General features: G+C 35.9%; 3 protein-coding genes and 1 non-coding gene across 4 annotated transcripts; 1 reads left to right on the top strand and 3 right to left on the bottom strand.

Moving 5' to 3' along the window:
- Positions 1-24,190: 24,190 nt before the first annotated feature.
- Positions 24,191-25,324, bottom strand: LOC117920486 (40S ribosomal protein S12-like). The gene is made up of 2 exons (XM_034838056.1): positions 25,231-25,324; positions 24,191-24,480 (listed from the first exon to the last, which is right to left on the bottom strand). The coding sequence occupies exons 1-2, from the start codon at positions 25,322-25,324 to the stop codon at positions 24,191-24,193; spliced, it is 384 nt and encodes a 127-aa protein (XP_034693947.1).
- An 8,061-nt stretch (positions 25,325-33,385) lies between these two features.
- On the bottom strand, positions 33,386-37,054 carry LOC117918437 (galactan beta-1,4-galactosyltransferase GALS3-like). Its single transcript, XM_034835103.1, has 2 exons — positions 35,424-37,054; positions 33,386-34,364 (listed from the first exon to the last, which is right to left on the bottom strand). The coding sequence occupies exons 1-2, from the start codon at positions 36,662-36,664 to the stop codon at positions 34,019-34,021; spliced, it is 1,587 nt and encodes a 528-aa protein (XP_034690994.1). The 5' UTR covers positions 36,665-37,054; the 3' UTR covers positions 33,386-34,018.
- A 10,146-nt stretch (positions 37,055-47,200) lies between these two features.
- Positions 47,201-47,307, bottom strand: LOC117926207. The gene has a single exon (XR_004653081.1). It is a non-coding gene; the product is annotated as a small nucleolar RNA R71 (small nucleolar RNA).
- Positions 47,308-65,985: 18,678 nt separating this feature from the next.
- Positions 65,986-69,077, top strand: LOC117925383. Its single transcript, XM_034844386.1, has 5 exons — positions 65,986-66,759; positions 66,904-66,961; positions 67,050-67,133; positions 67,233-67,368; positions 67,955-69,077. The coding sequence occupies exons 1-5, from the start codon at positions 66,129-66,131 to the stop codon at positions 68,240-68,242; spliced, it is 1,197 nt and encodes a 398-aa protein (XP_034700277.1). The 5' UTR covers positions 65,986-66,128; the 3' UTR covers positions 68,243-69,077.
- The last annotated feature ends 3,012 nt before the right edge of the window (positions 69,078-72,089 follow it).

Genomic DNA, 72,089 nt, shown 5'->3' with positions numbered 1-72,089 from the left:
TGCACAAACCCAAATAGAATGAGAGATTAAGATATGAATAAAGGAATGAATCAACCCATTTATTGCTCAAGAAAATCCATTAAAAACTAGTTTGGAAAACATTAAGAGAAGTGGATTTTCTTTGCAATCAAAAACCCCAAATTAGGAAAACAAGATGAGAAAATGAAGAACACATGGAGTGGATGCTCTTTCCACGTTTTCTGTAGTCCCTACCCTTGAACTTTTGCCTTTTTTTTTTTTTTTTTTTTTTTGATAAAATGGAACCTTAAATATGGAGCATAGACCAAGAAAATCTTATTGGAACATATGTTCGGAGAGAATTAATAGATGAACTAAAGTCCGAACACAATTCGGAAACTATGCGATAGGATGTTAAACCAAAATCCTTGAAAAATATGAAGAAAATTCTGAAAAACAGGACCAGAGATAGATTCTGGAGAGGTTGGAAGTGATGTGCAGTGAATCACGATCAACCCTTCGTGATTTCCAACAGTTGGAACGTGTTTTAAGATTTTCCGAGCTGTGCATGGATTGTGCAAAAAAGGAATTTTCGGCAGCATCAACGCACACAGATGTGACACACAGGTTGGCGACGAATGTTGAAGGAGATTCAGACTTTGATGCTGGCAAGTTTGAATCTAAACTCACACCAAAACATGTTGAAGAACTTGTCGAAAAAGATGTCGTTTGCAAGGGAAGACGTGTAAGCCACATGCATGAACTGAACAACACGGTAGTTCAAGGCTGTTCAGCGGTATTGGCCTGACCTAAAACATGAACCTTGAAAGGACATTCAACGGTAGAGGTTTCCGATAGTAGTCATCGGAATGATGAACTGACGATGAGGGATGCGTAGAGAGGAAGAGTTTTCTTCTCTGGAATGAATGCCTTAGGGTTTTTGGAAGAAATGAGGGAAAAAATGATTTGGGGATTTTGACATTTTCAATTTTTTTTACTTCTAATTACAAAAATGCCCCTCATCCATTTAACCCATGAGTATAACCAACTGAGGACAAAATTGGAAATTTTCATAAAAAATAAAAAATAAAAACATGTTTAAGGATTTTGAGTTTTTTTTTTTTTTTTTAATACAAAATTATGAAAATGCCCTTAATTCATTAAACCATAGGAGTTGAACCAGATGAGAGCAAAAATGGAATTTTTCACAAATGCATAAGTGGTATCGATCTTGGTGGATCGATCCACAATTTGTTCAAGAGCTCTCGATGAAAGAAAAAACTGTGCAACTGCAGGAAACTTTTCACAAAAAATTTCTAAGTGTTGGAGCCAAGTGGTATCGATCTTGATGGATCGATCCACATTTCGTTCAAAGGCTCTTGGTCACAAGACTGTGTACATAGTGGATCGATCCACAAATTCAGCAGATCGATCGACATCCTACTAAAAAATGACTTAGGCAAAAAACTGATGATAAAACATAAGAAACACACCTCCAAGCTTTCTAAAAATTGAAAATTTGATTCACCAAAGCTAAGATACAATAGAATGACATACTTATCTTTCAATCAAGGAGTTAGAATTGATTCATATTCAACAAGAATGCTACCAAGAGCTTAACTTTAGACAAAATTAATAAACATAAAGATTGAAGAACCTTCCAAATTTATCAAATGAATAGGCAAAAAACAAATGATTATCAACATTCTAACAAGGAAGTTTAAGCTCAAAGAAGACTTACTCATGACACCATAAAATAGTGAGAATGTTAATTTCTTTCCACTTATAAACTTATATCCACCCATAAAGCAAAAAATCATTTTCAAGACACACTTCCTTCCTAGAGAAATTCAAGATAATGTTCCAAGAAATCAATTTGCACCTCTCTTAGCCAGATTTCTATTTAACACAGCTTATTCACAACCCAAAAAAAATTCATACAACATTTGTTTTTTCACATTGAGCATTGAAATGATTACACAAACATGAGCTTCACCCTTAGGATCAATATATATATATTTTTACTTGAGGATCACTAAGATGGCCTTTACAACATAACAACATAAGGGATGTCTCACTCTTGCAATGGAGGCTTTTTAACTCTTGAAACATTGCCAATGAGTCATAACCATTCCGGGAAACTTAATATTTTTCTTTTTCTTTTTTTTCTTTTTTTTTAATTTCAAAGAAAGGGCAAACAATCAAGGAAGAATAATCTTAAACACTCAAGGATATTTTGGGTGACTTTACTCACTTTCTAATGCTCATTAGATAAACATAACTTTGCATTTAGACTATAAAGAACATTACTCACCATTAATGTAATCACAAGGTTCAACCATGAGTTGTTACTCGCTTAAAAGAAATGAAGCTAACCCTTTGAGGTTTATCTAATCAAATCAAAATATCAAGGATTCAATATCATGTTTATCAATCAAGCCATGGAGATAAAAACATCTTGAAGCTTTTAAGATCATTATGAGTCAATTTAACTCTTAAACAAAAGTGTATGCATGTCACTCTCATGAACTCGGAAAATATTGAAAATTTATGAAAAGTGAATAAGACATTGAACCAAAACAAAAATAACATCAACTTGATGAAATTTAGGAACTTAGGAAGACAACTAGGACTCAAGGATATGCAAGAGGATGTCTTAGATAGGTTCTAAAGGAAGTCAACTGACTCTGCATAAACCTATGGACTTTCTAAGTGATTCAAACCTAGACATATCCAAAGGTTTAGTGAGAATATCATCAATTTGACCTTCAGTTGGAACATATTCCAATGACACCACTTTGTCTTCAACTAAGTCATGAATGAAGTGATGTCTAATGTCAATGTGTTTTGTTCTAGAATGAAGAACAGGGTTCTTTGAGATGTTGATTGCACTAGTATTGTCACAAAACACTACCATGGTTCCTTGATATATTCCATAGTCTCTCAACATTTGTTTGATCCACAAAAGCTGAGAACAACAACTACCAGCTGCAATGTATTTCACTTCAGTTGTGGAAAGCAAAACAGAGTTTTGCTTCTTACTCATCCAAGCAACCAAGCAATTTCCAATATAGAAACAACCACCTGAAGTGCTTTTCCTATCATCCACATTTCCAACCCAATCAGCATCAGTGTAGCAAGCTACATTAGAATGAGTGTCAAATGGATACCAAAGACCTAGCTCTAAAGTACCAGCAATGTACCTAATGATGCGCTTAAGAGCTATGGGATGAGATTCCTTAAGACATGCTTGATACCTAGCACACACTCCAACACTAAAAGTTATGTCCGGTCTACTAGTAGTGAGGTACAAGAGGCAACCAATCATGCTCCTATACAATGTTTCCTCTACCCCTTTCCCGGATTGATCTTTACTTAGCTTTAGGTTGGTAGGCATTGGTGTCCTAAAATTTTTGGTTGACTCAAGCCCAAACTTTTTGAAAAGTTCCCTTACATACTTGGATTGGGATAGTAAAATCCCATTCTTGAGTTGTTTCACTTGAAACTAAGAAAATAGGTCAATTCTCCTACCATGCTCATCTCAAACTCACTGGAGGTAGAGCCAAACACTATGTCATCCACATAGATTTGTGCTACCAAGAACACTTCATCATTTCTTCTAATGAACAATGTTCAATCAACTCCCCCTCTCATGAATCCTTTCTTAAGAAGATAGGATGTGAGGCCTTCATGCCAAGCTTTAGGAGCTTGCTTTAAACCATAGAGAGCTTTTCGAAGTCTATAGACATGATTTGGATACCTAGGGTCTTGAAACCCTTTGGGTTGCTCCACATATACTTCTTCATTGAGGATCCCATTCAAAAAGGCACTCTTGACATCCATTTGAAACAATTTAAATTTCCATACACAAGCCACAACTAAGAGTATTCGAATGGATTCAAGTCTTGTAACTGGAGCAAAGGTTTCATCAAAATCAATTCCCTCAATTTGCTTGAACCCTTGAGCAACCAATCTAGCTTTATTTCTCACAATCACACCATTTTCATCCATCTTATTTTTTAAAATCCATTTTGTTCCAATGACATTCACATCTTTTGGTCTAGGCACTAAGAACCAAACATCATTTCTAGAAAATTGATTTAGCTCTTCATGAAGAGCCTCTACCCAAGATTCATCATTCAAACCTTCTTCAACATTTTTTGGTTCAATTTGGGAGGTATAGCAAACATAGCTTACCTCATTTAGCTTGGATTGTTTATGAGAAAACAAAGGTTATGCTTAGTTAAGAAAAACACCCAAAAGGAAGAGGATGAGGGGGGGGGGGGGGGGGGGGGGGGGGGGGGGGGGGGGGGGGTTGAATTAGGTTTTTAAAATCTTTTCAATCACAACAAATTCAAACAAAATATAAGCAAAGTAAAGAGATAGAGTTTAGAGAATTCAAACTCGGGTTTATAGTGGTTCGGCACTTTCTTGCCTACGTCCACTCTCCTCAACCTCTTAATCGAGTGAGGGTTCCACTAACTTGAAGCTTCAACCAAACTTCCAATCTTCTTACACTTGGATTCCGGCTCCAATGGGCTCTTACACAACCTCTTCAAGATTCAACCCTCTTGAAGGCTTTAACACTCAGATTTTTACAAGATATAATCCCTCAACCTAGCTTAAAGATAACTCAAATACAAGACAAGGCTAGGATGACACACAAGAGTGCACTAAAGGATATGCAAGTGGTGATTTAATGCACTATGAAGGAAATGAGAGCTTTTTGATCAAGAACAAGTAGGTAGACTATTGAATGCAAGTGTTCTCTTCTCAATAAATGAAGTGGAGCTCTCAATTTATAGGTTTCTAAGCTAAGGAGTCAAAAACAGCAAAAGGTAACCTCATCCGGTCGAGTTAGGGGTCGATTGGTTCACTAGCCGTTGGAGCATTTAATGCATGACAGGTTACCGTTGCCTCAACCGGTCCTCGACCGGACGAGCACAACCCGTCCTCGACCGGACGAGCACAACCCGTCAACCGGTTCCTCAACCGGTTGAGCCGGTTGGCCATTGCCTCGACCGGTTGAGCCTTTTTAGCCCCGAAAACCTATTTTTTTATTCTTTTCTTTTCTAACATTTAGGCAAGGTCTTTAGGTAAATTATTAAGCCAATTATAAAACATTTTGCCTAAGGTAAATTAGTTAGAAACTCGGGTTTTAATGAAATCGAAGTTTTAAAGAATAAGCCGAGTTTTCTAAGATGCATGAAACGTATGAAAATCCTAAGTGCACTCATGCATTCATCTTACATTAGTTTCCTATGATCACAAGTCTTCCAAGTGTCTCGATCTTGTATCCATTTGGTCCTTTGATGAATTTTTGAGTTTATACCTAAGATTCTTAAACATTTAAACCAATTAGTCACTTAACCATGGTTTGTTATCATCAAAACCCGATTAGGAGAACCCTTGGGCTAACAATCTCCCTCTTTTTGATGATGACAAACCTTGGTTATCTAGGAAAGAAAAAAATCTTCCCCTCAAACCAATCATGGATCAATCAAACGATTTTTAATAGGAAGCAATGTAAAACATGAAAATGAACAATGGATCATAAAAATATCATATCATATATATATGGAAACGAAACCTCACATGTTCAAACAAGATAGATATGACTATGATGACAATGACATGCATGAGGATCTCCTAGATCCTATAAATTTCTCCCTATTTGGCAACATAAAAAAGAAACAGAGGGGATGTCTAGATAGTCTCAAGGCTGAGGGGGTGGAGGAGGAAACATAGAGCGGAGGTAAGCCATCATCTCCTCATGCTGACTCGCCTGACGACTCTCAATACGATCAATGCTCTGCTGGAGATGCTCGAATGTAGCCTACTGCTGATCCATACGCTCCTCTATGCGCTCAAATCGCTGCTGGAAGTTATCAAACCGAGAAGTGACTCCAGTCTGATACTGATCCATGTGCTCCTCCATAAAGTAGAAGCGAGAGTCATGGACTAAGGCAAGCTCCTTCATACAAGTCCTAAGGGAGATGATCTGAGCGGAGACATCCATCCAAGGCGCATGATCAGGAGCGTGAGGTGCCTGAGATGGTAGCTCAGTAAATGATGGTTGAGATGATGGTCTTGCTGTGAAAGACAGCTCAGTCATCATAGGCTCTGAGAAGGTAGCCTCAACATGAATGCCCTCTGACAGAGGTGGAGGCGGAATTTCAAGCTCGGGCCATCTCTGCTCAAAGTCCCTCTGATGGTCTAACCCATCCTCCATCTCTCTGATCTCGGCCTCCTCCTCTGCTCCGGGATGCATCTGATCCTATCCCCGAGCCTGTCGCTCAACTTTCCTAACCTAAGAGCCATTGAGTGCCTTCTCGAACTTCATGCGCCCCAAAGACTACTCATCATACGTGTCATAGCTAGTGGGGGCCTCGAAATCTGTCTCTCTACTCAAGTCGACCCCAGAATCCTTGAATACTCGGGTAAGGAAGCGGCCGTAGGGGAGTGCTCGTGTCATGCTCTCAACACAGGAGATCATATGCATCATAATCAGATATCCCACGTGAATCCGTCTCTCGGTGAGGATCGAGTCCACAATAAATGCCTTAAGGTAGGAGACCTCATCTCAATGTCCTCCACGTGGCAATAAAATGGAGCATATCATGTGGTGAAGGACTCGGTTGGGCACAGTCATGTTGTGTGTCGATGGTTTGCCCATCCCCTGGGCATCTGCGAGTCCGAACAACCTCTAAACAGCTTCTCTAGGCTCGAATCCCAGCACAGTGGGCCACGCATTAGCCTCATACACTCGGAGTCCAACTGAAGGGATGTCGAGAATGCAACAGATACTCTCAGGACTCAATCTGATCTCAACTCCCCTCACAGTGGACAATACGAGTCCTCCAAGCCCATAGGTCACCCAGGAATAAAAAGCCCGCACCAGAGTCAGGAAGATCGGCTTAGAAATCGTCACAACTGGCATCCATCCCATCCGACCGAATAGTTCCTCAAACCCGAAGTGCTAAAGTTGGGAGAAATTGACACTTCTCCTTGGGACGACTTTTCTCTAGGCGGACTTTTGCTTGTAGTGCTGATAGTCTTCAATCGAACTGAAGAGGGTCGTGTCATACCTCGCCTTTCGGCAAGCCTCCGTCTGCTCAGGCTGAGATGGCTCAGTAGGGTGCTTGCCCTAAGCCCTAGAGGTGCCCGTCTCTCGTCTAGGAGCCATCCAACGAATTGAAGGGAGAAGGAGAAGGACAAAACGAGAATGAAAACAAACAGGAAAGAGCAGCCACCAACCCGAAGCCCTAGGTGCACAGAGATGAAGTTGAACAGACCCTGAGGCACGCAGTGCAGAGAGAAGACGCTCCCAAAAGCTGAAACCTTGGGTTTCAAATCAAAACCCTAACCTCAAGGCGTCCCAAAATCAAGTCCACAGCCTGCAATTGGTCCGAAATCTAGCCAAAACGGTCTTCTAGAAGTAGAGATGTGAAGAGGCTTCAAGCTATAGAGAAAACGGGTGAGAAATGAAGCGCGGGGGGGCTTTCTAAATTCCCAGCCCCGACGAACCGATCTACCGCTTGGTCAACGGTCAATTTTTCCAAATTTTGTTGCATTTTCCTATCTCATGATCCTCCCCCTGCCCTTTTCAGTTGAAATCCCCAATTTTTTATGTCCAATGCCACGGGAATTTTCATTTTTGGTCAAATTTTGACCTCTTTCCTAGGATTATTTCTATATGATGCATATGATATGAATTTCACGCAATCATAGGGTATATTCAATCAAGAATTCATCAAGCAATCATTTGATCATAAAGAAACCACCCTTAGTTGTCTTTTAATATCAACAAATTGCTCTTCACTTAGAGGTTTTGTAAAAATATTGGCAAGTTGATCTTTTGTGCTTACAAATTCAAGTGTAATGTCACCCTTTTGTGCATGGTCTCTAAGAAAATGGTGTCTTATCTCTATATGCTTAGTCCTAGAATGTTATACCGGATTTTTTGAAATGTTTATGACACTAATGTTATCACATTTTATAGGAACATGCTCAAAAATCAAATTGAAATCACCAAGTGTTTATTTCATCCAAAGGATTTGTGCACAACATAAATCGGCTGCTATGTATTCGACTTTCGCCGTAGACAAAGCTACCGAATTTTGCTTCTTACTATGCCATGAAACAAGTGAGTGTCCTAGGAAATGACAAGTGCCACTAGTGGTTTTTCTCTCAACTTTACAACCGGCAAAGTCGGCATCCGATTATCCAATTAATTCAAAGTTATCACCCTTAGGATACCATAGGCCTATGTCCATAATCTCTTTTAAATATCTAAGAATTCATTTTACAGCACTTAAATGAGATTCCTTAGGACAAGATTGAAATCTAGCACACAACCATACACTATACATGATGTCGGGTCTACTAGCGGTCAAATATAGCAAAGAACCTATCATGCCTCTATACATAGTTGAGTTGACAGGCTTACCTTTCTCATCCATGTCAAGCTTGATGGATGAACTCATTGGAGTCTTCATTGTTTTGGCTTCCTCCATATTGAACCTTTTGAGGAGATCTCTTATATACTTTGCTTGATTGATGAAGGTTCCTTCCTTTAGTTACTTGATTTGAAGTCCAAGGAAGAAGTTAAGTTTTCCCATCATGCTCATTTCGAACTCACTATGCATGCATTTAGAGAATTCTTCACAAAAATGATATCATCAACGTATATTTGTACTAAGAGCATGTCACTTTCTTTGGTTTTTATCAAAAGAGTTGTGTCAATTTTTCCCATTTTAAAACCTTTTCTCAAAAGAAATTTACTCAATCTTTCATACCATGCTTTAGGTGCTTGTTTCAAACCATAAAGTGCCTTTTTAAGTCTAAAAACATGATTAGGAAAGTTAAAACTTTGAAAACCGGGTGGTTGTTCAACATATACCTCTTCATTTATAAAGCTATTTAAGAAGGCACTTTTCACATCCATTTGATATAAAACAAAGTCTTTAAAACATGCAAAGGCAAGTAGCATCCTAATGGCTTCCAGTCTAGCTACGGGAGCAAAGGTTTCTTCATAATCTATCCCTTCTTCTTGATTAAACCTTGGGCTACCAATCTTGCTTTATTCCTTATAATTATGTCATTTTCATCCATTTTGTTTCTAAAGACCCATCTAGTTCCAATAACACTTTGATTTTGAGGTCTTGGCACTAATTCCCATACTTCACTTCTTTCAAATTGGTTTAACTCTTCTTGCATGGCAATCATCTTTTATATTTTTAGGTTCAATTTGAGAGATAAAAGCAAGATTATTGCAAATATTTCTAAGAGATGATCTAGTTCTTACCCCACTAGATGGATTACCTATAATTTGATCTTGTGGGTGGTTGATGACAAACTTCCAATCTTTGGGGAGGTATTGGCTTGATTCACTTTGCACTTGTTGAGGAGGAGGTAGTGCCAAAGGTGATTCTTCTTTCTTGGGATCCTCTACAACTTCTTCTTGTTGCCTTCTATCTTCAATTTGTAATTTTCCCATGGAGGTCTCCAAGCCTAAATCATCATCAAAGCTCTCTCTTTCTTGGAGAGAATTGTTAGATTCATAAAAAATAACATGGATGGACTCCTCAACAACCATGGTTCTTTTGTTAAAAACTCTAAAGGCTTTACTTGAAGTTGAGTAACCAAAAAAAATTCCAACATCCGATTTTGCATCAAATTTTCCAAGATTGTCTTTGGTGTTTAATATAAAGCATTTGCACCCAAAGACTTTGAAATAGCTAATGTTGGGTTTCTTGTTTTTCCAAAACTCATAGGGAGTTTTCTTAAGAATGGGTCTTAATAAAATTCTATTTAAAACATAATAAGAAGTGTTAACCGCTTCGGCCCAAAAGTATTTTGGTAAATTGTTTTCATTTAGCATGGCTCTAGCCATTTCTTGAAGAGTTCTATTTTTCCTTTCAACTACCCCATTTTTTTTAGGAGTTCTAGGAGCCGAAAAGTTGTGGTTAATACCATGCTCATTGCAATAGTCTTCAAAATCAATATTTTCAAATTCTCTCCCATGATCACTTCTTATTCAAGTAATTGTAAAACCTTTTTCATTTTGAACTTTGTTGCAAAACTTTGAAAACTCATAAAAGACTTCATTCTTTTGACTTAAAAATAAGACCCAAGTGTATCTAGAGAAGTTGATTACTACTCAAAAAGTGCTATTTCATAGCTTGTAATTAACTCTTTTAAACACTTTTGAGTAGTAGTTATTGCCTTTTAACCCAATTAACATGTTAAGGCCCCTTTCAATCAATTCTAATCAAATTGCCTTAAGTTTTGGTGTTTTGATAGCTTTTTGATCACCAAAGCAATATGAGATTGAGGAGAGTTATTAGGAATCCTTGACAAAGAAATGGGAAGCTTAGAGGCATGAAGAACCAAAGCTTTGAAGCCCTTTGCCATAAGCCAAGTTGAAATGCAAGGAGGGGAAGCAAAGAGAATCCAGCCATGAAGCATTCTTGATGACAGTCATTTCAGCCACTTTTGGAGCACTTCCTGAAGTCCAAATTATGCATGCTATATGTCATTTGAAATCTTAGGAAGTCAACAATCCAATGCTTCAAACTGTGTACGATTTGGAGCTGAAATGAGGAAGTTACAGCCTTTGGAAGACAACTGCTCCAAGCTGAATGAAGGATTCAACAAAGTGCTGCGAAATCACCCTTTTGTTGCGGAATGATTTCGCAGCCTTTTTGCACAGTGTTGTAGAATTCCCCCTGAAGTTTCACGACACATTGGAAGCCGAACACCGCAAGCTGAAAGACCACTTCGCAGCGGTGCAAAATCAGCCATTTGCTGCGAAGTAATTTCGCAGCCCTTTTTGTGCATCTGCGAAATTTCGCAGACCACGTTTTCACCTGTGAAATGGTCCTTAGTGCTTCCCGATATTTGCGACCGACACTTTTAGATATTTTTTTCAGATATTTTTGTATAAATTTCCATTTTCTCCTTGTATTCAGCCACTCATGTAATTCCTTAGCTAGGAAGTATCCAAGGGTAAATTACCTTCCTATATAAACTCTCTTGTAAACACTAAAAAATGACTCTCGGAGGAGCTTTTTCCAGGAGCCATCATATAATATATCATATATAGAATCAACTAACAGAGCACTTGCTCTGTTTTTCATATATATTCTTATTTTCTCATTATTTTTCTTTCTAGCCAATCAAACTCCGAGGATTTTTCCTCAGAGGATGAGAGGCTAGGCTCTTTGTATCTTGGAGTGAGGAAAGCCGGGTAAGTTTCCGAATGAAAAATTGGAAGTTTTGTTGTTTTAGTTTTTAATGAAGAGAAAGTGTGACCCCTTAATGGTTTTTATCTTTTTAGTTAACTTAAAACATCTTTAAATCACCTGGGCCAACACTTGGTAAGGCAAGTGATCTCCGTCCATGGAGATTCACTAGTTTACCCCTTGCGAGCCTCTAGGAGGTGACTTGAAGGTAGGATTTTCTAGAATTGCCAACACTTGGTAAGCTTTTGGACTCTAAGGAGACATCCATTAGTTATCTCTTGCGAGCTTTTGACGGGTAATCCAAGGTTAAAGATCACCTTGAATGGCAAGTGTTAGGTGAGAGGTATGAGCCATTACAAGGTGCATCAATGAGAGGGATTTAGTGTTTGAACCCATTAATGGGAAGCATCTGTATAACACCGTGATTCATGCCTAATTGGTGTCTCAACTGATTCGTGTCCAGCTGGTGCTCCTTGATTGAGGAATTAATCAACAAAATTTATAACCTATTACACCATATACTAGGGTAGCAAAGACAAAGCTACTATAGCATAGTGGCTCTAGGATCATTCACTGGGATGGGTTTTCACTTCACAAATGATATTAATTCAAAGCTGAATTGGTGTCTTTTCATTTCAAGGTTAGCTTTAAAAGAAAACATAATCTTTGGTGGAAAAGGTTGGTTTTAAGCTAACCAAAAAAATAGTAACTAATTTTACTTACAAAGAAAAGTGTTTCTTGGAGTTTAGATCACTAGGCTCAGATTCCTCATACAAAAAGGGAGTTCCAGTCACTTGTTTCTTTTCCTCGCATTAGAGAATTAACATATAGTTCCTTCTCCAATCGGTGTTGTACAGATGCTTCCCATTAATGGGTTCAAACACTAAATCCCTCTCACTGATGCATCTTGCAATGGCTCATACCTCTCACCTAGCACGTGCCATTCAAGGTGATCTTTAACCTTGGATTACCCGTCAAAAGCTCGCAAGAGATAACTAATGGATGTCTCCTTGGAGTCCAAAAGCTTACCAAGTGTTGGCAATTCTAGAAAATCCTACCTTGAAGTCACCTCTCAGAGGCTCACAAGGGGTAAACTAGTGCATCTCCATGGATAGAGATCACTTGCCTTACCAAGTGTTGGCCCAGGTGATTTAAAGGCGTTTTAAGTTAACTAAAAAGATAAAAACCATTAACGGGTCACACTTTCTCTTCATTAAAAACTAAAACAACAAAACTTCCAATTTATGCATGTGGAAACTTACCCGGTTACCTTAGCTCCAAGAGACAAAGTGCCTAGCCTCTCATCCTCTAAGGAAAAATCCTTAGAGTTTGATTGGCTAGAAAGAAAACTAACGAGAAAACACGAATATAAAGAAGAAACAGAGCAAGTGCTCTGTTCGTTGATTACATATATGATATATATCTATGATGGATTATCTATTTTATAATGGATGCAAGGGAGTTTATATAGGAAGGTAATTTACCCTTCCTTGGATACTTCCTAGCTAAGGAATTACATGAGTGGCTGAATGCAAGGAGAAAATGGAAATTTAGACACAAAAATCTGAAGAAAAATATCTCAAAGTGTCGGTCACAAATATCGGGAAGCACTAAGGACCATTTCGCAGGTGAAAAAGAGGTCTGCGAAATTTCGCAGATGAACCATAAGGGCTGCGAAATTTCTTCATAGCAACCAGCTGATTTCGCACTGCTGCAAAGTTGGCTTTCAACTTGTGGTGTTTGGCTTCCATCGTGTCGTGAAGCTTCAGGGGAAATCCATAGCACTGTGCAAAAAGGCTGCGAAATCATTCCGAAACAAAATGGTGATTTCGCAACACTTTTCTGAATCCTTCCTTCAGCTTAGAGCAGTTGTCTTCCAAAGGCTGTAACTTCCTCATTTTAGCTCCAAATCGTACACAGTTTAAAGCATTGGATTGTTGACTTCCTCAGCTTTCAAATGACATATAGCATGCATAAATTGGACATCAGGAAGTGCTCCAAAATGGCTGAAATGACTGTCATCAAGAATGTTTCATGGCAGATTTCTCTTTGCTTCCCCTCCTTGTATTTCAACTTTGCTTATGGCAAAGGACTTCAAAGCTTCGGTTCTTCATGTTTCTGAGCTTTCCATTGCTTTTCCATGGATTCCAAATAACTCTCCTCAATCTTGTATTGCTTTGGTGATCAAAAAGCTATCAAAACATCGAAACTTAATACAATTTGATTAGAATTGATTGCAAGGGTCCTTAACATGTTAATTGGGTTAAAAGGCAATAACTACTACTCAAAAGTGTTTAAAAGAGTTAATTACAAGCTATCAAATAGCACTTTTTGAGTAGTAATCACACCGGTTGGAGAAGGAACTATATGTTAATTCTCTAATGCGAGGAAAAGAAACAAGTGATCGGAACTCCTTTTTTGTATGAGAAATCTGAGCCTAGTGATCTAAAACTCCAAGAAACACTTTTCTTTGTAATTGGAATCAGTTATTATTTTTGGTTAGCTTAAAACCAACCTTTTCCACCAAAGATTATGTTTTCTTTTAAAGCTAACCTTGAAATGAAAAGGCATCAATTCAGCTTTGAATTAATATCATTTGTGAAGTGAAAACCCATCTCAGTGAACGATCCTAGAGCCACTATGCTATAGTAGCTTTGTCTTTGCTACCCTAGTATATGGTGTAATAGGTTATAAATTTTGTTGATTACTCCCTCAATCAAGGAGCACCAGCTGGACACGAATCAGCTAAGACACCAATTAGGCATGAATCAGAAGTCATCCACAATAACAAAAGCATAATATTTTCCTCCAAGGCTTGGTGTCCTACAGGGACCAAATAAATCCATATGCAACAATTCAAGAGGCCTAGTTGTTGAAATGAAATTTTTATTTTTAAAAGAGTTTTTGATTTGCTTTCCCATTTGACAAGCTTCACAAACTTTGTCTTTTTGAAAATTTATTTTGGGAAGGCCTCTAACAAGTTCATCTTTGTTGAGTTGGGAAATGAGGTCCATGTTAGCATGTCCCAACCTCTTATGCCACAACCAACTTTGATCATGCATGCTTGAAAAGCATCTATCATGGCCATCATATTTTGAAATATTTATTGCATAAACATTATCACATCTATGGCCCATGAAGATGGTTTTATCATTTTGAATATCTTTGATGATGCAATGAGATGCTTCAAAAATCACTTTAAAACCTTTGTCACAAAGTTGACTCATCCTCAAAAGATTATGTTTTAAACCATCAACTAATAAAACACTTTCAATAAGAGAGGATGTGTCATTACCAATGTTGCCTTGATCAATGATCCTTCCTTTTGAATTGTCTCCAAAGGTAACGTATCCTCCCTTTCTCTTTGTAAGGAAAGCAAATTTGGATTCATCCCCGGTCATGTGTCTTGAGCATCCACTATTAAAGAGCCACTTATCCTTCTTTGATCCCTACAAAATAAAATTTAAGTTGATTTAGGTACCCATATCTTTTTGGGTCCTTAAGGGTTAGTGACCTTGGATTTCTCAACCCAAACCTTTTTAGCTTTAGCATTTGAATTCTTTTGAGAACCGTTTCTTAAGAGACATGTACTACTAATGTGTCCTCCTCTTCCACAAAACTTGCAAGTGGTGGAAGGACTTGCACTTGTGGATTCTTTTACAAAAAAAAAATTTATATTCTTTTGATTTTTTGATGATTTGAATCTTAGCCCTTGTTTGTTAAAGACACATTTTTAGCTAGCTAAGATCATTTCAAAATATTTTTGTCCACAAGAGAAAATTGAAAAAGAGGAGGTTAACCATTGATTTGCCTTTTTCAAAATCTCATTTTCACTCCTCAAAATCTCATTTTCTTTTTCAAGATGAGTTTTAGATATTTCAACAATTGAAAATTTTTCTTTCACTTCTTCAAGTTCCTTTTCAAGTTCTTGAATTTTATTTTTAAGAGAATTATTTTTCAAACTAAGTTTTTCAAAATCCTCATATAATTCTTCAAAAACATCATGCATATCTTCATCACTAAAGTTAGAGTTTACCTCATCTAGATCATCTATTGCCATGAAGCACATGTTTGCCATTTCCTTCTCATTTTCTTCTTCGGAGGATTCTTCACTTTCACTCCAAGTGACCATCATTGCCTTCTTCATTCTTTTCTTGGCTTCACTCTTGTAGAGAGGACAATCATATTTAATGTGTCCCGGTTTTTTGCACTTGAAGCATGTCAAATCTCTTTTCTCTTCCCATTTCTCCTTTTCACCATGGGATGAAGATTCCTTTTTAAAAGGATCCCTTTTAGAGGTGAATTTCCTTCCTCTAAACCTTTCACCTCTCATGTATTTGTTGAGTTTTCTTGTGATGAGGGCTAGATCATCATCTTCATCACTTGGCTTTTCCTCTTCAACATCTTCTTCTTCCTTGGTTGTGGCTTTGAGGGTTATGCTCTTCTTCTTTTTATCTTCACCCTCTTGTAGCTTCTTTGTCAAATTGATCTCATATGTCATCAATGACCCTATGAGCTCTTCCATAGGTAGCTTAGTCAAGTCTTTTGCTTCTTGAATTTCGGTGACCTTAGTATGCCACTTTGATGGGTGAGACCTCAATATCTTCATCACCTTCTTGGATTCCTTGTAGGTTTTTCCCAAAGTTTCAAGATCATTGACAATGTCGGTGAACCTAGTAATCATCTCAACAATAGTCTCAATTTCTTTCATTGAAAACAATTCATAGTTATGAACAAGTAAATTGATTTTTGACTCTTTCACTTGATTAGCTTCTTCATGAGTTATTTCAAGCAACCTCCAAATTTATTTAGCCGATTTGCATTGACATATTCTATTATATTCATTTCTATTCATAGCACATTGCAAAGTAAAAACGACTTTAGCATTTAATTGAAAGTTTCTTCTATCAAGCTCATTCCATTCTTGCTTGGGTTTTGGAACCAAAACTCCATCAACTAGTTTGGTGGGAAAAGTTGGGCCATCTTCAATGACATCCCATACATCTAAATCAGTAGAATGCAAATACCAAGTCATTCTAGTTTTCCAATAGGGATAGTTGGTTCCCGTAAAGAATGGAGCTCTATGTTTTGAAAAAATTTCAGCTTGGGATGAGCTTGATGGAATAGCCATTTCCTCTTAGATGATTAAGTCTTAAAAAAAGAAGTCAAGCTCTGATACCAATTGAGAAAACAAAGGCTATGCTTAGTTAAGAAAAACACCTAAAAGGGGGGGAGGGGGGAGGGGGGAGGGGGAGGGGGGGGGGGGGGGGGGGGGGGGTTGAATTGGGTTTTTTAAATCTTTTCAATCACAACAAATTCAAACAAAATATAAGCAAAGTAAAGAAATAGAGTTTAGAGAATTCAAACTCGGGTTTATAGTGGTTCGGTACTTCCTTGCCTACGTCCACTCTCCCCAACCTCCTAACCGAGTGAGGGTTCCACTAACTTAAAGCTTCAACCAAGCTTCCAATCTTCTTACACTTGGATTCCAGCTCCATTGGGCTCTTACACAACCTCTTCAAGATTCAACCCTCTTGAAGGCTTTAACACTCAGATTTTTACAAGATATAATCCCTCAACCTAGCTTAAGGATAGCTCAAATACAAGACAAGGCTAGGATGACACACAAGAGTGCACTAAAGGATATGCAAGTGGTGATTTAAAGCACTATGAAAGAAATGAGAGCTTTTTGATCAAGAACAGATAGGTAGGCTATTGAATGCAAGTGTTCTCTTCTCAATAAATGAAGTGGAGCTCTCAATTTATAAGTTTCTAAGCTCGAGAGTCAAAAACAACAAAAAGTAACCTCATCCGGTCGAGCTAGGGGTCGGCCGGTTCACTAGCCGTTGGAGCATTTAATGCATGATAGGTTACCGTTGCCTCAACCGGACCTCAATCGGTCCTCGACCGGACCTCAACCACTCCTTGACCGGACCTCGACCAATAAGAGAAACACCTTGATCGGGAAGAGAAGGCTACTGGGAGAGAGAGAAGGTTTTTGACCTCCCTCAACCGGTCCTCTATCGGACAAGCACAACCGGTCGATCGGTTCCTCAACCAGTTGAGCCGGTTGGCCATAGCCTCGACCGGTTGAGCCTTTTTGGCCCCGAAAACCTATTTTTTTTATTCCTTTCTTTTCTAACATTTAGGCAAGGTCTTTAGGTAAATTATTAAGCCAATTATAAAACATTTTGCCTAAGGTACATTAGTTAGAAACTCGGGTTTTAATGATATTGAAGTTTTAAAAAATAAACCGAGTTTTCTAAGATGCATGAAAGGTATGAAAATCCTAAGTGCATTCATGCATTCATCTTACATTAGTTTCCTATGATCACAAGTCTTCCAAGCATCTCGATCTTGTATCCATTTGGTCCTTTGATGAATTTTCGACTTTATACCTAAGATTCTTAAACATTTAAACCAATTAGTCACTTAACCATGGTTTGTTATCATCAAAACCCGATTAGGAGAACCCTTGGGCTAACAGTTTCCTTGTTACCATGCTATCCTCATAGTTTCCAATCACATTGCTCAATGGATGGTTCTTAGGTACCCTTGACTTATTTTTCTTCGATAACTCAATTCTCCCCCTATCTCTTTTCTTTCCTTGCTCTTATTTCTTTTCTTGCTTTTCACTTAACTTTAAATCTACAATTTTTTCTTCAATCACTTCAATATCTTTTTACACATCAATTCTATCCTCATCACACTCTCTTGACCTTGATCCTAGATTATCCACAATCACATTGATTGATTCCACCATACATTTTGAACTCAAAATGTATACTCTATATGCCTAAATTTTGGAGGAATATCCTAAGAATATCCCTTCTTCACTCTTGGATTCAAACTTTCCAAGATTTTCATGATCTTTCAAGACATAACATCTACTTCCAAACACCTTAAAGTACTTCACACTGAGTTTCTTACCTTTCCACATCTCATAACAAGTCTTCCTAGTATGAGGACGCATGTGAGATCTATTGGAAGTATAGCAAGCAGTGTTGATGGCTTCAACCCAAAAATGTGTAGGAAGTTCATGTTGATTTAGCATTGTTCGGGCCATTTCTTGAAGGACACGGTTCTTTCTCTTAACTACCCCATTTTGTTGAGGTGTTCTAGGAGCGGAAAACTCATGTTTGATTCCTCAAGAATGACAAAATTCTAAAAAATCAGAATTATCAAATTCTCTTCCCTTATCACTCCTAATTCTTTCAATGGGATACCCTTTTTCATTTTGAATTTTCAAACCAATGTCCTTGAAATTTATGAATGCCTCACTCTTATCTCTTAGGAATGCAACCCATGCATACCTAGAATAGTCATCAACCATCACCAAAATGTATTTCTTACCCCCTAAACTCTCAGTTCTCATTGGTCCCATGAGGTTCATATGTAAGAGTTCTAAAGGTTTAGAGGTCAAAATTTCATCAACTCTCTTATGCGTACTCCTTGTTTGTTTTCCCTTTTGACAAGGACCACAAATAGGATTAAAGGGTTTTCCAAGCTTAGGAATCCCTTTGATGACTTCATTATTAGCAACTTTCATCAAGTCACGATAGTTTAAATGACCCAACTTACTGTGCCACAAATCGATTGATTCAAGTTTTGAACTACCACACAAAAGGGAAGAAGAATAAAAGGTAGAAGGATTTTGACAAACAGCATAGCAATTATCAGAAGTTCTCAAACCAATCATCACACAATTTTCCTTCAAATCAAACGCTTTGCACAAATTTTGTGAAAATTGAACATTGAACATTGAACTTCTTGTCACATATTTGACTAATGCTAATCAAGTTAGCTTTCAATCCTTCCACATACAAAACCTCTTCAAGGTTAGGGATCCCGGGAGCACAAATTGTGTCTTTCCCTTTCACACTAGCAACATTGTCATCATCAAAAGTCACATTTCCTCCATCAAATTCAGTGAAATTAGTGAAGAATGATCTATTACCTGTCATATGACATGAACAACCACTATCAAAGTACCATGAGTGTGACTCACTAGCTCTAAGTGCAGTGTGAACAACAAGGCAGTTAAGCTCATTCTTTTTCACCCATATTTGTTTTACATTTGTGACTTTGGTCATTCCATTTGAAGTGTTTCCTTGGAAGCCATTATGATGAAGGACATTTGAATCCCTCTTGAACACTCTCTTGCCTCCTTGTAACAATCTATTTCTCAAAGTGAATGATTCATTCATTAGGTTGGTCAACTTTCTTTGGAAACTCTCAAACATCCTAGCATAACATCTATCAACGGTGTATCCCATTTTAGTGCAATGAGTGCAATAAAGTTTTGGTTTAGGAAGAATTTTCTTAGGGACCATTCCTTCACAAGGCTTGACAAAAATTGTTTTACCACTACTTGGAGTGGTAGTTTTATCAACAAAACCTAAGCCTCTTTCATCAAATGATTTCCTCCCTGAATTTATCAAATCACTAAGTCTTTTAAAGCTAGAATGTGACTCTTCTTTCCTAAGACTCAACTCATTCTTAAACACTTTATTTTCACTCTTCAATTCATCACACAGTTTCTTCATGTCAAAGTGTTCACCCTCAAGAAAGGCAATTTTATCTAGCAAAGACTTTTTCTCTCCCTTTAGAGTTTTAATCTCATTTATTAAACTCCTTTTAGAAGCCTTCCACTCAACTTGTTCCTGTTTGAGACTTAAGCACTCCTTGTACAAAGTCTCATATGCAGAGTCAAAACTCATCTCATCATCATTGGAGTCACTTGACTCACAAGACTCACTAAGTGCCTCCTTTTTGAGTGGTTCATCAATGACACTTGCCATAAAGGCTGTGAAATTAGTGCATTCCTCACTGGCATTGGATTCTTTTTCACTAGATTGACATGATTCTATGTCACTCCAAGTGACTTGCATGGCTTTCTTTCCTTTTTTCTTTGAGAGACATTCAGTGGCATAGTGCCCCTTTCCCCCACACTTGAAGCACTCAACCTCAAGGTCCTTTTTGACACTCTTGTCTTTCATTTTGTCTTTTACATTTGATTTTCCCATTGAATTATTCCATTTTTTAGCATCTTCGTTGGACTTCTTCTTATATTTCCTGAACTTCATGTATTTTTTCAATTTTCTAGCAAATCTAGCAACTTCTCCATCCGACATTTTCTCATTACCCTCACCTTTGGAACCTAAGGACTCCTCTTTAATGGCATTTAAGGCAATGCCCTTTGATTTCCTAAGTAATCCAAGAGTCATTTCAAAAGTTTGGAGTGAACCTATAAGTTCATCCACTTTCAAGGAATCCACATCCTTGGACTCTTCAATGGCAGTGACTTTTGCTCTAAATATATTTGGAAGAGATCTTAGAATTTTTCTAACTACTTTGGAATTAGGGATGGGCTCACCTAGATTAAAGCTAGAATTCATAATGTCCATCAGTTTTGCATGGAACTCTCCAAATTTTTCATGATCTTCCATCCTAATTGTCTCAAACCTAGAGGTTAACATTTGAAGTTTGGACACTTTCACAGCATTAGTGCCTTCATGAGTCACTTGGAGGATATCTCAAGCCTCCTTAGCTGAAGTACATGTGGCTATCTGTGGACCCCGCATTTCGGCTCAATGCGTTTCCCACTTGATGGCGAGCTCGATTTTTATTTGAAAATTTGATTTGTTAATTAAAAATGAATTGGAGTCGCCACTTATTTTTGTTTTATTTTTAAAGGGTAAACAAAATAAGAAAGAAAAACCCCAAGTGTGACTCCTTACTTTGGAAAAGGTGGTCTGTGAAAAACTAGGTCGGGTTCGGGGGTCAGGTTACTTATCGGGAAGGTACGATACAGACCGTGGCACCCCTTTAAGTCCCTAAAGTCGGGTCTCTACTAATAAAATGAAGCAATCATGGCAATTTACGAGTAAATCAATGGATACTCAAATCGATTAGGTGCATATGGGAATCGAAACATGCAATAGAGAATGAGCATAATAGGAATGGATGCGTACCTGGGCCACAAACGAACAGTGCGCTATCATAGAAATGGAATCAGTGCACAATTAAGAAATAATCTCATGCATGTCGAAGAACAGGATGTATGATAATCCAATCAATCAATCATAAAGTCACCCATGTTGGGCCCCCACCAAAGCCCGTTTATTTAACATGACTTAATATCACAGATTCCATTATTCTGGAATTATGGAAAATTCGTTCACGCTTACTAAAACCAAGAGGAGTAGACGATCGTTTGAAAGCCAGAGCAGAATTAAAACTATTTGGGAGAAAATTAGATTTTTGAAATTTAATTGAAAAATTGGAATATCAAAGATCACTAGAAAATTGGAGTTTTAGAGTTTATTTGGAGATCAGACTTTTAGAGATTGAATGTGAGAATGAGAATTTTTAGAAATTGAATTTAAAAGAGGTTAGAATTTTGAAAACGATTTGAGGGTTCGGGATCTTAAAGAAAGATTAAGTTGCGAAAATTGGAACTTTGAGAGTTAAATTTTGAAAGAAATCAGAATTGAAAATTATTTGAGAAGTAGAGATTATGAAAATTGGATTCTAAAAATTGGAAAGCTTAGAAATCATTCGAAGGCAGAATTTTTAGAAATAATGGATAAAATAATAATGATAATGATAATAATAGGTAACGGGATAAATACGAGAACTGGAGTATGGGAAACTGAAAATTAAGTTCGAAAATTAGAGAATTGGAATTTTGAGGAACTATTTAAAGACGGGATTTTAAATAAATGAATAAGTGAACAGATAAATGAATGGAATAATGATGATGAAGTAATAAAGGTCAGGTAAATAACTGCGAAAGATGGAATTTTTAGAGATTGGAGATTAAACTTAGAGATTGAAAATTTAAGAAATTATTTAGAGACGAGATCTTTAATATAAAAATGAGTGGATAAATAAATAGATGGGATAACATTAATAATGAAAATAATTACTAAATAGTTGATTGTGAACAGTGGAGTTTTTGAAGAATTGGACTTTAAGGGATGAGATTTTTAAAGGGGGATAAATAAACACATGAGGAATAATAATAATAATTAACAAACATAATATTTAAACAAATGAAATAGTGGAAATTTTGAGATTGAAAATTTAATTAGGACGTTAGATTTTTAATGAATTGGGCTTCAGGAAATGAAACTTTAAAAGGAGGATAAATAAACACATGAGGAATAATAATAATAATTAACAAACATAATATTTAAACAATGAAATTGGATAATGGAAATTTTGAGATTGAAATTTAATTAGGACGTTAGATTTTTTATGAATTGGGCTTTAGGAAATGAGATTTTTGTTAAAATAAATAAATAAATAAATATGGAATAGTAATAATAATTAACAAAAACGATATTTAAGTGAATGAAAGTGAATAGTGGAATTTTTCAAATAAAAAATTAAATTCGGAAGTCGGGATTTTGAAAAATTATTTAAAGATGAAAATTTAGAATAAATAAATAAATAGATAGAATAACGATAACGAGAATAACTAATTAAAAAAAAAGAACGTGAATATTAGAAGTTTTTTTTTGTAACAGGAAATTAAATTTAGAAGTCGGGATTTCGAAAAATTGTTTAAAGATGAGATTTTAAAATACATAAATGAATAAATAATAATAATAACAATGAAGATGACAATGGTTAAATTCAGAAATTGAAAATTATATTCGGAAATTAGAGTTTTGAAGAATTACTTAAAGACGGGAGTTTTAAAGACTGAATTTAAAAAAACCAAAATAAATAAATAAATAAAATAAAAAATAAATAAATCTTGATATCAAAAGATAGAGGATTGATTAAAATAAAATGAGATGTAGTCTTTGTGGTGCACTGGGAAGCAAGAGCCCCAGCTAGGACGCCAATACCCAGAAACAATATCATAGTGATGGTAAGGGTCCAAATAAAAATAAAAACTCTCTATCTACACGCCACAGAAAGAAAGAAAAGGCTTCAACGTCATCCACTAGAGCCATCACCGGTTTCAAACCCTTGCCATCTCCACTTAGGTATCACCCAAAATGGAGCCACCTCATTAACGCGACTTCTCAAATTTTTGAGGACTGCCTTCTACACCGTGGATGAGGTCCCTACCACCTTCAAAGAGCTGATAGAAAGACAATGCAACCACACGAGGCTTGACTGTCTTTAGACTTTCAGAAACTCCCAAGGAAATCCCAATGATCACCGAATGAACTACAATCAATGACTCCAAAACCTGGACTATCATGCGATGGCGGGCGAGCTCCGGTGATCTCGGTACATCGGTGGCAAAGCTGGACCCACCGCGGGTGACCATGCGCAGGATTTCATGCGCTGGGGAAGGGAATGAAATAAACGGGAAAGGATTCATGGGGTATGGTTGAGAAGATGTTGAATTGAATGATGGTAGGGGGATCCTATTCCATGAGCATGGAACATGAGAATCAGTGGGTATGAGGGCTAAGGTGGCCATGAAGCACGTTGGAGGTGACGATAATGGCCACCAGAACAGCATTAACTAAGGCGGCGGAAGAAGAGGATGCATGTGGATCACACGAAGTGAAAGATGAAGTGGAGGTCCTGTCCCGAACGTCAACATGTAGGCGTTGCTTCCTGATGGCGACATCATCGACATTGAAGAGGTCAGATGATCAGCAGAACGGGAGGGTTTGGTTGAGCTCTTGAATTCGGTACGAGACGGAGCATATTGAAAACGCCAATTTCATTGAGATTTATTGCATGTTTCAGATGGGTGTCCTTTTCGATGTCGGAAAGTGCTTGAAGTTAGGATATAATGCTGAAGACAGTGGAGGACCTGATGGATACGAAGATAACGATGATGGATATGGAAGTGGGCGTTAAAGGAAAAATGGGTATATGGTGGTGGGAGGTAGAGAGAGAAAAGGTGGCAGCGCGGGTATTAGGGAGTTTGGGGTATGAAGGGATGGATGTGAATGGGGAATAATGAAATGATAGAATGGGCAAGGAAGCAACACGCAAAGCAGGTCAGCCTATTCGCCAAGAGTTTTAGCACTAGGCACTGATTTAAGGCTGACATTATGGTCAGCACGAAGCGCTGTGACAAGTTTAATATGGTCAGGCTGGTTGCAGTCATCTACCAGTACACAGAGCTGGGCAGTGTGCTTCTCAATCACCTTAGCACCTTCATGGTGGCCTCGTACAAGTCCACCATGAGCCAATGATTTCCTCAGGACAAACTGCAAAGCTGTCATGAGGTCCAAAGTCTCACCTAGAGGGGCACCAGCAGCCTCATCCACAACAGCTTTATCTCCAGATTTTCCTAAGTGTAAGTTCACAAATGAGAAGCGTCCTTCCTAGATGATCCCGGTATACAAGCCTGCCCGAATAGCCCCCCAAACATGATATCAACCAATACATTAGAGCCTCAGTTCAAACATTAAACTAAGCTCTCAAACAAAATGCCATAAAAACTTCAGCGGAGTGATGGTCATGGCACTTCCCTGACTAGGGGAACTCTAACTCAAGGAATGGGCAGTAAAGCACATGAATCCCGGAAGCCTTGCTACTGAGCTTTTTTAAAGATGCCCCAATGCAAGCAACTAACCCCAGACATGATACTTACGCTAAACACATCAGAAGCGAAAGACACAATGGAGGAAAGCAGAGCATATAAAAGAAGAAATAATGCAACCAAATCTAGCTCTCTTCCATGAAAATCACTAAGAGCCAAGAACCGGTAGGAGGTTCTTAACTGCTTTTAACACACTAACAAGTAGCGGAATCATAACGCAACACATACAAGAGAAAACAGAGTCTAAGTGAATGGAAACCGAGAAATGGGTTCAACACGTTAGACAACCAACATAAGCATCCAAGCGTTATGAAGAAACATCGAATGACTGAAATAATGGAGAGCTTAAGGTGTAAAAATAGCTGAACCTGAGCGATCCTCTCGATCCGAAGTCGTTTTGGTCCTCAGCCCGTCGCCCCCTCCCTCCTCCGTTCCTTTTCTCCTTTTCCCCCCTCTTTTTTTTTCCTTCTGTTTCTATCTTCCACAGCAAGCCACTACCGACTCCACTGTTGCTCCACTCAGCAAGTATGGCACCCCCGACCACTAGCATGGCTGGCCATCTTGACTTGTTGCTTCCACCAGCTCGTCTCATGCATCGAAAGGGGTCCCTCCACTTGCCTAGGATGCTGCCAGCTGCTAGTGATGAGGAGGCATCCTTCCAATGTTATTATTACAAAAAAACCTAAAGTCCCCAGCTCTTGAAAGGGGGTCTACAAATATGCCCCTCTTCGGTAGAGTTCACAAGTGTAAGGAACATGAACACTAGAGTGAAAAGAAAGTGTGAATAGTGAGTAGAATGAGGTGAACTCTACCGAAGAACCAAAGAGACCCCCACAAGGACACCGGTGAAACACGGACTCACTCAGGTCAATAGACGAACACAAAGACTTTAATCCTAAAAGAAAAAGGATGTCCCAAGGTGACCCTGAAAAACATTGGGGACCTAAACTCTCTCTAAGACGTCTCCACAAGTGACTCGAAAAACCATATCAAAGGTGAGTAACGGTCGAACCACTCTTGGAGTACAGACAAGAACGCGTCTAAAGGAAACTGCCCTACGTGGACCACGAGACGAATATGCGATAAGCACAGGGTAACGAAGCGAGGAAAACCGAGGACGAATGCCAAACCATGAAGGTGAGATGTGCAATGCCAATGAATATGAATGCTAGGAGCTGTGACTCTGAATGACGAGACTGACTCTAAACACCAAACTGAGAAAATAATAGCTCTGGAAGCCAAACCAAAAAGCTAACTCTAAACGCTAAACTAGAAGGCCCATAAGTGAAGACCTACGGTGGTGATACAATAAAAATGCCCATAGATGCCAGTCTATGGTGGTGATAACTGAAACAAATGCTCATAGATAAAAATCTATGGTGGTGAAATCTGAAATGCCCATAGATAGCTGATCTATGGTGGTGATAAAACTGATCAAAGCCCAAGGATGAAAATCCATGGTGGTGATATAACTAAACAAAGCTCACAGACGAAAGTCTATGGTGGTGATAATGGATCAAAGCCCATAGATGTAAATCTATGGTGGTGATATAACTGATCAAAGCCCAAGGATGAAGATCCATGGTGGTGAAATAACTGAAATGCCCATAGATAAAAATCTATGGTGGTGAAATCTGAAACAAATGCTCATAGATGAAAATCTATGATGGTGAAAAACTGATCAAAGCCCATAGATGAAAATCTATGGTGGTGATAATCTCAAAGGCCCAAAGATGAAAATCCATGGTGGTGAAATAACTGAAATGCCCATAGATGCCCGATCTATGGTGGTGATAATCTGAAATGCCCATAGATGTCTGATCTATGGTGGTGAACCTGAAACAAATGCTCATAGATGAAAATCTATGATGGTGAATATGAAACAAAGGGGATGCCCTAAACAAACTGAAAATAGGGGGATACCCTAAACAAGCTGACAATAGGGGGATGCCATAAGGGATAACTCGTAAAGATCGACAAATGGGTCTGACAACCATGAAATCAAAACGAGACACGGTAAACCCAAAGAGAGGGGGTATGCCCCAGTAGAAAAGCACTAAAGGGGATATGCCCCAGTGTGACGACTCACAAAGATCAAGAAATAGATCGAGTAGTGAGAAAAATCGCAAAAGATCTGGTGGACTCAAGGATGGGGGTATGCCCCAGTAGAAGAGCACTAAAGGGGGTATGCCCCAGTGTGACGACTCGCAAAGATCAAGAAGTGGATCAAGTGATGAGAAAAGTCGCAAAAGATCTAGTGGACTCAAGGATGGGGGTATGTCCCAGTGTGACGACCCATAAAGATCAAGAAATAGAATGAGTAGTGAGAAAATCCGCAAAATATCTAATGAACTGAAGGATGGGGGTATGCCCCAGTGTAAGATAGTAACCAACATAAGACAGAATGTCACCAAACAAGACACTCTGGCTGGGATATGCTCAATGATGATGCAATGAACAGGATATACATAGCCTCAATGAACAAACGCTAAAACAAGACCAAACATCACCAAAACTATGCTGACAAAGCAAAACCAAAATAAGGGATCAAACAAATGCTGACCAAAACCCTAAGTCCGAAATGTAAACAAATCAAGACACAATATGGCAACTATCAATATGAGTACATCATCACAAATATATCAATAATCTAACAGGTCCTACCATCATGGAAGATGTTGAACCTAATGCCCAAAGGCATGTGAAAACTCAACCAGAAAGCCCGAGACTAGTCTGCATCTTCCTCTGATCAAGAGAAGAGGATAAAGTCAGGTAAGATGATGAAATATGTAAGCTCAAAAGGTGTAAGGTTCTGATAAGATGGGTGTAGATATAACGGTGTCCAATGTAGGATGTATGGGTGCGTAACAAAGATAAGTGAATATCCAAATCAAACTAGGTACCCTGAGAAGACTGAGCCCAGGGTGTCAATGACTCCATGATCCATCGAAAGCAACAATCATAAACACGAAATGGAGTCTCAATGTCAAAATCAGCAAAGTGGCCATGCCCTAGTGCGAATGCATCATCTCAGAATGGGTAAACTCTCAGTGCAGAATGATCTCCGAAAAGTAAGTGTCCGGCATAAACTGTCATCTCACAAAATCATCATCGATGAGTGGGTCATGCCCCAATGTAAGCATCCCCAAATCAAACATCGATGAGAGGGCTATGCCCCAGTGTAAGCATCTCCAAATCAAACATCCATGAGAAAAGCATAACCAATCATGCATCATCTGATCCAATGAGAATAATTTTCGACGGTTAAAAATGGTGGTCTCCCAATGGAAGCTCTCTCTTGATGAGGTTCCATGATTGAGATTCAAGGACCGAAAATGATTTTTCCTTTAAAAACCTGCTCTGATATCAAATGAAAATGTGAACCTCAATAATGGACTACACCTAGAGGGGGGTGAATAGGTGTTGTAGAACAATTTAAAAATTCTCTCAACAAAGATTACCTAACCTTAAACTATCTTAATGTCAAGAAACTTCTCTTCCAACAAATTATCAACAAAGCATAACATCCACAAGCTAAAATGTATGCATCAACACTCTCCCAACAATTTATAAATGCAAAACACATGCAAATGCTTCAACACTCCTCAAAAATAAATCAAAAGAACAATCATGTCCTCAACTCTTATCAATTGACTCCATGATATCATTAAACAAAATGAACAGAAAAATTATTAAAGATATTCCATGAATCATGACACTTATATCACCTCATATTTCTTCCATTCAACATGTATGCCCAAGTAATCAATGATATCAAAAACAAAAAATAAATCAAAGTGTAGAGTGAGAGAAAGAGACAATGAACACCGGATTTTTAACGTGGAAAACCTCCGAAGAGATCAAAAACCACATGCCTATCATCAATTGAAAAACTCCACTATGAAGAATAAAAATTGAGTACAAGGTTTTACCTAGCTCAAGCCAACCAATCCTTCTCGGACTACTTGACTAGTACCTTCACTTTCAGCTTCTGACCTTCTTCTTTTGAAGCACACTTGGAGTCCGCACCAAGCTCAATCTTGGCCTCATCTTGAATCCACACAAGAAGAAAATGGGTTTTTGCACAAACCCAAATAGAATGAGAGATTGAGATATGAGTGAAGGAATGAATCAACCCATTTATTGCTCAAGAAAATCCATTAAAAATTAGTTTGGAAAACATTAAGAGAAGTGGATTTTCTTTGCAATCAAAAACCCCAAATTAGGAAAATAAGATGAGAAAATGAAGAACACATGGAGTGGATGCTCTCTCCAAGTTTTCTGCAGTCTCTACCTAGAAAATGAGAGAAAATTGATTCTTAAATTGTAAAAAGAAGCCCTTAATCTAATGACTGAGATTTGATCTAAAAAAAAATTAGTTGGATCGATCCACCCCTACACCTAGATCAATCTAGAAACAGGAGAATGAAAGTCTTGCACCAAAAACCATTTCTCCCAACTTTCTAACACATTTAAAGATTAAAAACTGGGTTGATTCACATTCAATCACCACACACTCGACTACATACCTCGACCTCTTAACAAAGTCTTAGTCTTCAAAGTCAAGTAGTCCGAAGAGGAATTGGAAAGCCGAGTTAGGGGACACTTAGGAATTTTGTCCGGAATTGTCAACCTAACTAAAAACTCACAATAACTAATTGCATAAAAGATAGTTTAGGTAGAACTAGCTATTTCTTATGAACTAACCTAGTAAAAGGAAAGAGTGGTATATCAATGTGGTATTAAACGGATCAGAAGACCAAGTGTCTAATACTTGGATCTTTGGATAATGTGTTGCAATAACAATACATGTCTATTACTAGAGACTTTGACATTTTCTTTATAGTTTGCAATCGTTATTTAGTGATTAGGGTAGGTCGGCTTTGACAAGATACTCTTAGGACTGTTATGAACCCAATATTCATATGATCTTAGAGACCTTGCCATTTTCTTTCGGGATGGCTAAGGGGATTCTCAAATATTATAGGATGGTCATATGGAAGTCAAAAGTTCTTCAAGTTCTTCTCTTAAGAAGAATAAGAACAATACCAAATAAGAAAAGTTCAAGAGAAGAATAAGAGAGCAAGCTCAAGTGCAAATGATTCCTTTGTGACCTTTTAGGACACTAGAAAAGGAATGTCATGTTTACCTAAAGAAAAAAAATGAAAGTATACATCATTTTCTCATTGTTGAATATTTAGTGATGGATTTTATGATTTATGGTGAATAGATTTCAGCCCCACTATTTCTAAGTCCTTATGGGATATTCAACAAACGAGAAGGTTAAATGATGATATTATACTTACCTTAACTTCAAATGTAATGTTAGTTATTGAGGTTAGTGGGATGTAATATTCTTTTCTTTTATATATATTCCATTATCACTTTGCCAAGTGATGAGAATTATGATCTCAGGATTAAACCTAGCACTAATTAAACATTTGATTTCTAAACCTAGGTCATATTAATCTATATAGGATCCAAAAATTGGTAAAGTTTGTACTCTTTGATTCCAGAAGATCTTTCAATTTATGAATCTTGTATAGATGGTAAAATGACCAAGAGGACTAGAGCTAAGAAATGTTTAGAGTTAATGCATACTGACATGTATGGAACTTTTACTATCAATGCATGGGGAGGGTATGGGTATTTCATCACTTTTAGTGATGATTACTCTAGGTTTGGATATGTACATAGGAAATTTGATGTGTTGGATACATTCATTGAATTTAAGGCGAGATCGAATAACTTATTGGGTATACATAGCAAGTCACTTCGATTAGATCAAGGTCATATGTCTAGTAAGTTTAATTCTTTTCATTGGAGCACGAGATTATTTCCCAGTTATGTACACCAAGGTCTCTATTGCAAAATGGATAGGTGGAATAAATATACCACACTTGGATGGACATAGTGAGATTGTGGATAGGTTTCTCATCTTTTCCCGGATTCTTTTAAGGATATGTCTTATAAACTATGTAATACCTCTTTTGGGGATATGTCTTATAAATTGTGTAATACTTTTTTTTTTTCTTAAAAGGTATATCAATTAATAGGAAATCTAAGAGGATTTTTGGGTTATTACCTTATAGTCAAGATCATCAAAAGATATTTGTGGACATAAATTTCAGATTTTTTATGAAAACTATATGATAAGGAATAAGACAAAAAGTGATATAGATTGGAGGATATATTAAAAGATAGTCCCATATTGCATAGGATACTATGGATCCAAAGGGTTAAATGTATACCATGCCTATGATTTCTAATACATCAGTGCCTCATCGTAGTGGGAAGTTTATATAACATAGATTATGATGAAGCAGTGAGCAATGTTTGTGCTCACTTAAGGTAAGGAGTTATGAAGAGGTAGTTAGAATCTTTGTATTCTAAAATAATTTAGGTTCCTATAGAAGCACCTAAAGGGATAAAACCCATAGGTGTAAATTGGTATACAAGAGGAACACAAGAGTAGATGAAAAACTTAAGTTTTATATGGCTAAGGTTGTAGCTAAAGGTTATAGTTTGAAATTTTGTTTCAACTATGGAAAACCTTTTCAACAATGGTCATACTCAAATCCATCATATCACTCTTATCTATTACAATGTGTCTCATTTATGAGATTTAACAACCAAATATTTTCATAGCAAAGGGTCTTGTGTGTACAAGAAGGCATAAGGAAGTGTGGTGATGCTCTAAAATCTTGCAAGTAAATGACAATCTACTCATTGGATATGATGTAAGGATATTATCATCAGTCAAGATCTTGTAGTCTACTCAGTTTTGGTGGTTATTATTATCCTTAACAAGTTTCAAAATCATATGTGGCTTGCTCCAAAAAACTTCTAGTAAGTGTCCAAAATGTAGCTTAAAACCAGGGTTGATTTTCTTCAAACTTGTTTTAGTTCTAATTCCCATGTGAACTTTGAGGTATAGCTCCAAACGTTCTTCATGGTCGTGTTTGCTTGCCATCTTACTCTCTCCATAGTCTTCATTTCTCATCTCTTATGTTGTGAATTGATTCTATATGCCCTTGCTTAAGCTCTCATCGTGCTCCAAAAGTATTGAGTGTATCCTTTGAATATTTACCTCCTTTATGGACCTTAAATGAAGTTAGCTTTTTCACCTTGCATTTTTTCATCATTTTTAACCTAAAATTAAGATTAAAATATATGTTGGTTCCATAGCTATTGTTTTAGCATCAATTTAAGTTATGATGAGTTAAGCCTTTTATATGGCATAAATCATATTATTTAGTTGTGTGCTAATGGACCACATATTTGAGCTCTAATTAAATACCCAAAACTAGGCTCTGAGCCCAATCTAATAAGCCCTTAACCCTTGTAATGTGTATCTAATAAGCCCTTTTACTGCTCATGATTGACTTGATCGTTGGTGAGAGTTTGGCTAAAATGGTCACCTCACTCTAACCATTTTCTCGTGTTGTAGAGGAAGGTCACGATAGAAAAGGACACCATTCTCAAGAAGGTGAAACACCTATGCTTCATCACTGTAGGGTTTTCCATTGATGAGCGTCAAACTACAAGCTAATGCGCGGTTTGTCACAAAACTTGGATATGATATAGAGTACGGGTTCAATGCGGTGTCCACTTTCCCTGTCCTTGTGCAGACTATTCTCTGCTGGATGTGCTAGATTCTAGAATGAAAATATGGGAGGCAGCAGCTCAATCTTGATGTCTTCCTCAGAGTGGATCTCCGCATTAAAGTGTTGTCGAAAGCAATTGGTGATCCAATGGTTTATATTATATGATTATAGACCTTCGAGCACCAACAAAACCCTCCAGTTATGAGCCCTTCGTCTAGGAGCTGAAACTCAAGTTCATAGAGCTTACGGCCTTGGGCTCTGATCATGGATTTATGCCTTCGGGCCCTTAGAAGAGCTCACATGTCCAAGTTCGGCCATTCGCTACTCGACTGAAATGTTCTATTACATTTACAGATTGTGTCAATCTATATATATATGCGGGAATAAAGGATATATAACCTTAATATTGCAATGTTTACACGACGTAATACTGAGCTGAAAGTATGAAGATTCATTTTCTGTCTGAAAAATATTATAGTTCTTGATTATAATTTTTTTTCTCCTGAATTTATCCATTCAATCACAATTAAAGTGTTCATGCTACTATGAACATGGTGTGATGTAAGCAAATCATTAACTACAAAGAGCCAAACATCAGATAGGATCCCATCCTTCCACTTGTTCATGTTTATTTTAATAAGGGAAAAGGCATTTCACAAAGGCGGGTCAGCTTATTAAAGAAAAGTTTCCCATACTAAGAAATAGGTTTAATGTTGCCTTGAGATACAAGTCAATAACACCAGCTTCGGACTATCTTTCATCCTGTTTATTTTTTCTTCTACGGCACCTTAAAAAAGGCCACTACGTCACCCACATGCGCCCATTTGGACATAGACTACCCAACCCACATGCTCATTTAGACTTTTGTTATCAATGCTACCGACCTTGAGAGTATCGTGGAATATCCCCGCTAGCTGGTTTCCCACTTATTCCATGGCAATCCTTTCCCACCATCAAAGCATTGATTAGCCAAGAAAAAGTGAGATTTTTTACCCCATAACCCCCTCAACTCAAGAACACTACCAACACAATCAACAGCGAGTTCCTTTTCTCACAATCAACCAAGTTGATCTTTCAAAGAACGATTCCAAGGACTAAATAAATGAAGAAAAAAAAAATACAACTGTATTTTGTTTGTTTTTTTTTTTTACAGGGAAATAATATAACACATGTGCCTATACTTCGTACAAAAATATGATACAGAAAGAACCCCAATGAATTTCTGTTTCTACTGAGATGACTGGGAAAATAAAAAAGAAACAAGCAAAAAAGAAGCTATCACAAGGACTTCCTCTTTGCTATCTTGATGAGCCCTCCCTCATACGTCATATGTGAGGCAAAAATATTAGTGCATACCTTTATTTGTGGAAGCAAATATATTGATGCACACCTCTCATTGGCAAAAAGGAACTACAACATGATTTATCATTCATCATCGTGAGAAGGTTACTGATGTAAAAGAAGAGGAGAGAGGAGGCTAAGGGTATCAAGGCTTGAGATGGAGACAAAGTTTCTTGAGGTGTGCAAGAGGGGTTGCTATGCCACTCAGGCTATTCGTGTGTCAAGCTTGAACAAGACAAGTATGAGGAAGGCTCATGGACAGAAAAGGAGGGCTCCCTTCATGGTAGCTTGCTCTAGTCAAAAGGACAAAGGATCACATTTAAGGAAAAATTAACCTGTCATTGAGGAGTCCTTTGTAACCGAGACCCAATGGCTTTGAGCTCAAATATCTTCACAGACCCAGCAACAGCCCGCATTGTGGTGTCCATTACATAAGGTGTACCATCAAATGTGAGCTCCGTCGTATTTACCATCTTGCGACATGGCTCGCGCCGTTCTGCTACGGTTCCATGATAATGGAAATACTTGACCAGGTGGTCCGTTTTGTGTGTTGTCTTACCTGCTAGGTTTTGTGACAAGTGCACTCCTGTTGCAAACACATTGCGTGGTTGCACTGCATATTTCCGGTCCCTCCTGATTCCTCTCTTAACATCCCTATACACCAGCTTTTCAAACCCCCATTTTCTGCAATTACAGTACAAATAAGGAATGAAACAGATGAATCTGAATAAACCATGCAGTTGTCAAAATTCGAAACAACAAATTGATCAAGAACAGCTAATAAATCCCACAGTCTTCACTCATAAGTCTAATCATACCGGATTAGAATGTATTGTTATTAAGAAATCAGTTCCATGCTGCAAAATATTTGACCAATCAGGTTAGGAAGTGACAGGCCAGTAAGTGTAGTCCATAATTTTTATGGTTCATATCAGTATCTCATATTCACTAGGATATAATTGTTTTGATTGTACTCATCATTCAGATGTCTTCTTGGACAGGCAACGTCAGTAAATGAATAATAGTAGGCCTGGATTCCCCACTAAAATAAGGCCTCTAAAATAGAAAACTCTTTCACAAGGTCACAATCATGAAAACAAAAACAATCACTTTACTACAAAGTTGAAACCCACCCCATATCCACCTGCCCATAAACAATGAAGAAAGAAAGAATAAAAGCCAAACACACAAAGAATATTATGAACAATGAATCCAAATATGCACGGGCCACTTGGTCTATAATTTCAAGGTTAATATATAAAATGCGTCAAGCCCTCAACAATCACCAGGTAGCACTTTCATCTAACACCGTAATGTTGTAACATCCAACAGGGCCATTGCTGCAAATATACCATCCACTCTAATCTAACCTCCCTTCAAAGACATGAATTATTGATATTGAGAACTTAATGCTGAATGGTCAATGCAGTTAAGTTTGAAATGCAATGAGCCAACAAGTTCAATTTGGATCCCGTTTGAAAGCCAAATATGCTTATGCACACCAAAACTTGATCAATTAAAACCTAGGATTAGAAACATGTACGAAATTTCAGCACTATGAAGTTCTATCCAATTGAGTAGTGCCGAATCCAATTTTTCATTCTTCAAGCAAAATTGGATACTTGTGGGCTTGGGCATTTAGTAAATTACAGGTAAGTATTGAAGATTGGTGAACATATATCTAGATAACATGGAAAACAGGACAGGTGTGAAGTATTTAAATAGAGGAGAACATAAGTGTACCTGGGAGCTTTACCGGCGTCTGAAGAGAGGCAGAGCTTGTTGGATATGGGCATCTGTTCAATGGTGAATTGGGTATATCCGGAAAGGGAATTGAGTACGGACTTTATAGTGTTCTTAGGTGGCACATAGATATACTCATCAACATCAAAGAAGAACATCCACTTAGCCATAAAGCGATATCTATGCAAACAATCATTCACAATAAGGAACTGATTGTGATAATAGCCATCAAAACGTTCCTGCTCTCTTATATCCTGCAGTGTCACGTACCCTTTTTCCATCCACGGCTTCAACACCTCTAGAACCCCGGAATGTACACCACCTGCGTCGTGTATCACAAAATGGGCCCTCTCTCCGAAGAACTTAACGTGGTAGGCAATCCATTCCCTCACCCTCTGGGGACTCAAATTCCCGTATAAGGACGACCCGCAGTAGAGATAATCGTATTTGGGTTCGGCCGGGGATGTATAAAACGACGCATTTAAGCTCCCGGGGGCTTCTATTAGAGCTTCAATCGTGTCCGTCACATTGAGATCCCGATCACCGCCACCGGAAGTGGAGGCATGGAGGAGCAATTGGCCGCCGGAACCATTTTGGCCTACTGCAACAGGAAATGTACAGTTGACAACAACAACGGTGTAAACGCGGCCGTAGCCCCAGTCAGGGAGGATCTTGTAGCCGCGGGTGGAGATAGATGGTGGCATTTGTTGCTGTTGTTGGGTTTGATTGGATTGGGGAACCCACTCGCATTGATAGGTAGGATTACCGAAAAGGTGAAGGGGCTTGGAAGCGAGTCCGACGACCGCGAAAGTGTTGAGGCCACCTCTGTAAGCGGACATGAGGACGAAGTTGTATGCGGCTGCACCGTAAGGATTGAAGGCCCGCTTGATGATGCCACCGTCTAGAATCTGATCTTTTTGTTGCTGTTGAATGGAAGGAGGTGGGGGTAATGGTGGGGGAGAAGGAGGATCAGAGGCGGGTGGGGATAGGTGTGGAAGTGGTGGGGAGGTCACCTTCTGAGAAGAATTAGAAGAAGAAGAAGAAGAAGAGGATGAGATTGCGGAGAGACAGTTACGGAGATCGGATGGGGAGAATGAAAAACGAGGAGGGAAAAATTGAACAAGGGTTGCTATGGTACAGAGCAATAGAAGAGCAGTTAACAAAATTTTAAGCTCCGCCATACAGTTCCGTACAAACCCCACAAACGTTTTCTTCTCTACTCTCTCTTTCTCGTTTGCCATCGTTAATCTTCCTCTGCTTCTTGCTTAGTCTTCTAAGGAGAATAAAAAACCAAGAGAAATACAGAGAGCAGCACCAGCCACAAGAGAGAGATCCACCGCCACGGCAAACAAAAATTAACACAAAAACAGAAGGCAAAAAAGCAACTACCCAGAACCAAGAGGAGGACTAGACCCACAACCACTCCCAGAGTCCCACAACAAAAACCCACTCCTCTCTCAGCTGATTTGTTTCATATTAATCTTCTCTAATCAAAGCGCGTTATAGGAATGGAATCCGAGAGAACAGTGCATTTTATTGTTATCATGACATATGATTTGTATTTGTGAGGACATACATATAGAAGACTAGACAACCTGCCTCATACCTGGATATAAAGAGAGTTACAAAATTAAAGAAAAATCAGAAGAGGTAGAATTTTCAATTATTAAAGTTCCCAACAGTTTCCATTTTTCTATTTTATTAGAACATGATTGTAAAGTAGTTGTTTTACAGCCAAAAGGCGTGTCAAACCCCGATTGCGGGCCTCCCTGCTTTCTCATTTCTTCCATCTGTCGATTTGCCCTTCTCTTCCTTGAAATGCATATTTTTCCTTGCCCCTCTTACTACTTCCCTTGAACTTGTACTCCTCCTCTCCAGGTCCCATCCCCACCATCCGATTTTTCTCCGTTGATTCCATCAACTCATGTGATTTTTTCCTCTTTTACGAAAATATCTACCAATACCGGACCATGGCGCATTGTGTTATGACTAATGAGTCATGACAACTCAAATAAGATGACCACTATATTTTGAACTTTCAAAAGTTACAGGTATCATGAGAGTTTGAGATTCAATGAGGTAACAGGTACACTGCATATATTGATATCATTTCGCTGAGAAGCTAATTGTGTATTCTGAAATCCTGTTGTTATATATTAACGCATGTACTATCAGAATTTACAGATTGTATATTACCAATAAGTGTGAGATGAATTCGAGTAAAAAAAAAATGCGTGAAAGTTATTGATATATATACAGACAGAGTAAAGATTAAAAGAAGGTGAGAGGGGGCCGGGGGCAGAATATAATATATGAAAAGAGTGGGGACAGCGGTGCAAAAAGTGTTAAAAATAACGTAGGCGGTGGACAGGTGGACGATGGTGTGAAAATAGTCCAAAAAGGCTGTAGGTGGACCATTTCTGTTCGTTTGAAAATGAATAGAAAAGTGACGAGAGCACAAGATTTAAATCTGAACAAACGCGTGTCGAGATCCGGTCGACTCTTTCTAGAGAACTGGAATATGGAATGCGAAGGGCAACGGGCAACGGGCAACGGGCAACGGGCAACGCATGCACAGGTATTTTTATGTTATTTCCGGAATCCCAACGGAACCTGCTCTCTTTTTGTGGGATTCTAATTTACTGATCTAATTATACCATCAGCCCTTAAGTACTTGGCCTTTATGTGTTCAACAACTGTCAATTAATTATATTTTGATACTCAATGTCAATTCGATTGTCCCCACTCTACCATTTTCCAATGCAATACTAACCTTACACGAGGACTTACCATTACTTCATAGTATCAAATGTAGAGGTGGCAACTTCAAGGTTTTTTCTAGTTACCTGCCCCACCTCACCTCACCTCTATAAGGCCGAGTATGAGAGCAAAACAGTAAGGAATTTGATGGGTTTGGCTTATTTTTTAAAATCAGTAGTGCATAAAATTAGATTTTGTAATAACCTACCCCACCTCGAATATAGAATTACAAACTACCCTTTATATATTACAATATACCAAATAAGTCCCCCCTATAAATATTTATCTCCTCTTCATTCTTAGGATTCCTCGCTCAATAAAACTCTCATCTTCTCATACGCAAAGTCACTCAATTTTCCCTCTACTTCTCTTTCTCATCCTAGGTCTTTGTGGAGTCAATTGTTCTCACAAAGGTAGAGCTTAGCCAAAATCATACCCACTACAATGGCTCTCAAAGTCCACATCCCCTTCATTTCCCCATCTCACAATCCTCCTCAATTTTATTGTTCTAGATCTCATAGAGTGTTCATGGCCTGCACTTTACAATCAATCTAGAGAGTAACAAAAGCACTCTCAACAAACAATAATCACAATTATGACCATCAAATTATAAAGTAGTTTGGTGAATCATGAAAAACGATAGTTTTGCATCATGATTTACCGTAGGTCCTGTCTAGGGCGCATCACATACACTAGTGCACTCATAATGGGAAATTCATTCTGATAGCCAAGACAAACCATCTCACCAATTATGAGGTAGTACATTATAGTCTCTACTAAATTACTCAAATTCATAAACCAACTATAAACAACTTATCTATTTACAAGGAACCCATGACTTGTATGTTTTTGTGAAACTTCTAATGCACACAAGTTATGTACAATGTAAGAGACATAGGTCGAATGCTCAAATCAATACTAATACATCAAAGTGATGGCAAAATGATAGTTTGTTACATCATGTCTAGTTTTTAGGGGTTTAATCCCAATAAATCCAATCCCCGTAGATTGTGCAAACAAGGTGTATGAGCTTGAGTGAGAACCATAGGGATTCATAAGACAACACTGGCTCCCTTATAATACAATTCTAAACTCAATTCAACATCCCACTTATTAATGACATATTTTACATGAAAATAAGGCCAAGAATTGTATTTTAAGCTTGAACATATAATATTAAAAACACTCTCCAACTAGGCAATTATATGTCATAATGTGTACGCCAGAATTTCTTATGTTTTTCTTTGAGATTTTTTTCTCTTTTTATGTTTACAACCATATTTCTTGAACAATAATATATTGGTATCCTTATGAGACATTTCAGATGTGAGAATGAAAGGTCAATTTGGTCGAAAAATCGAAATTGTAAGGAGCTCTCTAATACTGATCCTATCCAACTAGTAAAATATTTTGAGATGATTGAAGAAGCTCAATAAGTCCAATTGTGGTGGAAAAAAATTTGTTGGATTTTTCACTTTCCAAACATAAATCTGACCAAATTTTAGAATTTTTAGAGATCATTTACATGAGGAATAATTTTAAGAAAGATGAGTAATTTTCTAACACATGAAATCACTATCAAGGGCCCTATAAGGGCCTCACCAGTTGCAACTACCCTTTTGCCCTTAAAATTCATGTGATTATAGCACATGGAGGCCTTTTAATTGTCTTAAAAAAGGGGAATGGGCTGGACTAAAGTGGGGGACTACTTCCATCATATTCTTGAGCCCTTAATTTGCATAAGAAAGGTTCTAACGTGGGGGAACTTAGGGTTAATTTAGGGAATGATATAAAAGAGCAATGGGCAACCACTGAAAGAGGGCTTTAGATATTCTTCCTTGAAGGGGATTTCTTGCACGTCTTGGAGTCAACCTTGGGAAGGGGAGATCTTGGATATACTTTCATTGTTAAGTTTTCTTTATTTTTTCATTCTTGTTTTTGTTTATTTCCTTCGTCATGATTTGGTTTTATTTAATGCATAACTAATCTTTTTATTATCATTGATCATTGCAATTTTGGATTTGATTTAAGGATTGATGTTTAATTTCTTGTTTTCCAGTTTATTCTTTCAAGTTAATTTCAATTCAATGTCCATTGAATGGTTATTTAGGTTGGGGAAAGAGTGCCTTAAGGCTTTCTCATTCTTCCATTAGAATGTATTCTTTCATCTATAATTGTTTTTAATTCAAAGTAACCTATGAGAAGAAAATTTGAAAACAAAAGAAAGAAAGATAAGAATAAGTCTACTTTTTTATACGTGAACACGATTGGAGATGTAACTCTTTTTTTATTTCCAGGATACAACATACAGAGGACCATGTCCTCTATTTAAACACAAAAAACTGGGATAACAAAATTACATTGAATCTGAAAACAAATTACATAGAGTCTGTATAAATGGTAGCAAAAAATCCAAGACTATCTGAGAGTAGTTTGATTTATTTTGTTTTTGAGATATGTTGCATAAACATTCCAAGATATGATCCAAGATATGCTTTGCGAGAATACTCCAAGATATGCTCTGTTTTGAATCCGAGATTTGCTCAATCAATTTGTTGAGATTTCCTTAACTAGTCGAACTACCATTTCGGGTTGAAGTTGTTGCCATTGATACTTCTTCATCTTTCAACATCTCTCCACTATTGTAGCATGAATTGTGGGAGTTTTCAACCTTATCACTTCCATAGTTATGCTCAACCTTATCACTCCTTTGAGTCCCACAATTCACGCCAAGATGCTAGGTTGTGCCAATACCCTCCCTCAAATTGTGTCGGGATTGGAGGCAAAGTTTGGTTAGAAAGTTACTGAGTGCAACCTTTGACATTGGTTTGGTGAAGAGGTCTACTACTTGCTTTTTAGTAGAGATATGTTGAGTGACGAGAAGTCCAACTGCAACTCGTTCGCACACAAAATGGTAATCTAATTTGATGTGTTTGCTACGAGCATGAAACACCAGATTTATTGTCATGTGAAGAGCACTTGTGTTATCACAGTAGAGAGTTGGTAGATGCCAATGGAATGTGAAGATCTTTAAGAATAAATGACATCCATGTGAGTTCAACTACTGTATTTTCCATGGCTCGATATTCCATTTCGGTGCTCGATCGAGAGATTGTATGCTATTTTTTTGCACACTAGAAGATGAGATTTACTCCAAGAAACGTACAGTATCCAATGATAGATCGCCGTGTGGTTGGACACCCCACCCAATCAGCATCAGAGAAAGCACAAAGATCCAGTGTTGTATTGGAAGTAAGCAAACTGATGTCAATTGTGCCTTTAACATATCTTAAGATCCTCTTAACCATTTTTAAATGCACGACAGTGGGAGTATGCATGATTTGTGATGCATAATTCACACTGTATGAAAAATCTGGTCTCACGAGGGTTAGGTACTGTAACAACAAGTCCTCTAAAATAACTCAGATCTTCTAGCAAGACATTATTTGATGATATCCTGGTTTTGGCTTCAAAAGGTGTGCTCATAGGCTTACAATTTACCATATTGGCTCTCTCAAGGATGGTAAGAGCATAGTGAGATTGGAACAAGTGAAGACCATCAAATGTTTGAGAAATCTTGATGCCAAGGAAGTGATGAATTTGACCCAAGTCCTTCATTGCGAATTCAGAGCTCAAAAGTTGAATGAAGGTTGATACTAGAGTTGTGGAGGAACCTGTGAGGAGTATATCATCTACATAAAGTAGGAGAATTAGTGTTCCAAGGTTAAAGTGAAAAATAAACAAAGATGGGTCGGCTAGGCTTAAAAAAAAATCCATATTTAAGAAGAAAAACACTAAATTGATCAAACCAAGCATGAGGTGCTTGTTTGAGACCATAGAGAGCCTTTTAAAGCCTGCACACATGTGTTGGATGTTCGAGATCAACCATTCCTAGAGGTTTTTCCATGTGTATGTCTTCTGAAATTAAACCATAAAGGAATGCATTTTTTTTACGTCAAGTTGACGTATGGGCCATTTTTTTAACAAGAGCTATAGTGATGACCATTCGAATAGTTCCGGGTTTGATGACTGAAGAGAAGGTTTCGACATAGTCCAGACCATCCACTTGATGATACTCTTTGGCCACAACACGACCTTTAAGGTGATCTAATGAACCATTGGGTTTGAGTTTTGGTTTGAATACCCATTTTGAACCAATAACATGCATGTCTGAGGTACATGGAACTAGCACCCAAGTTTTATTTTTATGTAAGGCTTCGAGTTCTTCATCCATTGCTGTTTTCCATCCCAGATGAGCTAGAACAACTTGTATGTTTTGAGGTTCATGAGGGATACTAGTTGAGTTTGTGGTGGAAGTCAAGGCATATTTTGGATTGGGTTTAATGATTCCTCTTTGAGATTAAGTGATCATAGAAGGTGGGGGTTGTGTTTGTGGTGGTTTATTTTGATGAATTTGTGATCGAGTGATCATAGAAGATGCTGGGTTGGCAATGTCATTATGTGGAGTGATGAAGGATTGCTCAGACAATTCAACCTGCAGGGGAGGTAACACATCGGTCTCAGGTTGTGATGTTTCGTTTGTGGAGGGTTGCAACACATCGGTCTTAGGTGTAGTCCCGAGTTGTTGACTTCTAGGCATTTTTGAGGAGGAACCAATGACAGTGTTAGAAACCAAAGTGAGTAATGGTATCGCAGGCAGAGGACTTGTACATGGTGGGGTTAATGTTTGGGATTCAATTTCAACATTGTGAGTCGAGTTCGTATGAGGCAACCATGAGTCAAAAATGCTTATGACATGAGATGTAGGTGGTACAATGCTTTGGTTCCGAGTGTTTTTATAAGGAAAAAAAAAGTTCATCAAAAACCACATGGCGAGATATAAACAATTTTCTGCTTGAGGGATGAAAGCACTTGTATCCTTTATGTTTATCACTATATCTCACAAATACGCAAAGAACAGTTTTTGGATCAAACTTGTGTTGCCTTGTATCCCATGTATAAGAAAAGCATTTGGAACCAAAGAAACGAAGTGAAGTGTAATCAGGATGAGTGCCATGAAGTGCAAAGTATGGAGTTTTAGAGTTAAAAGTAGATGAAGGCAAGCGATTTATTAGGTAGACAGCAGTGGAAAAAGATTCTACCCATAGAAATAGAGGAGCTCCACTATGAAATAACATGGTCATTCCAAGTTCTCGTATTATCTTATGTCGCCTTTCTACCATACCTATTTGCTCTGGAGTGTATGGACATGATACCTGATGTATACTTCCAGTGAAGAGGAAGTGAGATGATAACTTGAAGTTTATGAATTCTCCCCCTCCATCTGAGTAAAAAACCTTGATCTTTTTGTTAAATTGTCTGTTGACATATTGTTCAAAAGCTAAGTAAGCATTTACAAAATCAAATTTATGTTGTAAGGGAATTATCCAAGTATACTTAGAAAAATCATCAACTAAACATGAATAATATCTGAATTTTCCAATAGATAAAATAGGAGCAGGTCCCCACAAATCACAATGGATTTTTTCAAAAATGCTAGAACTTAGATATTTAGAACAAGAAAAAGGCAATCTACTAAGCTTCCCTAATTGGAAACTATCACAAATATGTTCGGATTTAACATTTCCAATAACGTCAATCAACCCTTTATTTTTTAAAAACTATAAAGCAAACAACTAAGGATGTCCTAAACGTTGATGCCAAATGTCTACGGAACAGGATTTGAAATGATGAGAAAAAAAAAAAGCTCCAGTGAGTTAGAGAGCACATAGAGATCACCCTTGCATCTCCCTGTGATCATTGGTTGTCCTGTTTGTCATTCCTTTACACAAAAATCAACATTAGTGAATTCACAATTAATTGGAAATTGAGTTGTTAGTTGACTTACGGAGAGCATTTTTTTTTTTCAAATAAGGGATTAGCAAGACATCATGAAATGGTAAGACTTTATTCTTTTGCTTAATGTTAGAATCTCCAATACCAAGAATTGGTAGAGAAAATCCATCACCAATAAGAATTGAATTTGAACCAAAATAATTTCGAATATTAGTTAGCATACCTTGCTTACCTATCATGTGATTTGAGGCTCTTGTGTCTGAGGTCCATTCCGTTTCAGCAATTGTGTTATCCAAGGTAAGTGCTGCCAGTGCTTGTGGTATGTCATCTTGTTGTGTTGGCCTTTTGGGCACCCACCAACATATTTTTGCAATATGTCCTACCATGCCACAATATTGACATTTTTCTTCACGATAGAGGTCTCTATCAGCAGGTGTCATACGTTGCTCTCTAGGTGGGGGAGGTCATCTTTGTTGAGTGTTGGACGTTGGGTTAGGGGAGTAGCCACGGTTTTGGTCCTTTGATTGTTGTCCCTAAAATCCTCTTCCTATTGAAGTGAATTTTTGCTTGATATCATGTGGAGGATTGTGGATATCTTTGTTGTTGTTGTCCGTAGAAGGCCATTTGAGGGGTGAGTGCATGATGGCATTTGCATGGTTTGAGAACCAATTTTTTCTTTGATCAAGGCTTTGAAGTTGTGAGACAAGCTTAGAGTGTGATGGTCTTGGTGGTTTGAGCATGGTAGTAGTAAAAGTTTCATAACGAGGACCAAGATAAGTGAGAAGACAAAATACATTTTCTTTGTCTGGGATTGGTTTCCCAATTGCCGCAAGACTGTCGCATAGGCTTTTGAAGGTTCAAATATGTTCTCCAATTGTTTTGTCATCTTCTTTCCGAAGATATGTTACTTGTTGCCTGAGTGTGAATTCTCGTTCTTGTGAATCTTCAGCGTAGGCATTTTTCAATGCTTTCCATACGACATTTGTTGTATCTAAGCCCATGACAAGGCCAAGTGTTTCTTCAGAGAGTGTTCCAATTATCCACCCTTGAAGAATATGGTCGGTTTTTCGCCATGCGATGTATGCTTCAGTTATTCTTGGAGCAGAAGTTTCTGCAATTGGGGTATTACTGGAATATGGTATGGTGTATTGAGGTGGAGTAGGATCTTCATTAGTAAGGTGACCAAGCAATTCTTGGCTTTCTACAAGGGCCAAGGCTTGTTCACGCCACAATGGATAATTTGTGGGGCTGAGTTTGAGAGTAATAAAATTTCCAACGTTGAGTGAGAGGGAAGTCATGGTTGTTTGAAGGCAAGATGTTGGGTTGTGCCGTTGTCATAGTGGCACTGATACCAAGAAGAAAATTTGAAAACAGAAGAAAAAAAGAAAAGAATAAATCTACTTTTGTATACGTGAACATGACTGAAGATGTAACTCTTTTTTTATTTCTAGGATACAACATACAAAGGACCACGTCCTCTATTTAAACACAAAAGACTGGGATAATAGAATTACTTTGAATCTGAAAACATATTACATAGAGTCCGTATAACTGGTAGCAAAAAATCCAAGACTATTTGAGAGTGATTTGATTTATTTTGTTTTTTAGATATGTTGTGTCAACATTCCAAGATATGATCCAAGATATGAGTTGCAAGAATACTCCAAGATATGCTTTGTTTTGAATCCGAGATTTGCTCAATCAATTTGTTGAGATTTCCTTCACTAGTCGAACTACCATTTTGGGTTGAAGTTATTGTCGTTGATACTCTTTCATCTTTCAACGTCTATCCACTATTGTAGCATGAATTGTGAGAGTTTTCAACCTTATCACTTCCATAGTTATGCTCAATCTTATCACTCCTTTGAGTCCCACAATTCACGCCAAGATGCTGGGTTGTGTCAATACTATCAAGAGAATCTGATTCACTCAATATAAAGCACCTCACCTCAACATTTGCTAATTGAGGATGTCTTAATAAGGTATCCCAAGCACTTAATAGTAAAGCCATTTTGACTTGGGATAACCTTGATTAAGATCTAAATGTCCTAATTAGGAAGCCTAAGGTCCCAATAAGGCATTCCAATTACTTAATGAGAAAGTCATTTTGACTTGAAACAACTCTATGTAAGCTTAGATAAGAATTTTCAAATCATTAAGTCTGTAGAAAATCTTAGGATTATGTAAAAAGGATTCAATTGATAAGTGAACACTTTTAGATGGAATATTAATGACAAAGATCATTCCAAGTTAAGAAAGGGATTTTAAGAATTTCTCATTCCTCAACTGTTAGTTACAAGTTAAGGTATTAACTAATTCTTATTTTTTACTTAACAACTTTCCAACCACTTCTTTGTCAAAGCAAGAATTGAAGAAAGAGTTATTTTTTCACTTCCAATTTCATTCATTTTCTTAATTTTTCTACATCACCCGCACTCTAAGATCCCTTCTCTAAGGTTTGACACCAACTCACTGGGTACTTTTTGAAGCTACAATTGCACAACTATGCTTGTGGAACAACTAAATTATTCATGCATATTTTAGCACAGTCATGTTTTTGGCACCATTGCTAAGGAAGGTGCATCCTAAAGGCTATAGCGAATTTTGCGGGAGTTTATTTGATTATGATCGTCATCACACCTTAGTGAATTCTTTCCACTCTCATTTCTTTTATTTCATTTATTTGCATTATTCTTGCATATATTTATTTTTATTTTTATTTTTTTTTAGTTTTTTAATTTATTTGCTTTGAATTTGTTGTTGGGATTGTTACCAAAGTTGTGTTTGGTAAATTGGAATAAGGATAGTCAAGACCATTTAGTTAGACCCATATCACCTATTCCTAATCTACCAACATGGATCAAATTCAAACTCTTAGAGATTACCTCCAATCGCTCATCACAAGTGTCATCTCTTGCATAATAATTCTTTACAATGCCCAACCATTTAAGATTGAGCCATCAATGATCCAACTACTACCTCAATTCTTAGGGGTGGATGGAGAAAATCATTATCTCCACCTGAAAGAATTTGAGGCAATATGTGAAACATTTCAAGAGCCTAATTGCGATATGGATGTTGTAAGACTTAACTTGTTTCCATTCTCTTTCAAAGAGAAGGCTAAATCATGGATCTATGATTTAAGGACAAGGTTTACAAGTATTTTGCTTGAAATGAAAACTAAATTTTTTAATCAATATTTCCCTCTTCAATGTACAATGACTCTTAGAAGGAAAATTACTCTTTTTAAACAAAATGAAAATGAGTCATTCTATGAGGGTTGGGAGAGATATCACAATTTAATCAACTCTTGTCCCCATCATGGTTATGAGCTATGAAGAGTTGTTAGTCTATTTTATGATGGATTAATCACTCAATCTCGCCAATTTGTTGAAACCATGTGCAACAGGGAATTCATGAGTAAAGAACCTGAGGAAGCCTATGATTTCTTAGAGCAACTAGCTAGAAGTTCTCATGTTTAGGACTCTTATAAGCCTAAGGAAAGTTTAGCTAGGGGAAAATAAGGAACAAGTGCCATGGGTGGGGAGAAGTATACTCTAAGTGAAAAACTTGATACAAGTGCTAGCTTAGCTACACTAGCTAAATGTATGGAAACAATGAAAGAGAAAAAAAAAAAAAAAAAAACAAAGGAGGTTAAGAGTGTGTTTAACTCTAATGAAGTCCCTTGTGCAATTTGTGACAACAACACACACATCACCCATAATTTTCTTACCACTCATTAATTAAAAGAGGCCTTGAAAGAACACCTTTATAGTGAGAACTCCTAATATTTTCCAACAATAGTTTCATCCTTACTACTATGAACCTAAATCAAGTTTTTGTTCCTATGAGCCAACACCTAATTTTGAGTTTTAGGAAACTATTAATCTTTTCATGGAGTATCAAACCTCCATGTGTGAGCTTACACAAACCTTATAAGAACTCAAAGATTCTCTATGTGAGTTTACTTCTATTTTGTAAGTACAAGAGCAAGGAGAATTCTAGTCCTCTTAACTTAATGAGTGAAACCAAGAGAGGCTAGTTGAAACTTATCCTTATGAGATAGAGTGAAAAAAAGACATTAGAGAAGAGGTAGCTATTTTAGAGGACATACGGGAAGGCTTTATGGAATAAAAAATGTTGACCAATCACACTTCATCATGTCACATGCATTAATTGAATGAACATGATTTAATTGACATGCATAATTTTGAGGTTGCTGATTTTTCTTAATAGTGAAATTTTTTTTCTTGAAATAAACACAATGCCAAAGGTAAACCCTTGGGCGTATCCTAAATAAAAACCTTATTGTTCTAAGTCTAAAAAAGATTGAGGCAAAAACTAAGCCACCCTTTAGCATAGGGAGATAAAACCCTTGATATGGTGGAGTTGTGGGACAACCAAACTCATATTTTTCAAGAAATAAGGTAGCCTTTGACACTTGTTTTGAACCTAATTTTATGGTTATCCCAAGTGCATAAATAAAATGATAGACACAAAAAGGTTTGTCTATCTTTATTTATTTAATTTATTTTTCTTTCTGTAGGTGGGTGACTTCATAATTTTACTCTTAATAACTCTCATGAAGGATCTTGAATTTAAATGAGTGTTTGTAGGCATATGAATTCCATTGTTGTTTGTGGTTATTATTTTAGTGAGATATATTTCATTTACAAGGCCCCAAAATCTCAATAAAACCTTAATGTAAGCCTTCATACATGGGAGAGAATGCATTTTTCTCTCCATGTTTTCCTCACCATGTTACCCTTCTTTCTCACATGCTATCCTAGCTTGACTAGAAAAAATGTTTTTAAATGGTTGAAGGGCTTATACATGTCCAAATGAGATGAAAGTACTTTTTTTAGATTTATAACTTCTTGAAGTTATATCTAACCAAATTTCATAATTGTTTGAGGTCATTTGCTTAGGGATCTAATTAAATATATTTTCAACTCTAAAGTGTTGCTTCTTTTTTACCAATAAAATATTTTGACGTATTTCAAAGGTTTAGAGATATGAAAATGATCTAAAATCAAATTTCTTGGATTTTTCATTTCTTGAGCTTGAATCTAACCAAGTTTCATAATTTTTTAAGGTTGTTTAATTAGAGAAACTATTAAAGACAAAAGAGCATAAAGTAGGACACTAGAGTTAGGTGCCACACCATTGGGGGCACCATAGCAAGATGCTACCCTTATTGTGGTGCCCCCTTCTTTGCTTATTAGGGGTGCCATAGTAGGGCGCCATCCCTATGGTGAAGCTCCCATCTCCTTTTTCCACCCATATGGTTTTCTCTTTGAAGGCCATTAGGTTTCTCCCTTCTCAACCCATGAAAAGACTATCCAATGAGGCCTTAATTCAAACCCTGAATCCTTATTATTTGGTTATCCAAAGTTACGCAACTTCAGTTCTTCACCTTCCATTCAAAGTCTTCATCAATCTTTCATTCCACATAGGGTCTCATTAGTCTTCCCTTATAAAAAGGTATCACCACACCACACTCTTCCTTACTCTATTCACATAAGTTTCCTACTCACCAACACATTCTCTCTTACCTTAACACTTTTCTTTTTCACTTCCACTAACACCAAGTGAGGCAAGTTCATTTTTGCTTTAAATATTTTAGTTGATTCTTACTAATTTGTGCTTTTACTATATTAGTGGATTATCAATTTTTGCTTTAGGGACCTTGGGACCTTCACATTCATTTTCTTTAAAGGTGATAAATTCTATGCATATTTCTTTATGATCTCATTATTTTCATCATATGTACACTTATGGATTGGGAAGTTTTGGGGTTGTTGAGTTTGGGGGGTGTTAGGACATAAAGTCTTATTTATATGTTGGCAATTTTGTTCTTTTTTATGTTTGGCCATAGAAATATTATTAGATAGTGACTTGCTCTCCATTGAATATCAAGGATTATTGTTCGTCCAACTAAAAAGTTATAATTATGTTTAAAAAGGTTTGACTTATAGCATATAAGGCTTCTTTGAGGTATAAAAGATATCATTTTTGTACTTAAAATGTTTTGTAGTTAATTTCACTTAAGTAGTAAGGACCACTCAAGTGGTCATGACAGTCCTATCGAGTTTAGAAATAGAATTTGGATGAATTTACTCAAACTCTATTTTGGAAACTTAAGATACTGATATTCTTTTAGTATTTGCCTATAAATACCTCATTATAACCCCTTACGAGTTAAAGATTTTTGGGAGATTGGAGATATATCGTTTGAGAGACCTCTCATTCTTAAGAGAGGAACTCCTTGAGAGAAAGCCTAACTGTCACACTATTTCCGATCTCTCATTCAAGGATTTGAGTATTTGAATCGTGGGTTGAAGACCTTAATCCATTTGAAGTGGCTAAATGATCTACTAGGAAGCAACAGGGAATTGCAGACGTGGATCAAGTTGTAGGTATTAAAGAGTAAGTCTTTAAGGTAAAGCCGCTAGGTAAATCTGTTGGGATTAAGCCCCTTAAAGCAAGACATAATGTAACAAAGTTAGACTTAATTATCCCCTTGCTATCTGATAAAACAAAGGCTATGAATAATTAAGGAAAATACCCAAAAAGGGGGGGGGGGGGTGAATTGGGTTTTTCAAAATCTTTTTCCACACAATAATATATGCACAAAATAAATAAAGGAAAGAGATAAAGTTAGAGAATTCAAACTCGGGTTTATAGTGGTTCGACACTCCCTTGCCTATGTCCACTCTCCTCAATCTCCTAACCGAGTGAGGGTTCTACTAACTTGAAGCTTCAATCAAGCTTTCAATCTTCTTACACTTGGATTCCGGTGATATGTCTAATAAGTTTGATTCTTTCCATTGGAGCACAAGATTATTTCTTAGTTATGTGCACTAGGGTCTTCACTGTAAAATGGAGAGGTAGAAAGAAGATATCAAACTTGGATGAATATGGTAAGATTATGGATAGGTTTCTTATCTTTTCCCAAATTTATTTGGGGATATGTCTTATAGACTATATAATACATCTCTTTCTTAAGTGGTATATCTGTTTATAAGATATCTAAAAGGATTTTTGGGTTATTACTTTTATAGTCAAGATCATCAAAAGATATTTGTTAACACAAATGTCAGATTTTCTACGAAGACTATATAATAAGGAATAAGGCAAAGAGTGATATAGATTGAAGGGCATATTAGAAGATAGTCTCACATTGCATAGGATACTATGGATCTAGAGGGTTAAAGACACACCATTCCTATGATTTCTAGTACATTAGTGCCTCATCATAGTGGGAATATATCCCACAGATTATGAAAAAGCAGTGAACAGTGTTTATACTCACTTAAGGCAATGAGCTATGAAGAGGTAGTTAGAATCTTTGTATTCTAACATAGTTTAGGTTCCTATAGAAGCGCCCAAAAGAATAAAACCCATAGGTATAAGTTGGTTTACAAAAGGAACATGAGAGTAGATGGAAAACTTAAGTTTTATGTGGCTAAAACTGTAGCTAAAGGTTATAGTTTGAAATTTTGTTTCAACTATGGAAAACCTTTTTTAATAGTGGTTATACTCAAATCCATCATATTACTCCTATCTATTGTAGTGTGTCATTTATGAGATATAACAACTAAACATTTTCATAGCAAAGGGCCTTGTGTGTACAAGAAAGCATAGGAAAGTGTGGTGATACTCTAAGATCTTTTAGGTAGATGACAATCTACTCATTGGATATAATGTAAAGATATTGTCATTTGTTAAGATTTGGTAGTCTACTCAGTTTTAGATGAAAATCTAGAGGAAAGCGCAATATATTCTTGGGGTTAAAGTCCTTTAGGACTATAAGAATAGGAAAATTGTGCCATGTCACCTACATAGATGAGCATTTGGTCAAGTACATGATGCAAGACTCCAAGAAGGGTTTGTTACTTTTTGAATTTGGAGTTGTCTTTCTTAGGATCAATGTCCTTGGAAATCTATGGAGAGAGATTGCATTAAGGTGGTATCCAATGCCTCTACAATGGATACATTAAGTATGCATTATGTGCTAGACCATATATTTGCTTTGTTACAGGAATAATGAGTGGATATTAGTTCATTTCCTTATTAGAGTTGTGGGCAAATGTCAAACATATACTCTAGTATCTTTAGAGAACGAGGGATTATATATTTGTGAGTCTTTGGGATGAGTTAGTATTTTTTTCCTACTGGGAAATTAGACTTCAGTTTAATAAAGACTCTCACAGATCTACATCTAGGTATGTGTACACTTTAAGTGGTTTTTTTTTTTATTGTTTCTATAGCAACAAAGGAAACCTTTTGGTTTATGGGTAGTTCCATTGGTTATATCGTCTAGTCAAACTCTAATAGTAAGGCATGATCACAATAACCAAAAAGGTGACTAAGATAATACTTAAAATGCAACTTGAGGTTAAGGAATGATCTAAATGTTGCTTAAGGTTGAATAATGAATAAGAAAATGATCCTATTTCATAGTCATGACAACTAAAAGATGACTAATATAATATTAAAAGTGTAGCTTCAAGCTAAAAAATGTTCTTAGGTCACCACTCAGGGCTGAAGGATGATTAGAATAATGATAATATAAAGATATGGCTCTATTGGAATCTTAGATCTAATCAATGGAAGTAATACCAATTTACAAAATAAAAATTATCTTTTAAGGTTAAAGTGTTAACCTTTAAGTTTGGATGTTCCCAAACCTTAAATTCCAAGTGTTCAAGACGACTTTGAAGTTGTTAGAAGTCTTGTAAACCCACAATTTTTCACCAGGTGACTCAATATTGTTCTTGGCACACTTCCAGTGGGGAGGAAAGGAGAGTGGAGGTTGTGACTCTTTTTTTCTTTGGATGGTGGAAGATAAAGTTATGGAAACCTTAACCCTTATAGGGAATTTATAGGGATCCTAATTGGGCTTAAGTGACTTGAGCCCATATGGGCTTAGGTCACTTAATCTAGTCCAAAATGGGTCCTAATTGATTAATTAACCTGATAAGGCCTATTAATTAATCAATTAGCCAAATCCAAAGACCTTGTTCACTTACCTTTGTGTAACCTTGCATAATCACAAAAACGCTTTTAAGCACAAAAGTTAACCTAGAGCTAATCTAACCCTCATAATCAATGCCAACACTAGGACCCATAGGAGTACTAACTCCCTCAAAATCTAATTTTGAAGTTGATTCAACATCCTACTATAGAGAATCACTTGAACTCCATTATCCTATGTAAATAACAATGAAACACTAAGTGCTCAGGTCCATGACCTACTATCCACTACATGCAGACTCCCCATGAATTGATGTTCATAATCTAACAAGGTAGTGCTATCACCTATCAAGATTATCTCTCAAATCCTTGAGTTACAGATCTCATTTATTATATGATCAATTGACATACTCTAGCTCCAAGGAGCATATGTCAAATTCCACTAAAAAAATTATTGTGACCACATATTTCATGATCATATGTCCTCTGAATCACCCAAGGGGACACACCGTCTCAATCCCATGAGATATCATGAGGCCTATATCGAGAATACTTGTTGCCACCAACCTCCATCAATAGTAGGGATATATGACCACTTTAGGGTCTCACCTAAAGGTCAAATCCTCTCAAGGTTGAGAGTCCATACAATATAGTAGCTTGATGAATCATGACAATTGATAGCTTTGCGTCATGATTCACCATAGAGTGTGCATTACATACACTAATGCACTTGGTTATCTGGATGAGTTTCCTATGATGAGTGCATTAGTGTATGTGATGTCATTGGGACAAGACTTAGAATGGATCATGATGTAAGGTTATCAATTGTTATGATTCATCAAGCTACTATATTGCATGGACTTTCAACCTTAAGAGGATATTGAGCCTATGCCAAAATTAACAGAAGGGTTTAACTTACGAGTAAGGTTGTAAGTTAATCATATATTCCTTATGGATTGAGTCATTGTTGATGAAGGTTGGTGAAAATATGTATTTTTAATAAAGGCACCATGATATCTCATGGGATTGATATAGAGTGTCCTTTTGGGTGATCCAAATGACATGTGATCTAGAAGGTTATGGTTATAGCATTTTCTTTAGTGAAAATTTGAAATATACTTCTTGTAGTTAGAGTATGTCAATTGATTACATAATAAGTGAGATCTATAACTCAAAGATTGGAAAGGTAATCTTGACAGGTGATAATACTACTTTTTTAGATTATAGACATAGGTTTGTGGGGAGTTTGCATTCAATGGACACTAGATCCAGAAACCAAGCTTTGTCTCGTTGTTATTTACATAGGTACTAGAGTGCAGTTGATTTGATATATGTTGAGTTGAGCCTTTTTTTTTTATTATCAATTAGACTTAATTTTTTATTCGAGATTTGGGCTCATTATTTGTTTCAGACTTGCTATTTTAGTTGAATTACATTCAGACTTTCTTTTTATTAAGCTTGTAGATTCCTTTGGGTTGTGATACATGTTCTGATTATTTGACTTGACTTGGCTTCCTTTTTCCTAATGTTTAGGTTAGTATTATGGCCTGCTGTTGAGAGCAAGAAGAGACACACTCTGTTAGTTGGGGACAAGTGTAGTAGTTGAAGATAGAGTATGGGTAGAAGTAGATTAATGGGGATGACGCCATGAGGGGCTTCAAGAGTCCTTATATATTTTTCTTTCTTTTAGTTTTAGGTGGGGAGGGAGGGATAGGAGGATGACGCTCTTATGAAAGGATTGAGAGATTTTGTGTATTATTGGAACTTTGTTTAGGAAGATGTTGAGAGCCATACTAATGTTAGGATTGCACTACAAGAAGGGTACACTTATTTATTGATATCTTTTGCCTCTTCTTTATTTATTTATTGTATATATTGATTTTATTTTAATTTATCACACATGTAAATATTAGCTTTTTTTAGTTGTGTATATTTCATTTGTTTGATTGGTATCCTTGTAAATACCTTAATTTTCTGTTAGTGTTTTTTTTTTGTAATTTTATTTTGTAAGTATGAGATTTTGTTATCATTGTGCATACATTATTTATTTATTTTATTTTATTTTTGTGTAGTGCAAATATGTTAACAGAAATAAAAATATAATCTTTTTGTTTGTAAAATATTTTTAATGAACCAATTTTTTTATATCAATAATAAAATTGAAACTATTTTTTTAAATAATAGATTTAATCATTTATAATAATGTATTAAAAAAATAATAAATAGATATTCATAATTTAAACAAACTAAATTCTTTTTTTAATAATAAACCTATTGTCTTTTCCTTATAAATTTGAAAATCTCTTCCATAAAAATTGGATTTATTTTTTATTTTATATTTTTATAAATATTTTTTTAATAAAAATATGAAACACTTTAAATAGATTTTTTCTTTATAAAATAGAAATTCACGTTTTAACAAAATTGGCAGCTAGTTTTTCGTTGAGAAATCAAAATTTGATTTATTTTGATCAATTGAAATCATTATATATATATATATATATATATATATATATATATATATATATATATATATAATTTCAATTATTTTTCTAAGAATAAAATTCAAATATTTTTTATATATAATTATACAAAAATAAAAATCGTTTCTGATCCAAGCCTTTTTTTTTTTCCTCACAAAATTACAAGAACATTTTTCTTGATTAAATTTGTATCAAAATATCTTTTTGTGAAAAAAAAAAAATCTCCTTTAATACTTTTAATGAAAAATAAGCAAAACTCTCTTTTTATATAAACTTTTAAAAAAATGTTCTTTTTTTAAAAAAGATAAATTTATTTTTTAATAAAAGTAAGTAAAAAGTCCTTATTTAAAATAAAGTTACAAAAATCATATTTTTAAATAAATTTGCAGATAACTCAAATTATAAATGGTTTTTTTTTCTCAAATAAAATTGAATTACATAAAACTTGTCAAAATCATTTTGTAATAGAAATCAAGTAAAATATTTTCATTTTAGATAAAATTGTGAAAATGCAAAATTCTTTTTAAAATAAAATTTTAAAGTTCCTTTTTTTTTTTTTAATCAAAAATCAAATTGGAATGCTTTTGTGAATAAAAGTATGAAAATCATTTTTTAATAACAGTGGATAAGCATTTTTTTTTAAATAAGTTAAAAAACTTTAAAAATAAAAGCAATAAATTTAAAATCTCTTTTTATACGTCAAGATAATTTTTTTAAAGTCCAAAAACGTTTCCTTAAATCAAATAAAAATAATTTTTTTAATAAAATCAAATAATAAATCGTTTTTGGTAAGTAAAAAAGGGATTGAGGTATTTTTATAAATACTTTTGTAGAAAGTTATTGCCCTATTAAAAATCATTTTTACTAATAAAATTGAAATGGATTTTAATAATTTTGTAAAATTATAAAAGTCATGCTTTTTATAAAAATAATAAAAATCCATTTGTTTGCAAATAAAATTGAATTGAAACATCTTTTGTAGATATATTTGTATTAAAAAAAAATATTTTTTAAAAATAATTTGTCAAAATCACTTTTGTTAAATAAGAATTAAATTGAAATACTTGGGTAAGTAAACTTGTAAAAATTAGTTCTTTTTTCTAGAAAAAATAAATAAAAACCATTTGCTTCTAAATAAAATCAAATTGATTTTTTGATAAAATTGTATTTAATAAATTTTTTTAATCATAATGAGTAAAAATAATTTTCTTCAAAATAAAATTGAATGAGAATAAACAAATCAAATCACTTATTGAAAATAAATTGAAACATTTTTTTGTAAATAAATAAATTGAAATATTTAATTCAAAATTCTTTTTAATGTGAATAAACTCTTTTGAAATTTCTTGAAAACATGTTTAATCTTTGACATAATTAAACTTTTCTTCAAATTAATTTAATAAATCAATTTGCACGTTTCTCTTATTATATATTTTGTATATTCTTGTAGTCTGATTTTCACCTTGACTTGTATATATTTATTTGTGACATTCTTTTTTGGTATTCGTGATTAATTAATTAATTTTCAAAGTTCTCTTTACTTGTTTAATAGAGACCTTTTAGGACTTAGAGGGGTACTATCCTCGTGGTACCTTCCTAATAAGTAACTTGACCCTCAGATTTGGACTCGGTTTTTCACGAGCATGTATTTTCCTTAAAAAAGAAGCCATAAAAGGGTTTTACTTTTTAAAAATTTGTTTTCCATTTTAAAAATAAACAAAAATAAGTGAGGATTCCAATTTTCAAAAATATAAGTTTTTCACAATTAAAAAAAAAAGTCTTACTATCGAGTAGGGACACATGAAAAATGCGGGTCCACAAAATGGTGACTCCACTATCGATGTTTGGAGGGTCAAGTTTGAACTTGAGTAAAGAGAAATATGATGTTTGATTAGTTGATTAATGGATACCCTCTTATTGTGCCATTGTTATATTTTTGCATGTTTTTTTGGGCATGTGAGAGTTTGACTTGATGATTATTTTGTATTTTATACTTTGCATGTGTCTTACTATATATTACTTTTATTATCATGTATGCTTGTATATATCTTATATTTGTATGTGTCTATATTTATTTGCTTTGCACAACTGTATGCTGCATGACTACCCTCCTTATACATGGTGCATGATTTGCTTGTTTTTGTGGGATGCATATGTGTTCTCTTACTCCAATTCACATAGCTCGGTTGACCCTTTCCTTGTACTCATATTTTTGGATGTATTTGAGAAATTTCTCTATATTTTTCATTTCAGTTGCATTTTCCTTATTTGATTAGGTTGTGTTATTTGGTTGGAAACAACCATTTCTTTGTATTGTACTGGCTCTTTGATCGAGCTAGTAACTAGGAGTAGGATTTAGATTTGGGTTATATGAGATTTGAAATTTATTGTGCCACCATCAAACTAGTGCCATGTCATCTATTGCTTTCTCAATGCTGGAGCCACCTTATCAACACTGTTGTGTCACCGTCCAATTTTCACTAACATCTCATCATTGATATCAATGCCATGCCACCCATTATTATGGTCATGCCATGTCACCCATTATTGTGATCAAGCCACGTCATCATCACATCTCGATAGTTATTCCAAGTCATCAATATCACATCATCACCACACAAAATATGATCTTTAAAGACCTATATAGCCTAATACTAGATTAGGATGCATGTATGACCAATATGTTTGTTGGGAACCTTGGATCTCTCTATTCCCAAACCCTAAATCAAATAGGTACATGCAACTCTACCCTGGCTTCTGTAGAAACTATTCTAGTGGAAACAATGGCTTTAAAAAAAACCATTTAGAATAATAAACTAGAGAAGATAATAATCATACCTAGATCTGGATGTCCTCAAATCAATTCCTCACCATGAAAAATGTGCTTGAATAGTTTGGAGGTCTTATACACCCAAGATCTTTTGCCTAGTGACTTGAACCTTGATCTTTGAACTCCAAAGTATGGGCTTTGGAAGGGTGAATACCTTAACTCTCTCTCTGAAGATGAAAAATGATTGTCTCACAAGAGTGATAGAAACCCAAACCCCTAAGGGGGTATTTATAGAGTTCCCCTACTAGGTTTAAATGACTTGTGCCTACAAAGGCTTGTGCCACTTAATATAGGCCTAAACAGGTCTTAATTAATTAATTAACTACACAAGGCTATCTAATTAATCAACTAGCTCAATTCAAAGACTTTATTCACTATCCCCTATATAACCTTACATAATTACCAAACCAACCTTATGCACAAAAGTGAATTTAAAGCCAATCCAACCCTCATTACCTGTGCCATCAGGGTAAATAGCTTAAAATTGGGACCGTTGGGACCCATAGGACTATTGGCCCCCTTAAAATCCAAATTTGAAGTTGATTCAACATTTCACTAAATTGAAACTAAGCCTAAACCCAAATTCAAGCTAGAAACAATTAGTGTGTAAATCAAGATGGAAACCTCCTCTTTACCATTAAACCCATCTTGAAACCCTTCGATGGAAAATGATGATGGTAGAAAGGATAGTAGTAGTGTTGTGGGGTGTGGTGGCCATGTCTAGGATAGTTGGAGGTGAAGGAGAATGAGTGCTCATGGCAGCAGCCATGGATGTGGGCTTTTAGTTGAGAATATATGAGAGAATGAAAGACGAAAGAGAGAGAGAGAGAGAGAGAGAGAGAGAGAGAGAGAGAGAGAGAGAGAGGGAGAGAGAGAGAGAAAGAGAGAGAGAGAGAGAGAGAGGAGTGGTGGCTATGGGGTCACTAGTGATGACTCATGGGTCGGTGCTACCGATGTTGGAGGTGTGACGGTTATGGAGAAAGGGTGGATGTGCGGGTGTTGAGAGAAGAAGGAGAAAATAAAGGAAAATAAAAGAGAAGGGGAAAGGATAGGTCATGAAGCGAGAGAGAAGAGGGGGGAAAAGAAAAAAAAGAAAGGAAAGGAAATGAGAGGAAAATGGGGTAGTGGGGTGAACTTTGACAAGAGAAAAAGGGGAGACAAAGTGAAAAAGGAAAAAAAAAATGGGAAGATAAGAAGAAAAATAAAAATAAAAGGTAAAATAAAATACTAAGATCTAAAGGGTGTGAGTATGGTTAAAATTCAAATGCAAGTAGGCTTGAAAGCCACAGATAAAAATGGACTTAAAATTAGTCTAGAAAAAAAAAAATTAGATGAATTTTGCAGTCTACAAAATCCTTTTTAAACAAACTTTCACTGAAATAGAAAAAAAATCATTTTTAACAATATATATATATATATATATATATATATATATATATATATATATATATATATATATATATGTTTCTTTTTTATCACTAATGAAATTGAATTTTGAAACCTTTTTTGACAAATAAAATGGAATTTTTTAAAATAAAATTGTAAAAGACATTTTTTTTATAAAAAAAAAATTAAAATGATATTGGAATATTTTTGTAAATACAATTGTAAAAATCTTTCTTTTTCTAAAAAAAAAACTAAATAAAAATCATTCTTATGTAAATAAAACCATAAACTCATTTCTTCTAATAAAAATATGTTACTAAACATTCCTTTGTAAATAAAATACATTAAAAATTTTCTTTTAATAAAACTAAATCTAAATCATTTATTTTAAATAAGTTGAACCATTTTTTGTAAATAAATAAATTAAAGTCATTGAATAAAAAAAAATCATTAATTAGTTTAGGAAATCAACTTGTGTCATACTCTTGTTTGTTATTTTGTAGATTTTTATAATTTGTTATCACCATGACACTGCTTTTATTTTTTATTATCCCTTATTTATTGATTTTGTATCCATTGGTTAATTAATTAAATGTCAAAGTTCTCTCTACACATATATTAGATACCCTGCTTATACAAGTTTAAAAGGGTGCTATAACTTATCTCTATACCTTATTGATAGGTAGTCTGACACTTGAACCTATTCTTGAGTCTCAAACTCATCTTTTCCAAAGAAAGAGTCACACATGATTTTTTTTTTCTTCTTATTTTAGTCTCTTTTAAAGATAAGAATAAAATAAGTAGTGACTCCAAAACTCAAATAAAATAAAAAATTCATTCAGTTTAATAAATTTACTCTTATTCATTATTTTGTATATTTTTATAATTTATCTTCATCATGCCATTGTTTGTATTTTTTTTATTATAAGAATTCATTGATTTTGTATCAATTAATTAATTAATTAAATGTCAAAGTTCTCTCTCCTTATATATTAGAAACCATAGTTATAAGAGTTTAGAATAGTGTTACGATTTATCCTTATAACTTCTTGATAAGTAACTTGACCCTTGAACTCATTCCTAGTTCTCAAACTTGTATTTTCCAAATAAGAAGTCATACAATTTTTTTTTTCCTATTTTATTATCCCGTTTGAAAAAATAAATTAATCAAATAAGTGAAGATTCCAAAACTCAAGTAAAATGAGTTTTCATACAAATAAAACATTTTTTTTGTGAATTTTGAGTCTTGTCATTGAGTGACGAACGCATATGAGTTCACAGTATCATATCTTAGTGTATGTGATTCATGCTTTACTTTACCCATTTTGTTGAGAGAATGCATGTACATGTTAGAGTCCTTAAATAGCTTGGATCACCTTAGAGTTGTAAAACATATTTGAAAAGCATAGATCTCAATTGTAACACTTTTAATGCAAGTTTCGTTTACATTGCTTTCGTGGAGGTTTTCTTTTTAGAAATAATCAACTCGATTTCTCTAGATAAAACTTGGAAAATTTTGAAGAAAAGGTCGAAACCATGTTTTCAAACTTGGAAATTTTCAATACGGTCAGTAGGTTCGAAGTGTATCGGTCTGACCCAGCAACGTATTTTTTCAAACTCTTTGCTTCTAGAGCTTAATCGAAAATTTCAATGCCCCTCTACCTTCTGTTGAAATTTCAATGTTTATCATACCTATATGTCGATCTAATTTCGATACCAGGTGGAAATGCTTTAGTTATGGAATTGATATCGAAATTAGATCGATACTTATTTCTGATTTTCTTCTAGTGTCGAATGGAGCATTCTTGTATGAAAATGTGGCTCTATATCTACCCCTTATCAAACTGATTTCGACCGCGCCCCATATCTGTTTTTATTTTATTGAAATTCTGTAAGTGTATCGAGCCCCTGTTGAAGTCTGATGGATACAAGGGTTTTGGCTTTTGAGACCTTCTGTGGTGGGGTATAGATTTTAACTTAGTTTTGACCATTCGCTATTCTTGTCAATTTGAGACCTTTTCCAAACCTGTTTTGAGCATTTATTAACCTTGAAATGGTCTCCCAAACAAGTTTTCCATACAAACGTTCTTATTGATTTAGTCTCATGCTCTTACTAATCCATTTTGCCCAAGTCTTTCAACATGTCCATGCATTTCTTTGTTGTATTTTTACTCCATGCCACCATGCCATCAGTCTATTTATCCTTGTTGTTTACTCATATTAAGCCTTGGTATTCCTCACTGAATTAAAATAATACCAAAGTTTCCTCCACTTACATACTAGAGACAGCAAGTAAACAGGTTCAGAGGGGTGTTACAGTATATATTCTTGTACCTTCCTGATATGGATTTGCCAAAGCAGAAGTAGTGTTGTAAGCACTTGAGATGGGTGCTTGTACATCAAAGATTCCATGCTTTCCAAAGCTCCATCCACGACGGAATTGTTGAATCTTGGGTTGTGCAGGAAACAGAGTCCAAGGAAGCCAAGTGATGATATCATATTCCCATCATTAATTCACATTAGGGCCTACTGTGCTATACTTCTCCATTAAAGAAGACAATGACTATAACATCCCTTTCCATTTAAAATTCAGAACATGGTTAAGGCAATGGGACAGGCTGTAGGCCCCGACCTCTCAACTAGGACATTTTTTACCACATAAATTAGATGGGAAGACAAAGAATTGCTTCCAAACTTGGATGGAATGAAGACTTCTTTTTTATACTCGGATACTAATTGTCAAAACTCATGATAATGACGGATCATAACTTCTAAGGTCCCATGCATTTAGAAATGGCTTGGGGCGCACTTCTCACTGGGCCCAATATCATTTGAACACATAACAGGAGGTCTTTATCGTCCAGAATACTTCCATCTCCCCTTTTGCTGTTAGATCTGTCATCAAGAATTCTGACACTGAGGGATGCCAACACCAAGGTCCACCTGTTAGGGTGTCCAGCTTTTACTCAAAAATAAACGTAACGAATCCTATCCTTTTTTCTACTTTTTTGGTTTTCTGTTTTTTTTTTTTTTTTCTATATATATGTATATATATATTTTTTATTTTTAAATAATGTCATTAGGAAGAAGTGGCTTATGAATGTGGCTCAGTTCAGAAGTCACGGGTACTCGTATGAATTTAATTTAATTTCTTTGGTTGTTGCCTTAAAAAATAAATAAATAAAAAGAATAATTAGTTCTTGCACATTGGGATCACAGAAACTCAACTTGGGGTTATGCCATGGACCCTCGGGCTGAAACCGGGGAACTCAAACTGCGCAAGTTCTTGCTTGGGTCATTATCTGGCTCAATGTGCAAGTGAGATATCCTTTCCTAAAGGTCCGATTGGCACTTTCAACTTTCTTATTTTTCAGTAAAGTTTTTTAAAATTTTAAAATGATCCATAACCCCAAAGAATCTGAAGAGAAGATGTTTTAAAATATTGCCGGGTAATTAAAATAAAATATAGATCAGCTATTCAATTTGGAGAAGGTTTTGAATTAGGGCTTGCTTAACAAGGAGGCAGAGCCATCTCCTCACTTGGATGGAATTGAGATGAGACCGAAGCCAGCAAATTTTGGAATCTGAATATTGGAGCTGTCATTTGTGTCCCAAAATTGGCTATGGATATAATTTCCCCACATATCATTGGGGGAATATGTATATCAATTATCAAACAAGTTGTTCCATCATGGATAGTACTTTTGAAACAAAACAAAACAAAACAACAAAAAAAAAAAAAAAAAAAAAAAGAAAAGAAAAAAGAAAAAGAATTTCACTAGCAGCTTCAATTCAGTGGTTCTTTTTAGGCAAGACAGGTGAAGTATTTGGTTTCTGTACGAACAATAATGCAATTTTGGGTTTCTCTCCTAGAAAGATGTTAAGAGGAGATATCATCACCTTCCGATTTTTATTTTATTTTATTTATTAAAAAAGAGAATCCAAGGATATAGGAAAAAAAAAGTCTTGATCCTCAAAAGTGAACTCTCATAAAGTGCTGGACTACATTCATGGAAGCTGAGAAGTTCCTATTGTTTGTGAATAAAGCAGAACTGGGTTTGCTTTTATCATTAATGAACTAGAAATTGAGAATGCCAGTTACTATGCCTATTTTTTGTTCCATAAAATTTGATGGAAAATGTTTAAGAAAAATAATAAAGATAAAAGGTGAAAGAAAAAAATGTAAAATAATAAAATTAATAAATTATTTTTATTATATAATTATATAAAAATTTAATAATTTTAAAATACATAAATTTTTTTATTAATTTGAAATATACTTGATTTTATTTCATCTTTTTTAAAGTATTTTATTTTTAATTTTTTATTACCTTTTGAGAACCAAATATAGTCAAAATATTCTTGTAAGAGTAAACTATAACCTCTTTCTCATCATATGCTAAATTATGGACGGAGCATTCACTGCATTTGTTGTGAATGAAGGGGGCTAAATTAAAGAAAGGGAAAGAAGGAAAGAATCATGCAGGCGGTTGCATAACCCGATTTATCTATTCAAGAGGTCTTGATTAATGGCAAATTGTGTGTATTTAACCCACCGTCATCCCCATGGTCTTCGCATCAGAAACTGAATCCAGACAATTTCATATTTGGATGATTTGTTCGATTCAATTTCATAATTTAGACCAAGTTCCCATATACCCTTGATTAGCTTGTATAATAATAAAACTCAGGGTTTCGGTTCAGATGTAGACGAAATGAATTGCCTGGGGAGATAAAATAATTAATAGACGCTGCTGCATCTGTCCTTTACTCAAATTGATCAGAGATAAGATGTTTCACCATACAAATGTCAATCATGTGTTTTTGCCTGGGTTATGTCTCTGGAATGCTTCAAATTATTGATGCAATTATGTCGGAGAAACTGATCATGTGCTTGTTTCTTTTGCATCATAATTTCAGGCAGAAGTAATAGGAAATGGATTTTAAAAGTTTGAATTGTGCGGTACCATCCATGTGCTATTTTCATCTGGTTTTAACCTTTAAACAAGGTGAATTGCAGTAGCAACGCCTTACAGTTGTGAGGGAGGGTTATTCTAGGCAAATTTGATGGCTAGCGTTCAATACCTTCATGATTTTAACGAACGGGTACTCTTACAAATTTGCATTGCTGGTGTCGGACATCCGAGATGCCCCCACTGGGACTGTGGTGTTGCAATCATCCCCTTCTCTTGTTTTATTTACTATGTATTTACTCCTTTAATTCATGGTATTTGCGCCGGTATATATCATATCAATCATGCAAATGACACTTGGCAGGAGTATGTGTTGGGAGCCCACTCCCCACTCCTCTACTTTCATCCTACCTGACCTGAACCCACTGTTGAGGATAAAATAGTTGGGGCCACCTTCTCATTAATGGTTCTAGTCATGTGATCAGTTAAGCCAAGGATTGGATTGGATTGGATTGGACTGGCATACATATCATGATGAGTAATATTAAGGCACCACATTAGATTGTTCTTCCTACTCAAGCATCCCTAAGTCCGTGGGATCCACAATTCCACACATGGCTTTCTCCCCTAGTTCAGATTCACGTTAGCTTGTTGATCTGTCTTTCTCCATTGAACTAATTAGCCTGGGGAACCACTTTATCCTCAAATTATTCTCCTTTGATGTGTTATGCTCTGCTGCACAAACACAGATGAGCGCCAGGCCATGATCACAAAAACCATGTCTTGATTCATTGTCAATACAATTAAAGTTTGATTCTACAGAGTGTCAGACTAACACCTTTGCTTGAACATAACCTGTTGTCATGCTAGGACAGAATATGGAAATAAGAGATGGGTAAAGCCTTTGGGAGACTTTTAATAATTTACTACTTGATTAACTCAAACAAGACCAACCCAAACAAATTAATCCCGAACTTACTACTCAATTAATTCAAGCAAAACCATCCAAAACAAATTAATCCCAAAACTCATAAGAACGGCCCCCAATTGAGCAACTTATATCCAGCCAGCTCTAAAGAGGGACAATGATTGGTGCATCTTCTTCCCTCTCTCTCTCCCCACTCCAGCTTGGGTTTTGGGAGGAGGATATGGACTCATAAGCAGTAAAGGCAGAAAGAGTGTGGAAAGAGGGTCCATGCAGAAGGCTGGCAGTGGCACCACCACCACCATCCCCACACTTATTTTTGTCTTCACAAATATATAATTCTAAGCGGAGGGCGTCACTGTCATCCTCGTGCCCACGTTAGCAAAAGTGATGCCCCTCTGGAGACGGTGTATGGCAGACCCCCCATGTTACAACTTCCCTAACCTGTCCCCACATTCCCTTTTATAATCTCCTCATCCTTTGCAACCCTCCTTAAGTCTTTCACCTTCCTCACCCCTCATACCATTCTCTCATCCTCGTTTCTTCTTACTCCCGCTAATTTGGGAAACCAAAGCCATTCATTCATAAGTTCATCCATTCTCTCAATACTGTACCAACCCAAAAGCATTCAATATGTGTTCCTCCAAGTCTAAGCTGCACCAAGGTATTGATATCACCCCGTCTAAGGCTCAGATCAATGGCCGTCCAGCCCTTCAGCCCACTTGCAACCGAATTCCTAGCCTAGAAAGGCATCATTCATTTAAGAAGATCTCCCCAAAATCTCCTACTTCTCCACTACCTGCATCTCTCCCGCCACCAACTACTATTATTAATACTACTAAAACCAAGCCTTCATTAACTCCTCCAGCCTCTCCCAACTTAAAATCACCTAGGCAACCAGCACTTAAGAGAGGAAATGATCCTAACGGGTTGAATTCTAGTCTTGAGAAGGTGTTAACACCACGAGGAACCACCAAATCCTCTAGTTCACCGAAGAAGACAAAAAAATGCAGTGCTGGATTAGCACCTTCTTCTGACACTAGTTCATTGAATTACTCTTCCTCTTTCATAGTTGAGGCTCCAGGGAGCATAGCAGCAGCAAGAAGGGAACAAATGGCCATTATGCAAGTGCAGCGAAAGATGCGAATTGCCCACTATGGAAGAACAAAGTCTGCCAAGCACGAAGAGAAGATTAGTCCTGTAGATCCTTTGGTTATCACCACTCGAGAGGAAAAGAGATGCAGTTTCATCACCCCCAATTCAGGTACTGAAACATACCGGTGGTTCACACAACTTGTTTAATTAAGGAAGGCAAAAACCGAAAAGAAAAAAATGAGGGTCTTATTTCTTAGAACCAGGTATATTACTGTGAGAATAGCATGGCTAACTTAATGTGCTTAATGTGTAGATCCTAGCTATGTTGAATACCATGATGAAGAATGGGGTGTCCCGGTCCATGATGATAAGTAAGTTTTCTCTATGTTTCTCTATCTCTCTATCTCTCTTTCACTTTTGGGGAATTAAGAGTGATTGTTTTGTTTGTGCTATATAAAGGCGGCTGTTCGAACTGCTAGTGATGACTGGTGCTCAAGTTGGATCAGACTGGACAACTGTCTTGAAGAAACGTCAGGAATACAGGTGAGTGGGCTTTTAGAACTCAGATATTTCATACAACCAGCTTTTCTTCTCAAAAAACCAAATGTGATTAAGTGGTTCCCCGAATCTTTTTGCTTTCAGGGATGCATTTGCCGGATATGATGCAGAAATTGTGGCAAAATTCAGCGAAAAGAAGATAACAAGCATCAGTGCTTATTATGGCATAGATTTGAGCCAAGTTCGAGGAGTGGTGGACAACTCTAACCGAATTCTTGAGGTAAAGAAACATCAATTTTTTTTTTTTTTTTTTTTATTGAGTGTCAATTTCACAGCAATTCTTTAGAAACAATTTTTAAACCCCAGTTATTTTGAAAAAATCAGAATTACTTCCTAATGTTTTGAAGCATCTTTTTGAAGAAATTAAGTATTTCAAATTTTTTTTAAAAGTATTTTTAAAAATATGTAGGATAATGTAAAGTAATTCTTTTAAACATTATTGAAATATTATAAATTCAAAGAATTTTATTCAAAATCACAATCATTGGTAACCACTTTCTGAATTTTTCAAAATGGCTCTCAATCCAACTCATATTGGTGCAAATCAGTGGCCCGTGATATATTTTACAAGCTTCACTTTAACGGGATAAACATCTTGTCGAGAAATGGGACTCTAATCTTTTCCCGTGGCACTCCTTTGTAAAAGGAGTACGCACTTAAACGAAAAAATCATAACCTCAAAAGAATGTCACTTGAACACAACAATATGGGACCCCTTCCAGTACTACTAACCATTAAGCACTTTTATTTGCTAATAGAATCTGTATATATATATTTTTATTGAATTCAATACTTACATTTCACAGATTAAGAGGGAATTCGGATCATTTCACAAGTATATCTGGGGATTTGTGAATCACAAGCCCATCACCACCCAGTACAAATTATGCCACAAGATCCCAGTGAAGACCTCGAAATCAGAGAGCATCAGCAAAGACATGGTGAGGAGGGGTTTCAGGTTGGTTGGGCCCACTGTAATTTACTCGTTCATGCAAGCCGCTGGCCTCACCAATGACCACTTGATCAGCTGTCCTAGACATCTTCAATGCATCGCGCTGTCATCACACCAACCCGCCGTAGCCCCGGCTCTATAGAATCACATTCAGCTCAGAAATTAACAGCACAGCACAAGGAGAACAAAAGGGTAGACAAATTAATAAAAGTTAAGCTTATATAATGTGTGATATCCTAATATTGTAACCGCTTATGCGCCATAGGTAGCTATCTGATTTTCTAACTATACATGATTTAATTAGTGGTGGTGACTGGTGTGTAATCTGATGTTATGAGGGTCTTGTGATGAGTCCATGAGATGGATTGATCGGATAGCTATAGAGAAAAAGAAAAGAGAAAGAAAGAAAGAAAGAAAGAAAGAAAGAAAGAAAATAAAAGGGAAAAAAAAAATAAGAGGGAAGAAAAGTGCGTGGATTGTAGGGGAGAAGGGAGACACAGAGCATGTGCAGTGGGCGGGCAATGGCATGTGTTAGTATCAATGACTTTCATATGTTGCGAGTCGTGACCACCACAAACCCACGCAGCAAAGCTCCATTATTTGCTGACCTTTTTAACAGGCTGTGAGAGTGGCACTGGGCCAGCCCTTCCTTTGGATTGGTTAGGATTGGATCAGAAGAGTTTACTTCTACCCAAAGGGAAAATCATGATTCCATGCTTCTGAGGTCAGGTTGGTGACACGTGCAGCAATAAAATAGGAACAAGAAGAAAAAGATGGTTACCAGGTCAACAAAAATGCACCAAACCCAACTTCTGAACTTTCTACAATGAGTCTCTGCATAATTTCTCATGGATGTGTGAAGTAGTTGGAATTTTCAGTTTTTCTTTCCTTACTGTATTTATAACTGTCATGCAAGTTTGTACCGTTTGCTCGATATATATAATATATATGCCTCGTTTTCTATTTGGATTCCAAAATCCATGCCAAATGTGTTAAGGCATCTTCTCATGTGCTCTCAGCCTTTCTTGAACATGTTTCTGATCTCTTTCTTTTACTTTTATTTGGCAGATTGCAGTCTGGACCGAATATGTGAGAACATTTTCATGTGCTCTGGCCGCCTAACTCGGCCTTATAGTGGCGTTGGTGGGGAATCCCAGCCATTGCTTTTATAGAGAAAAAATATCTTAGGCAAAGATCCTTAATAAAGGAACCAAAAGCATATATATATATATATAGATAGGGCTCATTAAATCAAAAGGGGGAAAAGGCATCTTCATTGGTTTCATGATGTATTTACAATTTGAAACGGTTTTATAACTTTATTTTCTTTCATAAGTGATTAATGACTTCAAAAAATATTAATAACATTATATCTCGATGGAGACAATTTGAGAAAAAATTATTTAAAATCCTCAATTTTCATATTTAAAATTAAATAATTTAAAAAGAGAAATAATTTTACAAAGGGTTGTAGCAAATTACACGTGATAACACATGAAATTTTGAATCCTTAGAAAATTGGGACTTTTTTAAAAAGAAAAAAAAACCAAATTTAAAAAAATATTTTTAAAACTTTGGCAAATTCAGAAATATTTTCAAATCTATAAGTGCCACATAGATTTTAGTGTATTGACTTGAATATACTATTTTAGTATATATGACTGAAATCGTGTCTATAAAATATGATTTTAGTGGATTTTGTTGAATCGTAACTCAAAGACATGATTTTTATGTATTTTATTGAAATTATGTTTGTATACACAAATTTCACAAAAGTCTTACAATGTAAGTAAAACAATAGAAAAAATAATGCAAAACAAAATATTTTATTAAAATTATTAAATTGTGGAATATAATCTTTGTGGTAATATTCTCTTACAAAACAATTTATTCATCTGATTTTTTCACCTTGATCACAATTTGGGAGACGACCATGAAATTATTTCTTTGATTTTAGAAATCAATTAAGAGCCACAAGTGGCTTATTCTGGAATGAACATGTTGAACGGTGAAGATCGTGTGTGTAAACGATGAAAATGTTTTCTTTGTTTTCAAAGTCAATCGAGGGCTCAGAGTGGTTTATTGGACTTGTAGGGAGATTTTGTGAAGCCTTTATATTCTTTGTAAAGCCTCCTTTTTGATGTAGATTTGTTTTTGCCAATCTCCAAAAAGTGTCTCCATTAAAGGAAGTCACCCTTATTTATAGATGAAATTAGGAAATTAAAATTTGAAATTCTCCAAGATTTAGTTGCTTGATTTTAGCAACTTTTCTTCGTCATTAAGAAAATTTGCCAACAAGAGAATATTTATTTATTATCTTTTGATTTCAATTGGAATATTTGTTTCAATTAAGAATTTGTCAACAAGAGAATATTTATTTATTTTTAATTCTTATTTGACTGTAATTAAAAATTTTTATTTGGAACACTAAATTTTGTAGTCTTCCAAATTTCGTCATGTGTCACCTTTTTAACATATGTCATGTATCACATGTGTATAGGACTTATCACTTGTCGATCCTCAATTTTGTCGAATTGGAGAGCCATATATATATTTTTTTGAAGACTAATTTAGTGACAATTTATTTCAATAAAAGTTTCAATGTCTACAAATGCCCCACTTCAAGACGTATAACGTATATGCCTTGCAATGTATATGGGGTGGGCCTTGAAGTTACCCTTTGTTTTTCTTTTATTTTTATTTTTTTTTAAATATTTTAGTAGGAAGTTTCCTATTTCAAAAATATTTCTTTTCTACTTTTCCCAAACACTATTTGGTTTCCTTTCTTCCTTTCCACTTAGTATCAAAGAAAGATCTTGTGTTAACAACAAAGTTTCTAATTGGAACATCTACTTTCCTTTTTTCATAGGCATATTCTCTTTTAATTTATTCTTCCTAATTTTTTTTTATATGAGAACAATGATTTAAGAAATCCAACTTGAACTCTCTTGGAGAAGTCTTTCCTTCTTGGAGTATGGGGGATGATAGGGCATGCGTAGAGTAGCACTAGTGAAGTTGCACCATGACGCATGGATCACAATGAAAATGACTTTGTATGGACGACTCACCATGAGGATGATGCCATGAACGTTCTGGTGGAGTCGCACAATGGATCCTCACCATCTTGAACATGTGTTGATCTTCATTGTTTGAAAAGATAAATTTGCTTTCCGCTAATTTTTTTTTAAATCACCGTAACACTTGAGGAGAAATTTTTATTTTTTTAATAATAAACTTAAATATCCATAAAAAAATATGAATATTTAAATTTTGACCCTCATGTCATCAAGTTAAAGCCCTGATGCAAAGCGGTGTCGTCTTTTCAACACTTATATGCTAAAGTCTTCACTAGTGTAGATTGGTTTGGTTTGAATGTATAGTGGTGTTCAAGTTTTAATATTTAATTAAAACTAAAATTATATTTATCACCTATGCAAACAAGTTGGTTTTGACGCTACAAGGTGTTGTACTTTTGACACTTAATGTGGTTTAAGTCCTAATGTCTGTACTCATGCGAATTGGTTTGATTTGGATGTGTAATGTTGTCCAACTTTTTAAAACCTAATTGAAATTGAAACTATACTTAACACCTATGTAGACAATTCATAACCTTGACATTATGCAGTGTTGTATTTTTAACACTTCATTAAAATTGAGCCCTTACTTGATACTTTTTTTTTTTTTAATGGTGGTGATTGAACTTGGGTAGTTTCCTCAAATAGTCTATGTACCCTTCAAAGAGAGGGGATCAAGTCAAATGTAGTTCAATTTTATTTATTTATTATTATTTTTTATGCTCTAACTTTTACCAAGACTAAGAAGATTTAATCTTGCAAGCATATGTTATAACTTTTTCTTAAGTCACTTTTTCAAGTTTTCAACTTAACATACATTTTGTTTTTTTTATGTGCCCTGAATTTTGTTAAGACTAAAAGAAAAATTTAATATTGGGAACATATGTCTTGACTTTTTCCTAAGTCATATTTTCA

The sequence above is a fragment of the Vitis riparia genome, chromosome 1 (genome assembly GCF_004353265.1).
Source record: "Vitis riparia cultivar Riparia Gloire de Montpellier isolate 1030 chromosome 1, EGFV_Vit.rip_1.0, whole genome shotgun sequence".
Taxonomy (NCBI): Eukaryota; Viridiplantae; Streptophyta; class Magnoliopsida; order Vitales; family Vitaceae; genus Vitis; species Vitis riparia.
Note: the sequence above shows the minus strand (reverse complement) of the source record. Positions and strands in the feature narration are given on the sequence as shown.

Bases quoted from the DNA above. Each gene is read 5' to 3' on its own strand.
- LOC117920486 (XM_034838056.1), bottom strand. From the start codon at position 25,324: ATGAGACGAGCTGGTGGAAGCAACAAGTCAAGATGGCCAGCCATGCTA. The intron at 24,481-25,230 runs GTAGTGGCTTGC...ACTTACACTTAG, and splicing joins GTGGAGCAACAGTGGAGTCG to GAAAATCTGGAGATAAAGCT.
- LOC117918437 (XM_034835103.1), bottom strand. From the start codon at position 36,664: ATGGCAAACGAGAAAGAGAGAGTAGAGAAGAAAACGTTTGTGGGGTTT. The intron at 34,365-35,423 runs GTACACTTATGT...CTGTAATTGCAG, and splicing joins GACGCCGGTAAAGCTCCCAG to AAAATGGGGGTTTGAAAAGC.
- LOC117925383 (XM_034844386.1), top strand. From the start codon at position 66,129: ATGTGTTCCTCCAAGTCTAAGCTGCACCAAGGTATTGATATCACCCCG. The intron at 66,760-66,903 runs GTACTGAAACAT...CTTAATGTGTAG, and splicing joins TTTCATCACCCCCAATTCAG to ATCCTAGCTATGTTGAATAC. The intron at 66,962-67,049 runs GTAAGTTTTCTC...TGCTATATAAAG, and splicing joins GTCCCGGTCCATGATGATAA to GCGGCTGTTCGAACTGCTAG.